This window comes from Papaver somniferum, chromosome 5 (assembly GCF_003573695.1).
Source record: "Papaver somniferum cultivar HN1 chromosome 5, ASM357369v1, whole genome shotgun sequence".
In the NCBI taxonomy this organism is placed as follows: Eukaryota; Viridiplantae; Streptophyta; class Magnoliopsida; order Ranunculales; family Papaveraceae; genus Papaver; species Papaver somniferum.
In genome coordinates, this window is record NC_039362.1 from 141,655,509 (window position 1) to 141,727,597 (window position 72,089).

The following is a 72,089-nucleotide window of genomic DNA, read 5'->3' on the forward strand; positions in this document are numbered from 1 at the left end:
TGGCCAGTGGTTGGATTAATTTAGAAAAAACTAGCTACATGGAAAGGGAAGATGTTATCTTTTGCAGATATACTTGTGCTTATTAAATCAGTATTATGCAGTGTTCCTTTATATAATATGGCCATCTATAAATGGCCTGCTTCTGTTATCAAGATATGTGAACGGCTAATAAGAAATTTCTTATGGTCCGGGGACAGTGAATCTACAAAGTATAAGACCTTCTCATGGAAAAGAGTATGTACTCCTTACACTGAAGGTGGTCTTGGAATAAGAAGATTAGAAACTGTTAACAAGGCACTCTTGATGAAGATGATGTGGAAGATATTAAACTCCAAGGAGGAATGGGCATTATTCTTTGCAACTAAGTTTAAAAACAAAAATGGACAATGGGTTGAAAATCGGAGACAATCTTCTGTTGGGTCAGGTAAAATGGGATTGGAATTCTTTAAAAGAAGACATAAGGTGGTGCTTGGGTGATGGCACAAATATCTCAGTATGGTTTGATACATGGTTTGTCACACATCCTCTTATCAATGACCTGGGTCATACAAATTTTGTGAAGGACAATCTACAGATGAAAGTTGCAGAAATTTTAAATGGAAAAAGCTGGAACATTCCTATAGAACTGCAATCAGTGCTGAATATGGAAAGAATACCATATATAAGTGAAGGTACTGATACAATGGTATTGTGTGGAAATGCAAGTGGTAAATTCAGTACAACAATGGATGTAGGAAAAATAAGATTAAAAGAATAGAGACTTGCAAGGGCATAAGTCTTACGGAAACATTTCTTACATCCTAAATATTGCTTGCAATGTTTGGAAACTTCTGCAAGGTATATATACTGATGATGAAACAATGAGGAAGTAGTGCTATGAAATGCCATCCAGATGTTCTGTATGTGTTGTAGAGCAGGATAGTATGGAGCATACATTATGGGAGTGCAACTTCAGTGTGCAAATTTGGGACTGGCTGTGTGCTATTTTTACCTTTCCCAGACCAGTATCTTTCAGTGATATCTGTAAAGCTGCTAGAAATCAGAGTCCCTTGATAAAAGAAATTTGGGTTACAACTGCATGTGCTACAATAAGAGAGTTATGGTTCCAAAGAAATGCAATATTCTTTGAGGAAGGAAGGCCTAATATAAACAGATTTAAGTGCAAAATCTATCAAGTGGTGCATGAAGGAGGAGGTAGAATGAAGGGTAATAGATGGGGACAAAATTATGATTCTCAGATTATATCATTCTTCAAACTGGGTACCAGATATATTAAATTTACTTGCATCAAAGAATATTTTTGGTATCCTCCTAAAGAAGATTACACACTCTTTAGATGCGATGGTTCTTCATTTGGCAATCCTGGAAATGTAGGATTTGGAATCATAGCTAGGGATAGCAATTGTCAGGTAATTGGTACATTATCAGGTGGAGTGGGAATAACAACTAATTTCATTGATGAGATTTATGTTGTTCTGTGTGCACTTGAATGGGATGTCTATCTGCAACTTAAGAAAGTCATTATAAGATCAGACTCTAAAGAAGTTATCATTCTGGCTGACATCAAAAAAGTACCTTGGTATGTCACAGCTAGATGGCAGGCAGTTATCAAACAATTTGAAGATGTTATTTTTCAGCACTGTTACAGGGAAATCAACTTGTCTGCTGATTCATTAGCAAATAAGGGTGTCACTTTGTCTGCGCGAGAAAGAATTTGCCACTTAGGAACGCCTCAAACCTTGAAGAGAATTAAAATGCCAGACACACCATATTATAGATTTTGCTAGGTTGCTCCTTTTAGTCTGATTCTTTTCTTTTTGTTAAAATATCAGTGTTGGTATAACTTTTATTGTTGTAATTTTTGTATAAATTTAGTTATTCAATTAATAAAATAATATGATTAAACAAAATAAATAAATAATAATAATAATAACACCAAGTAATTAATTACATGTAGAATTTGACTTTTGCCCGATCTTTCCACAAGTCTGACGTTTATTGAAATAAACTGCTTTTAGTAATAACAATATGATTTAGTTTCTCACCAGTGGTACTACTTAAAATATACCAGTAAGAAGATTGTGTATTTGGTCGACCCTACACACCCGCATTTTGGAAGGTGGCCACCCAACCCGGTAATGGATGGGTTTAACATGAGTGCATTCTAAAAACAATATTACATCAGTTGTGGGTGCAAATATAGAAATCCATTACGCACTCGCACCTGCTAGGTTTATAGAATATAGAAAAATTTATCAAATAAAAAAGGCTATTATTTTATTTTATAGGTGTTAAAGAAGTTTTACTTTTTTTTGTTGTTGTGTCTATATATTTCCAGAAACAAGCAACAACGAAACAGTGACTATTATATTATTCAGGTTATTGTGCTTAAAAAAAATCAGGTTATTTTGGATTGATTTGAGGTCCTTCATGTGGTTGAATACTTTACTTTTAGTTGATGGAAATACATTGCACTAATCTTGTCGTATATAGTTTTAACACTGTTATATTGTAATAGCCTAATATTTTTTAATTACAATGTTCTAAGTTGTAAAACGAAGTTAGCTTCTTGTTTACATATTTTTCTTTATTATAATTGGGGAAAAAAATCATGGATCCTCCGACATGCAGTCGGCCCACCTGCAGATCTCAAATCCACGAGCAATGACTCGACATGTCTAGAATTTATCATCCACCATTTAGATGTATTGGATGTGTGTGTCACAGAATCCGCAAATTTCTCTTGCTGCTCTGTCGATATTGGTTTTCTTTTTAGTATTCTAAGTATAGACTTTTTTTTTCTTTTATCCTATAAACAAATTAAATTAGTGATATGGCTTAACCCCAATTAAATTACTGCAGCAATTTTTCCCTAAATTAACACCAAGTATATGCCTAAGAAAAAAAAAGGTCACCACAGAGGCAACCATTGGAATGGCCAAGGTGAAATTACCCATCCAGAGTTGTAGTTCAAATTATGGGCTAAAACTTACAAGAAAGAAATTGTTGACATTCTACTCGGATATTGAATTTTCTTTCTAAAGTTGGGCTTATATAAGTTCCGCCTATATATAGCCGTCCACAACCGAGAACGAGAGAAACTTTTTTTTTCAACTATCAATTAGAGATGAATTCTCATCCTATAAGAAAATATAAGATAAACAGGGATTTTTTCGGACTGTATTGTGAAAGATCTTCCTTCGAACCTCATTTATGAAATTCTCTTAAGAAGTCCCGCAGAGTCCTTATTAAGATTCAAGACTATATGCATAGATTAATATTCGTTAATCAGAGATCTTAGTTTCCTCGAACAACATTACGATCATCACGAGGAAAATAATCAATGTAAAAATTATTTTAATTATTTTAGTTTTAGTATTTTAATTAAATTAAAAAGTATTTTAATTTGAAAAACAATAAAATCTAACAATTATTTTAATTATTACGTTTTCGTGAAAGCTCATCACGAAAATAAAATTATTTTATTTTAATTAAATAAAATCTAACAATCTAAAAAACAAAAGTATTTTAATTCTCTTTTCTTTTGTTTCAGTTCATGATCTGAACGAGTCGCACATACACCCTAGTACATGTTCCTCGACGTTGTGGACATCCTCGAAGAGCGGGGAAATTTGTGACATTGGTGATTGTCTGTCTTGTATTTCTAACAAGTGTTTAATAGTTGGCATGTTGGATGGTATGCAGAATGGGCTTGTTTAGATCAGTCCTAACCGGATGATTTAGAATTCCTCTCGTTTCATTGAATATTTTACCACTACCACTTTTAACCTCGGTAAGAAAAGAATATAGGAAATAACATAGCTCAGTCAATTATGGTTCGAAATAGAATGGAATTACAAATTTACGTCAAATCCCTGGTATTTTCGACCGCTACAAGATCAACAATTCCATAAGCTTGGGCTTCTGTTGCTGGCATAAAAACGTCCCTTTCCATGTCTTCGGATACATTTCATAACAGATTGTTGTTATCGTAAACATAAAAAATATCTGGATAAATGCAGCATTCAGGGACATGATTTGGGTGATCTTGTAGCGAATACGTAACTAGAAATGTCTGATATGGGGGAAGAACAACAAGAGGTTGCAAAGAATAAACGAAAGAATGATACATGGACAATGGAAGAGAGCAATGAATTGGTTGTGCTCAAACGTAGAAAGATGAAACCGGTGATCAACTATCGCTTCTCAAATGTGGAAAGATGAATCCGGTGAAGAAAATAACAATGAATCATGAGGTTATTTTAGATTGTAAAAGTAATAAGGATTTTATTTTATTTATTTATTTTGGTATGTTGAAATTTTTTTAATTATTAATTGCTCAGTTTTTTAAAGATATTTCGTGGTAGAAATTTATTTCAATCTTTATAAATCTAAATTAATCCAAGTTACAATCCATTATAATCTGAAATATATATCCTTAAGAATCTGAAAGATTCATTAAGAAACCATACATATCCACCAGATTCAGATAAAACTTATATCCATATAAATCCAAATAAATCAGGATCCAATACACCCCTGTCAATCTAGATAAAAGTATATCAAAGAGAAAATATCTCAATCTCTCGATTTGATCTTTACTCAAGCAAAAGGAAATCTGCGAGTCTTTATCAAATACAAGAGAGATAGACTTGGATGGCACCAAAGACCAATATCCAAGTGGCAATCAATTTAAATCAACAACCAAAGGTTGGATATTCTAATTGATTGATCTTAACGCATAACCTGTGATATTTCAATTGTATAACAAAATATAATGCGGAATGGAAATAACACAGACACCAGAAGTTTTGTTAACGTGGAAACCGCAAATGCAGAAAAACCCCGGGACCTAGTCCAGATTGAACACCACACTGTATTAAGCCGCTACATATACTAGCCTGCTACAAACTAACTTCGGTCTGGACTGTAGTTGAACCCTAATCAATCTCACACTGATTCAAGGTAAAGTTGCGCTCCTTACGTCTCTGATCCCAGCAGGATACTACGCACTTGATTCCCTTAGCTGATCTCACCCACAACTAAGAGTTGTTACGACCCAAAGTCGAAGACTTTAATAAATAAATCTGTATCACACAGAAAAGTCTATGATAACAGATAAATCTGTCTCCCACAGATAAACCTAAGATTTTGTTCCGTCTTTTGATAAAATCAAGATGAACATGAACCAATCGATAACCAGGACTTATATTCCCGAAGAACAACCAAGAATTATCAATTACCTCACAATAATCTAAATCGTATGGTAGCGAAACTAGATATTGCGGAATCACAAACGATAAGACGAAGATGTTTGTATTTTCTTTTCATCTTGCCTTATCAGAGATATAATCTCAAGTCAATTATTCAATTGAACTCGTACGATAGAAAATGGCAAGATCAGATCACTTAACTACAAGAGAAGTAGTTTCACTTGGCTTCACAATCCCAATGAAGTCTTTCAGTCGTTAACCTACAGGGTCTCGGGAAGAAACCTAAGGTTAAAGGAGAATCGAGTCTAGAAAAACCAACTAGTATCACACAGAATGTGTGGAATTAATTTTTCCAGTTGCTAGATGTCTCCTTTATATAGTTTTAAAATCAAGGTTTGCAATCTAAGTTACCTTGGTAACAAAGCATTCAATATTCAACGTTAGATGAAAAACCTGATTTAACCAAGCTAATATCTTTCAACCGTTAGATCGAAACTTAGGTTGTCACACACAAATGAAATGTATTTCATTTAGGTTTGAGTAACCGTACCTAAACGTGTACACTTAGTTTGTTAACAAATAGTTAACCAGTGGTTATCCATATGAGAACTTTCATATTAACCGTATTCATCTTTCTCATAACTAGTTCAAATGACTCATAAGAACTAGTTGAAGAATTGTTCAATTGCTTAGGTCTTTATTCATAGACATAATTGAAATAAAATCGGTTTGATCCATTCGAATCAATTCATGAAAAATATAGCCACGGTTTGCAAAGATTGCATTCCTTATAATTTATTGTTTTAAGTTCATGAACTACCGATTTGAGAAATAACCAGCTTGGGTACTGTTGATGGTGGTTTTTAGCTTAGGGTTAAAATCGTAAAACCTTACATCTGATGTGACGTCACTCTGTAAGGAAACGGAGCCATGAGTGTCAACCTCTCCACTAACATACTTATTGAGCCGTTCAATATATCTACATGAAATTTACCCAGACTGGTGGATGTAGCAACCATCCCAAACACTCTGTAAATTTCTGCACTTCGCCTATATAAGACTCACTGAGTACTTTTCCTGTGCTATGTTCCCCGGCAGAACCCTTAATATCGGTATGACATGATGGATTTATGTTCACTCGCAGCATAGTGGCACAGATCTCCAAGTACCAAAGTTAAATCCATTGCACGAAATGCTCAGACAGAAAGCACACTGCACTCTGTAAAAAAGGAATTTTGTGGCAGCACACAAAATCCAATCAGTAATTGTGATAACTCACAAAAACCTCATGAACCTTACTAATTTGCAGAAATTAGGGTTTTGCGCCCTGCGCAGTATATTAGACCCCATTGTTCGAAATTACTCTTAAACAACTAAGCAATTGATCCTCCGCGGATTAATAGGTGCAGAGTCCTGCCCAAAATCAGAAAACAAAGAGTAACGGAGCCGCAGAGAAGGAGCAAAAGTGTGGCCATTCCTCATGCTAGCCGGCGCCACTTGGCCACGCCCCCATTTTACCTAAACCGTCCCTTCTCCTTTGTCGACCGATCAGGTCGCCTTAAATCTGCCACACTCCCATAAGTCGTGGCTGGGCACATACTTGTCGGCCCTACTTCTCATCGACCAATCAGATCGCATTAAACTCGCCAAACGCGCATGCCAGGCGTACATGCCAATCGGCATGCTAATGACATGCCAAACTCGCCAAAACGCACATGCCAGGCGCACGTGCCAATCAGCATGCAAAACATGCTAACGATATGCCAAACTCGCCAAATGCGTATGTCAGACGCACATGCCAATCGACATGCCAAACTCGCCAGACGCGCATGCCAGGAGCACATGCCAATCGGCATGCCAAACAGGCCAGACACGCATGCCAGGCACACATGCCAATCGGCATACCAAACAGGACAGACGCGCATGCCAAGCGCACATTCCAAACGACATTCCAAATAGGCCAGACACGCATGCCAGACGCACATGCCAATCGGCATGCCAAACAGGCCAGACGCGCATGCCAGGCGCACATGCCAATCGGCATGCCAAACAGGACAGACACGCATACCAGACGCACATTCCAATCGGCATGCCAAACAGGCCAGCCACGCATACCAGGCGCACATGCCAAAAGACATGCCAAACATGCCAAACACGCCACCTACCGCATATGGCGTGCCATATATGCTAATGAGGGTTTCAGCATGCTAAACCCTAATTTAGACAAAGTTTCCAGGCACCGACAGAAGGTAGCCATAATCAACAACTACCCTTCTCATGAGATGCAATATCGGCCATCCAAGTTCGCCACCGAGCTGACAGACTTGTGGTAATTTTCAGGGCGACCAGCCGCCTAAAACTAGTGGCCATGGCTACGCCAGGCGCCACTTGCACCACCGTGCCACTGGCATGCACAAGCCATGCCAGCCATGCCGCATTTCCACTGGCGTGCACCAAAAACGCCACTGCGCCATTATCAGGCGCTAACACTAGATAGCCATAATCAACGGCTACCCTTCCTCATGAGATGCAATCTCAGCCATCCAAGTTCTCCACCGAACTGGCGGACTTGTGGCAAGTTTCAGGAAACAATCCAAGACGATCCTACTAGCATCACATGCTATTTTCTGCAGCAAGCCTCTTGATTTTAACTTGCCACACGTAGCAAAGTGTTACATGTTTTCCACGAAAACACTCGAGACATCAGACATGCCACAAACTGGGGGATACTCATCAGGGTATTGGTCTGGCGGTTTACAGCGTGCGGCGTACAATACGCCCGTTACAAGAAAGTGTCATAAAGCGGGGAGGTTAGTAATGGCAAAGAGTAATGGCGTGAGAGGATCCACCTCCCTCATAATGGAAACATAAATCCCAACGTCACACATTACTCTTCCACCACTCAATCGTTTCCACTTCCTACGAGACCAGGGTACGTTTTGTTGCGACTTGTATAAATAGGTCTCACCTATTTCCACCAAACAACAAGTTTTGGTCAGGAGAACAATACAACATCCAGAAATCATCTGATATCTTTTCATTCAGCTTGCCAATTCAACTTTCTGATACAAGTCACGAAACACCCACACTTTCGGAATCAACTATTCTGGTCTCGACACTTTGTTCGCTTCCCTCCCTAAGACCAACCCTTCTCCTTCACTTTGTGACCGAAGCAATCCTAGAACGACCATTTCTTGGTTTAGGCCAGGATTGTATAGATTAATCTCTCGAATCAAAAGTACTCCCGTGCAGTACATTGTTTAGGGTTTATATTTGTTTCTCACCCACACAACCAAAATTACCAAAATCAGGAGAAACGGTTTTCACCCGCAAACAGGTACATGTATGGGTATGCGTACCTTATCTACCGGATTTGAGTTGGTTGTGGTTTCCAAACTCAGCAGAATTTTTCGGGTAGAAAAGTTTTGCCAGTACGCGTACCTAAGGTGACTGGTTTATGAGTTCGTAAACTCCAAACTCAGCAGAAATTTTCGGGAGGAAAAGTTCCGCCATTACGCGTACCTAACCTGTCTCCTTCACAAATACCGCATGCACACAGATGCACACACTTGGTTTCCGGTACATGGATTTATACACTAATGTGCGAACACACTATATATGCTTATATCCATAGATGGTTACGTAATCTCAACTCTACATTTCAATCATTGAAATATTATTCTATAATATTATAACAATCGTTACTCACGACTATCATCATCAAAGCTATTTTCAAGATTGAAACGTCATCATGACTTTCTTCACGGGTAAAGATGAAAATGGTTAAAGAGAAAGCTTACCAACACATATTTTGAGAAAAAGATAGGCGAGTTTACTCGGCTCGAAATAGCAAATGTGTATGTATGAAAACTATCATACTTACACGACCTTTGTCTCAAGAGTAGGAGATAGAGTAGATAGACTGTTGAGTGAAAGATGAGTTCAAGTCTCCACATACCTTTTAGTCAAATGAAGTTCCACTGGTTCCTCGAGTAGTTCTTCGTCTTCGTAAGATGATCGCCATGGAGTCTGGAGCTCAACTACACTTAACTATCCTAGACCGATACTTAGTCATAAGTAAACTAGAAATCAGGACATATAGTTTTAACAATTAAATTTGACAAACAAGATTGAGATAGCAACACTTGCGAGTTCGACCGATCAATGCTCTAACAATCTCCCCCTTTGTCAATTTTAGAGACAAAACTATCAATACATATGGATTACAAAATAGATAAAACTTTGTAGCTTCTCGTCCATATTCTTGATCTCCTTGGTGCTTCAACATTACTCGAAAACTTCATCTTTTCCAAGTGATCCCATGATTCCATAGATGTTCAGTTCAACATCATATTTGTTGAAGATCCGTAGCCATAACAATGAGAAAAAAAAATCTCCCGATCATTGTTATACTGTGTCATAGTATTATTACACAGTATCAAAGTTCTTATATCACAACTTCGACAATGATACTATGGTGATATTTATCACTACCCCTTAGTCAATACTTTCATCTCAACATGAAAATCACTCCCCCTTACACAATGATCCATAAAACACGTAAACCATATGTATTTGTAGTGTGAACTACATATTAATTCTCCCCTTTTTTGTCAATAAAATTGGCAAAGGTACGAAAACGGGATCCTAATAAAATTTTCATGGAGACGCTTAAAGACCAAAGAAAAGTACATATCAACTTTGTTTAGATGTAATCATAAATACGAAGCTAAATGCATTCATCACGGAGTTTATAAATATACAAGATAACTCCTCAAATATTCCACAGCCGCACTCCCCACAAAGATATGGAAATTAAGCGCATGTTCAAAAGAACTCTCCACCATTTGATGTCATTCCTGAAAGAACAACAAGAGCGACCTTACTTTTACCAGAAAGAAGGATTTCTTTGGACACCAAAAACCATAAAATGATTTTGTATCCGAAATTCTCAATTAAACTAACCACAAGAGAACCCATGATTAATTTAATCGGAATACATAACCAAATTAACCACAAATGAATCTATGATTAGTCTAGTTGGAAATGCTCACATAAGAAGGCTTATGGAGCCGCACAGTATATACATAAAATATGGATCTGGGAAGATCAATACTGCGGAATATAGAAGGATTCATTCTATTTTCCATCACTATTTGCACAATGACATACAATAGACATAATCCTTGTAAACAAAATATTTTAACCTATCTTCCATCAATAAATGACATAATAGGCTTAACTTTTGTTTGTCAAAAGTTCATCGATCTTGTATCAATACATGCATATCGACATATAAAATAGATAACTTTTGATATTGTATGGGACAATAATAGTTCGCGGACGCAAACACACATATCCCATAACATATTGCAATATATAAAACCATAAAGATTAATACTGCAAAAATCATCTTCCAAATCAACTTTAGAATTTAAATAAATAAATCTAAAAACATTGCAAGATGAAAACGTTGGACATAGCTATGTGTACTCACAACAATGGCTATTCCAAACCCTAGTTATCCTTCTTAAACAAAAACAAATTCTTTTAAGAAGTTTCCTAGACAAATAAAATCAAAGTTCATTGAGAACCTCATACCTTTCAATGAATCCATCAAAGAAGGTATAACTGATTTCCTTTACTCTCTTGACCGTAGACACACCATGTTCGTGAGTTAGAATACTAACTTTACGATCAATAACCCTAGCAAGTTGTCTAGCCTTGACGCAGTCCATGATGAGCTTGTTTTGATTCCTTATCAAAATATTCTGCTTAGCAAGGATTCTGGCCTGACCATCAAAGAGTTGGTTTATTTACAGTTGAAGATTTGCAAACTCGACCTTTGAATCGTTCTGAAAACGAGTTAAGTCCTTGACGGAATCATCAATCCAGGAGTTGGGCTCCTTTCTTTCAAGCATCTTCTTTAGAACCAGCTCTTGAATTGATTCAAGTCCTTGAGTATCTTCCTCCATATCAAGATGCAAAATCTCTTGAGATTTTGCAGATTTCTCCATATAATTTTTTTGTTAGGGATGGAAAAACACAATATAGAGTAATATATATGTGTATATAAACATGAGAAGGAAACTCTTGTTTTGGAAACCCTATGAACTCACAAGAGGAAGACGCGAACGTTTGTGGACCGGTAGCACAAAAACACAAAAAAAAAGTGTACAACATACTTGAGCATTTCCCAACTATTATCCTTGCACATCTCAAGATAGAAACAAGGAAAAGAGTACCTGAAATTAGGTGATAGAGTGATAAATAATCTCGCTATGATTATTGAGAAAGGAGTTGTACATATCATCTGACAGCTTGATCTTTGTGTTCTTCGCCTTTCTTCAATTGACACTCATCCCAGAAGAGTAAGACACAGCTTGTTTAACATATCCGTCATAAGGCTTTCTCTGAGGACTAAATCTAGTACCTCCTGCGATTGGTTCAAGGTGATCAGGATAACGAGGGATCCATTTTCTAGACTTAGATTTACCAGGATCATTCTTATAAACACAGGGAATGTCTTCATTAGCAATACAAGAATTTATTATTAGAATGCACTTGTACCTTGTGATGATTTCTAGAAAAGAGATCATTTTTATAAGGTTTCTGATTTTCTGTGGGCATGTGATTCACTGCAGTAGTCGACCGACTATTTACTCCATTTACAGTAGAAAGAAGCAATATGAAGTTTAGAGATTTTTTTCCTCCTGGTAAAACAATGGATAACATAGTGATTCTTTTTCCAGAGAAGGAACAAGTTCGTGGGAGAGAATTGTTGAAAGGTATCTGTTTCAAACCCATGTCCCGTTTGGAAGTTTGCCGTTTATATTTTGCAGGGACTTCCTTTGGTGAGTTGTTCTTCATGTCAGGGAACTCATATTGAGAATCAGCACGTGACACGGAAGAATTTCTCATTACAGTGTTTCCCTTTGTCAAGGAGATAGACTGTTGATGTGTTTTCAAAGTTGTTGTAGTAGTATGATTCGTTCAAGACTTGTGAAAGCGGATTTTTAGATTTTTTTTAATAAATAAAAAAAGCGAACTAAATTAAAAAGATGTTGTGAAAATTATGGAGAGAATAGGACTAGGATTCCACCATTGGTTGATATTAGTGATTTAATGAAACAATAATTATGTAACTCAACATTCAGATTGATTCTAATGGTATTGCCTAGACATGTAGATTTCCAAAAGAATAGATGTTAACCCAAGCATAAAATATCAAAACCCTAAAGCAAGCATATTCTATCAAGAGAAAATACACCTAACTAATTAAAATCATATAAACAATTTTTAGTTCAATGCAAAAATCATAATAGAGTTGTTGTAATTAATTAATAAAAATATATCACTTTTACTGAAACAATGGTTTCCTCCATAGCCCCAAGGATTGGGTTTAGCTCCGCATATTGGAAACACATTCAGAATAATTTTGCATTGCTCAAAAGTGTTTACAAGTGATGAAATGGGAGAAAATAATGATTAAACCGGGTTTGCTCTAAACGATCCCCAAACTCTCCATCCCAGGAGCTATTTATAACCCAGCAGTAACCACAAATATCTCCAATTACTCCTCAAAATCTTCACAGTGAAGGAATATTATTCTCGGGAATAATTTCCTATTTTTTTCTTTTCTGCACGCATGAATGATCTATAAAATATCTCCAATTACTCCTCAAAATCTTCACAGTGAAGGAATATTATTCTCGGGAATAATTTCCTATTTTTTTCTTTTCTGCACGCATGAATGATCTTTAAAGTATCTCCAATTACTCCTCAAAATCTTCACAGTGAAGGAATATTATTCTCGGGAATAATTTCCTATTTTTTTCTTTTTTGCACGTATATTTCCCACAGTAACACCAACAGTAAGTGAAACGAAAATATATTTGTTCCCTGTTTTAGCTTATCACGCGCCTGTTTCATATTTCTCGAAATATATTGATTCTAACTCGTGACAGGATAATCTCTCAACGCAGCTCCGAATAGTAAATGTCCTACGGGTTGCCTTTAACACTTTTTCGAGCCAATTTTTCCGAAAATGTTTATTTCCTAAAAATACATAAAAACACAATATTAGTACAAAAATCGAGTACCAGCAATACATGAAATTAAGGACAACGTATACACAAAAATGTGTCTATCAAATACCCCCAAACTTATTATTTGCTAGTCCTCGAGCAAAACTAATTCAGAAAATAAAATGACTACACTTAGCACGTGCAGCAAGACGTTAAACCGCTAGGTGGCCCTAGAGGCGGAGTGTTGTCTCCGGAGGGTTTATCAGAGGTGTACCCACAAAACCATTACTCCAGACCCTAGCTATCTACGCAGAACCTTGGAAGGCGCTAAAGAATCTCCTTGGTTGGCATACAAACATTGACTATAGGAGGAAGTACCCTGATGCGAATTTCCAATTGATGTACACGAGTTTGCACTCAGCATACTATAATTCATATATAAGTGACAGAGCTCTACTCAGATAGTTTCTAGACATCATAACCGAAGTCAACCAATCACATGGAAAGATTAAGAAGATGGATAAAGAGATGGTTAAAAGTGAATGGTGTTTCCCATATCTGTCTGAAGGCCTCTGCCAAAGTGAACCTATCCTAATGGACTGAGATACCGGTCTGACTAATATCAACACAACTGGCATATAAAAGGGGACCAGTGGTCGATAAACCTAACTCTAGGTCAACACAACTAGCATATACAAGGGCACCAGTGGTCGACTTTATTGAATTTATTCTGGTTGGTCTAATGGTCTGGTCTTTTTTTTTTGATGTTGGTATCTCAATTAATCTATTCCACCCTAGCAAAGGTAACAACTTGAATCGTGCGCCCCACCAAATCACTTAAAAAAATAAAAACAGAAGGATTAGGATTCAACGAGATACGGCGAAACTACCATGTTTTTTTTTTAATTCTAACACCTGAGCTATGTGATTTTATGAATAGACTCTTTAAATGTTTCCAACTAATCAGATTGGTTCCTCAACTCTTACAACCAAGATTTTCCCATCCACTTAGATTGGTTAGTGCCAACCTTAATAAGCATAAATTTCTAGGCTCTGGAGTTTATTTGTTGCAGCTAAGATCTAACAAAAAGTTTCTTCCCCACCCCCAAACTTAAATCTAACATTATCCTCAATGTTCTAAAGATGAAATGAACAATAAGAAACTGTTACCACTTGATGGATGGAAAAAGAAATAAGGAAGGATATTACCGTAAGCATGAGTACCTCCCAGGAAATGCTAAATTTAAAGTCTTTAGCTAGAGATCAAATACCTCAAAAAGGATTTTCACCTTCCAAAGTCATATATCAACAGTCGAAACAATTGTGGGTCCATAAGACCAAATAAAGCTGACACCAGTATGAGACAACTGCACTGATTCAGAAAAATGAAAAGAAGGAGCACGTCCTCATCTAAGGTTTCTGTCAAGACAACTGGGTTTATCTGCGACGCGTAATTGAACTTCATATGTGTGTCTCGATAAATAGATTCATTCTAAAAACGGGTCTCTAATACCTGGGTTACCTCCTGGACAGTATCAGGAGGATCGGGTTACGGAGTTTGAAAAGACTCAAGTAATATCTCAGATGTACAAGGATCGAGTCCCAAGTTAGGGACTCTAATTAGGGATACGATACAATCACAAGAACCATCACTACCCCCGAACTTAGGGTTCACAGAAAAACCTCTAACTATTTCTTGAATTTCCGGATCTTCAGAATCCTTAAAATACTCAAGAGATTCTTCTATTTCTCTACCCCCAAACTTAGGGTCATCATTATTCTCAGAAAAACCTAAAACTATTGCCTGAATTTCTGGGTCCATAGAATCTTTAAAATACTCAAGAGATTCTTCTAAAGATTGATCACATATCTGATCTAAGAGAATGGTTTCCTCAAAATCATCTAAAGAATCTACCAGTAAACTGTCAAGCCAATTATCCTGAACTAAAGTGCTAATCATATTCACTTCTTCTAAATAATCATTCTCAGAAGGTTGTCTAGTAACATTAAAGACATTTAGTTCAGTGGTCATATTACCAAAGGATATGTTCATAAGCCCAGTCCTACAGTTGATGACAGCGTTAGCTGTGGCTAAAAATGGGCGACCTAAAATCACTGGGATGTGACGACTTGGGTCCTGAACAGGCTGGGTGTCTAGAACAAAGAAATCCACAGGATAAATAAACTTATCAACCTCAATCATAACATCCTCTATGACACCACGAGGGACTTTGACAGACCTATCAGCTAATTGTAGTGTCATTTTAGTCGGTTTCAACTTACCAAGACCTAGCTGGGTGTATACATGATACGGGAGTAAGTTAACGCTAGATCCTAAGTCAAGTAAAGCTTTATCGACCATGTGATTACCAATCGCACAACATATGGTGGGGCATCCAGGATCCTTATACGTAGGGGGTGTTTGGTTCAGAAAAATGGAACTTACCTGACCAACTAAAAAATCTTTCTTATGGACATTAAGCTTACGCTTTCGTGTACAAAGATCTTTAAGGAACTTGGCATAAGTAGGAATCTGCCTAATTGCTTCTAATAGCGGAATGTTGATGTTCACCTGCTTAAATGTTTCCATTATCTCGTTGAAAGTCGACTTCTTCTTTGTTGGGGCTAACAAATGTGGATATGGGGCTCTAGGCACAAAGGTAAACCTATCAGGAATTTCTTGGGAATCCTTAGAGACTGTTTCAGTTTCCTCGTCTACGGGCTCCTCTTGGGAAGTAGAAGGTGGAACTACAGTATGTCCACTGGGCATGGCTACCTTATTGTCTACCGTTTTACCACTCCTAAGGGTTGTTATCGAGTTCACATGGTTTGATGATTTCTCTCCAGCTAAAGATATTTGATGGACTCCCCTAGGGTTGGGTTGTAGTTGACTAGGAAACTTTCCTTTTTCTCTCAATGTCTCATTTATCTGACTAACCTGGGTTTTCAACTCAGAAATAGCCTGAGAGTTAGCCTGACTTATTCTCTTATTTTCTTCTAAACCTTGAGCAACAGAGAAATACACCTAACTAATCAAAATCATATAAACAATTTTTAGTTCAATGCAAAAATCATAATAGAGTTGTTGTAATTAATTAATAAAAATATATCACTTTTACCGAAACAACGGCTTCCTCCATAGCCCCAAGGATTGGGTTTAGCTCCGCATATTGGAAACACACTCAGAATAATTTTTTATTGCTCAAAAGTGTTTACAAGTGATGAAATGGGAGAAAATAATGATTAAACCGGGTTTGCTCTAAACGATCCTCAAACTCTCCATCCCAAGAGCTATTTATAACCCATCAGTAACCACAAATATCTCCAATTACTCCTCAAAATCTTCACAGTGAAGGAATATTATTCTCGGGAATAATTTCCTATTTTTTTCTTTTCTGCACGCATGAATGAGCTGTAAAATATCTCCAATTACTCCTCAAAATCTTCACAGTGAAGGAATATTATTCTCGGGAATAATTTCCTATTTTTTTCTTTTCTGCATGCATAAATGAGCTGTAAAATATTTCCAATTACTCCTCAAAATCTTCACAGTGAAGGAATATTATTCTCGGGAATAATTTCCTATTTTTTTATTTTCTGCACGTATATTTCCCACAGTAACACCAACAGTAAGTGAAGCGAAAATATATTTGTTCCCTGTTTTAGCTTATCACGCGTCTGTTTAGTGTTGACGTGTTCCAACATGCATATTTCTCGAAATATATTGATTCTAACTCGTGACAGGATAATCTCTCAACGCAGCTCCGAATAGTAAATGTCCTTCGGGTTGCCTTTAACACTTTTTCGAGCCAATTTTTCCGAAAATGTTTATTTCCTAAAAATACATAAAAACACAATAATAGTACAAAAATCGAATACCAGCAATACATGAAATTAAGGACAACGTATACACAAAAATGTGTCTATCAACTGTTTTTGGGCTAGGTGAATAGATGCAACAATATTCTCTGTTTCAACACGAAGGTTGTTCAAATCAGAAAAGTGTGTCTCAATCAAACATTTTTCTCTAATTGTTCCCTCTTTAACAATATTCTCAAGGATGCTAATCTTTTCTTGTTGTAGCATATTTTCTTGAGTGAGTCTTTTAATATTGTAAGAGAAGGATTCAATAATTTTATAGAGTTCACGTTCTCGACTAAGAGACTTCTCAAATTCATCCAAGAATTGAGAATGATAGTGTAAATCAATCATCTCAGTTGGATTTTCTTTGGTTCTGGTGATATTCCTTTCTACTTCTGACATCCTGTCAATTGTCTCGTTTCTTTCTCTGGATTCGTAAGAATCAACTAATGAATTATACTTTGAGGAAAATCCAAGACACTTGACATAGTCAAAAGTATGGAAAGACATAGACTATGCGTAGATATGAGATATAACTTGGTCCACAGAATCAGATTGCTACAAACACAGACTTGTAAGGTCTTTTAAACGTGTTTTCCTGTTCTGATACCAATTGAAAATGCGGGTGGGTCTAACAACCTCACCCAATATTTCGATTAGCAATCTGTATGGACTAACTCCAATATACTTTCTAGAGAATCAACTAGACAGTCAGACTCAATCTAGATAAAAGTATATCAAAAAGTTAATATCTCAATCTCTCGATTTGATCTTTACTCAAGCAAAAGGAAATCTCCGAGTCTTTATCAAATACAAGAGAGATAGACTTGGATGGTACCAAAGACCAATATCCAAGTGTCAATTAAATTAAATCAACAACCAAAGGTTGGATATTCTAATTGATTGATCTTAACGCACAACTTGTGATATTTCAATTATATAACAAAATATAATGCGGAATGGAAATAACACAGACACCAGAAGTTTTGTTAACGAGGAAATGGCAAATGCAGAAAAACCCTGGGACCTAGTCCAGATTGAACACCACACTGTATTAAGACGCTACATATACTAGCCTACTACAAACTAACTTCGGTCTGGACTGTTGTTGAACCCTAATCAATCTCACACTGATTCAAGGTAAAGTTGCGCTCCTTAGGTCTCTGATCCCAGCAGGATACTACGCACTTGATTCCCTTAGCTGATCTCACCCACAACTAAGAGTTGTTACGACCCAAAGTCGAAGACTTTAATAAACAAATCTGTATCACACAGAAAAGTCTATGATAACAGATAAATCTGTCTCCCACAGATAAACCTAAGAGTTTTTTCCGTCTTTTGATAAAATCAAGGTGAACAGGAACCAATCGATAACTCAGACTTATATTCCCGAAGAACAGCCTAGAATTATCAATCACCTCACAATAATCTAAATTGTATGGTAGTGAAACTAGATATTACGGAATCACAAACGATGAGACGAAGATGTTTGTGATTTGTTTTTATCTTTCCCTATCGGAGATATAATCTCAAGTAAATTATTCAATTGAACTCGTACGATATAAAATGGCAAGATCAGATCGCTCAACTACAAGAGAAGTAGTTTCGTCTGGCTTCACAATCCCAATGAAGTCTTTCACTCGTTAACCTACAGGGTCTCGGGAAGAAACCTAAGGTTAAAGGAGACTCGACGCTAGCAAAACCAACTAGTATCACACATGAGGTGTGGGGATTAGTTTTTCCAGTTGCTAGACGTCTCTTTTATATAGTTTTCAAATCAAGGTTTGCAATCTAAGTTACCTTGGTAACAAAGCATTCAATATTCACCGTTAGATGAAAAACCTGATTTAACCAAGATAATATCTTTCAACCGTTAGATCGAAACTTAGCTTGTCACCCACAAATGAAATATATATTTCATTTAGTTTTGAGTAACCTTACCTAAACGAGTACACTTAGTTGGTTCATAAATAGTTAACCAATGGTTAGCCATATGAGCACTTTCATATTAACCGTATTCATCTTTCTCATAACTAGTTCAAATGACTCATAAGAACTAGTTGAAGAGTTGTTCAATTGCTTAGGTCTTTATTCATAGACACAATTGAAACAACATCGGTTTGATCCATTCGAATCAATTCATGAACAATATATCCACGGTTTTCAAAGATTGCATTCCTTATAATTTATTGTTTTAAGTTCATGAATTACCGATTTGAGAAATAACCAGCTTGGGTGCGCGTACGGGTATGCGTACCTTAGCTACCGGATTTGAGTTGGTTTTGGTTCCCAAACTCAGCAGAACTTTTCGGGTAGAAAAGTTTCGCCAGTAAGCGTACCTAAGGTGACTGGTTTATGAGTTCGTAAACTCCAAACTCAGCAGAAATTTTCGGAAGGAAAAGTTCCGTCAGTATGCGTACCTAACCTGTCTCCTTCACCAATACTGCATGCACACATATGCATGCACTTGGTTTCCGGTACATGGATTTATATACTAATGTGCGAATACACTATATATGCTTATATATGTAGATGGTCACGTAATCTCAACTCTATATTTCAATCATTGAAACATTCTTCTATAATGTTATAACAATCGTTATTCACGACTATCGTCATCAAAGCTATTTTCAAGATTGAAACGTCATCATGACTTTCGTCACGGGTAAAGATGAAAATGGTTAAAGTGAAAGCTTAACAACACATATTTCGAGAAAAAGATAGGCGAGTAAACTTGGCTCGAAATAACAAATGTGTATGTATGAAAACTATCATACTTAGTCTCCACATACCTTTTAGTCGGATGAAGTTCCACTGATTCCTCGAGTAGTTCTTCGTCTTCGTAAGATGATCGCCATGGAGTCTGAAGCTCAACTACACTTAACTATCCTAGACCGAGACTTAGTCATAAATAAACTAGAAATCAAGACATATAGTTTTGGCAACTAAATTTGACAGCAAGCTTGAGATAAAAACGCTTGCGAGTTCGACCTAACAATGCTCTAACAATGACCGCACGACCAGAGAGTGATTAATGGCGCACATGTCTATGATGTAGGCCCTGTCGCCGTAGATGATCTTTCTCAGCTTGGCCTTGGCCTGCTGTGGTGGTCGTGGGGTTGTCTGACAGACTCCAAAATCTTTTTTTGTTGGTCGAAGTACCAATATGATACTGAGGTTTTTTTTTTTTTTTTGATTGTGCTTGTTAGCTAGAGACTCAAAACAATCTTGGTATAGTGCATGACAAAATATCAGAAGGAAGTCTGTTTGTGAAACATATTTATGATACCATTACTAGAACTAATAATGATTACATGATACAGAAAATTTAATTAGCTGAGAAATCCAACGAAAGTACATTTCAAGGAAACAATGGTTGCAAGAACCCAAATCTTGATCTTGAAATATCAAACTCTAGGAAGCCGTTGAAATTATATTCACCAAGAACAATGGAAGTCTTAGGATATAAACCTCCATCGATGAATGACAAACATCTGATATCATCTCCCATCCATTTCAAGTCACTAACAGTGCTCATTCCACCTTTGCCAAAGAGGAAAACGATACTGTGTGGTATCCTATTTCCCTCTAATATCCATTCAGGTACATCCATAGTGGATGCTTTATAACAGGTACTAAAAGGCGCAACAGGAGGAACCCTGGTAGCATTCTTGTATCTAGCCATATGAACCTTTGCAATTGCCTTGTAGATTGATGTTTGTAGAACAGTGTAAGGAGCTTGAAAGTCGACTTTCGTTCCTCCGACTCCGGATACCTTGTTAATGGACAACAATCTTTTATCGATATTCGGTACTGTTACATTGTATATCTTGATTGATTTAACATCAATGAAATATTCTTCAGGACTTTTTGGGTTAGTCAAGAGTGGGGTGTCACTCCATAAATGAGATTCCCTCAAATCTATAAAATCACTACCAAACGTGTAAAAGTAAGGTCCGCCCCCGAAGAAAATCTTACCTGTTCCTAATTCCAGAGCAAATATACGAGAAAGTCGAAATCCAGCTGAAAACTGTGAAACTAAAGAAAGAACGGATGAACGTCCCAGACCAGCCACTCCTTGAGCACCTTTAGCAAGTCCACGTAATGAGAACTCACCAGAAGTTGCACAGCCGAACGCAAACCGGCGAGGCGTAAGAAGTGGACCAGGTGCCTGTGAGGACCCTGGATTAGATCTAGCCGTAACAAGATCAGTAATTAGCTCACCATGTCCTACGGCCTTAGTTACCGGGTTTCTTGTATGAATGCTACATGCATTATTATGGCACCAGGTTTTGTTAGGCTCGGTGCTATTTTTGCACAATACACATGTGACATGTTTGCTAGCTTGTGCACATTTGGATGACGTGCAATTGACTGGTTTGTATGATGATGATGTGTAGCCTTTGTCACAACGGAGCCAAGGTAACTTTCCCCCGAGATCGAGGACTAGTTTCACAGGAGCTAGAGGAGTTCCTTGGTTAATATTGATCATGAATTGGAGGGTTAGTGGATCGTATTCAGTATCAAAGACGATACTGGTAGGTCTAGGAGTAGGGGAAGGAATGGGGGAAGGTGATTGAGCATTGGAAAAGGAAAGTATGAAGAAAAGAAGCAGAAGAGGAAGAAGAGAAAATTGAAAAATGCAAGAACCAAAAGAAGAAGTCATGGGATTTGGAAGATGATCAGTATGTGTGATTGTGGATGTGTTTTAACTAGCTAGACATGACTTTATTTATAGTGTTGTGATGCGTCCTAATGCTTTGGCAAATGACTGTATTCTATTCATTTTTGATGCAATTTGGTAGAAGTTTATCCATATTTAATCCACTGTCATTTTTATGCCTTAACGAGCATATGCGTGTAATCAACTCTTAGCTGTAGGCTAAAACTGTTAACTTGAATTTAATAAGTATAGTCTTCTGTGAGATTTCCCCCTTCGGGTTTTCTGGAAATCATGTCGGGTGCTGACATAATATGATACTCCCTCCGTCCCACTCCTGAGTGACCTATTTGATTTTAGATTTTGTCCCAATGATAAGTGACCTATATCACTAAACAATGAGATATTCCGGAATTATCCTTTTAATTAATTATAAATAATATATGAAATATGTATAATTTGATAGGCATGTTTATATTCGTTACGTAGGTGTTTTAAAATGCTTTTCAATTGTATAAAATTTGCGAACATCCGTGGAGTATTTTGAGAGATAAACCATTTTTAAATTTCACTAGTTATTATTCATAAGGGTATAATTGTAAAAAATGATTAAAAATGCTATTTTCCTTGCTTGCCTTAAAAATTGTGCAAATTTCGAATAGGTCACTTAAGAGTGGGACGGAGGGAGTATTTCCTGGTAAATGCAGTTTGTAGTTGTACTTTGCCTGGCGGCTGAATTTGCTTCATCGCTTGAATATGCCGTTACCCCGTACGCATACTACAACGGATTCTATTTAAGGTAATTCCGTGCGAGAATCCAAAGATAGTTTTTGGATGATTCATTGGATAGGAATGAAAACCAAAGAGGGATCACACGGAAAAATAAAAAAACCGGTGCATAACTCATTTTTGATTCCTAAGCATATCTACTTGGTCGACAAATTTTCTTTTAGACTTCAGGAGTATATTTTTGTCAAGAAAAAAAATCAGTTATTTAGTCAAAATATTGACCATTTCCAATTAGCTAGTAAATGGACTAACTCAATGAATGGATCATGTTCTAAGTTGACATTGCGAACAATCCTTAGCCATACGGAAATTGCGCTTCTAACTACGATCTAACACTCAACATTATTCTTCTAGTATTTAGAGCACAGTGGATCAACGAATCTTACACACTGCGGTTTAACTTATGTTTAAAGAGCTCACTGCTCCTCTCTAAACCCCTTTAGTCATGACCATGTATTTTTCAAAAACAAAATGAGTCAAATCTTTGCTCCACCTAAAATATCCGTGATGGCAGGATGATTTGGAGTTGACGGCGACATATCAACCAGCTTTGCTTTTATTATCCACGATATCCATTGAATATCCGTAGAATATCAGTGCGTGTACGCTAGCTAGACGCGTCTAGGAAACAATGTCTGAAGTTCCAGATATCAAGAGCAAGGTTTTAGTTCTCATGGTAGATTTCAATACGCTGTGCATTTTGGTTGGTCAGGTGGAATATTGTGATGCAAGATGCATGTGCTAGATTTTTCCAAGATTGCTAATGGGATATCATTTTGTTTGGGAATGTACCAACCCAAACACAAATACTTTTTTTTATCTTATATGTATACTGGTACATCCTCGAGCAAAACGTTACCCTTTATTAGCGGTCTTGGATTTTTCCTCATTACCAAACTGTTAGGTCTTGGCCCTTGGGTGGGTCACGCCGTCAAGGTCCCCTTTACTACACTTTGCTTCGTTTTGGGGGAGTGGAGGTGGGATTCGGGAGCTCCGAATATTTATTTATTTATTTATTTTTCAGTCGGGTCACATGGAAATAGTTAAAGCGTACCCATGACTTAGTTTGTTAGCCAGTTGGGTCTAAGAAGTAGGAGGATATTATAGGACTAGAACACCGTCATCATGGTGAGAGGGCCGATCAAGAAAATAGGAAATTACTTAATTTGTTAGCCAGTTGGGTCCAATAAGTAGGATCTTGTAGGGATAAAAGGTGGGAGGGCCAGTCGAAAAGATAAGAAGCACCGGTGATTATATACCGCGTTATATTTTTTTTTTTTCTGTTGGAATGTTATTTCCTGTCAAATGCAGTTTATAATCTGTTTGGCAGTTAAATTGGCTTCATTGAAAATGCCTTTACCCATTTCATACATTAGAATTTATCCAGATTTATAATTTCTCTATTTTATTTATTTTACCCAAAACAGATTATAATTCCTTGGAAGTTTCAAACTTCGAGTATGTTTTTGTTTGTTTAAACTTAAAGCCTTTATAATGAAGTGATGCTAGGTTGACGCCCAAAAAATTCAGGTAAAATTACGTGAGGGGATCAGACGGACGTGGAAAAGGCTAACAGTATTGGGATCATAAATAGCCAGAAATACGCCCCACAAATTATGGGTCTTGGTAGATCTTCCGGGATTTTCTATGGGAACATAAAGCATTCCAGAATTATTGTTTTTTCCATTCAGAATTAGCTAGTAAATGGAATGAATACTCAAATGAACGAATGGCCATGTTCTTAGCCATACGGAAATTGCGCTGCTAAGTACGGGCTAACAGTCAACATTATTCTTTTTCAGAGCATAATGGATCAGCGGATCTCGTACTCTGCCGTATGCGGTTTAACTTCAATATAAATAATTTCATCATTAGAATTACTTGATGATATATGTGTTAATACCGGAATTCTCGTTAGGTCCTACCCGTCCTAGTTTATCAAGATGACCTCCCTTTTCTTAGAATGGTATGAGAGAGAGTCCCCGCCTTTCCATTGTACCTTGTCCTTTCTTATATAGACTTTCCAAAACCCCATTCTCTTTATGACATCTTGCCATGTGTCCTAAACCTCCTTAATTACTACTAATGCCATCCCTTTTCTAATATAACCTCCTTCTTCCTTGTTAATTCCTTCATTGTCCCTTCCAACTCAGGGATACTTCTTTAATGGACTTGGGCCTTAGTCCCCATGTTCCATGTGTGGCTTTTTTCCTCTTTGGGGCACCCTAACCTGGTTAAGGGGAATCATTTTTCATGTATCAGCATTAGTCCCCTGACTATGATGTCAGTCGTAAGATAACCTTATAGTCATTATCCGCCTCTCCACTACTTTTATGTTAGTGGGCAACGTTATAACTTCTATTTGCACGATCATTCTTAACTCTTGTTAATTATCGTGCCTACTTGTGTAACTGCCACCTTTATGCCTCCAAATTTCTTATAAATACAAGTTCTAATTTACCTTCTTTCGTTATTTTACTGCTCATCTCTTTCTTCAGGCATCACACCTATTGCTACACCATCTCTAGCAGTACTTCCGATGATAACTCCTCGAGTGAGTCCGACGAATCCGAAGAGATAATGAGTAACTTCCCGGAAGAGAGTGGGTATTCAGGAGAACAGGAAATTCACTTATCTCCCCCCGCTGACGGCAAAGCCTACACACTTGCGGAGTTTTCCGGGACCCCTCAATTAAAACGCGCACTGAAATTAAAGGAGTATCGTGGGAATAAACGCGTGATACCCTTGAATGATAACCTCATCCCTCGTCTCCTGAATCCTCCGGTATTACCTTATCCGAACACCCCGGGATGGCTCATGTACCCGGAGCCGGAAAGTACAGATACCTTTCCGTTAAGAAGGGTTCCCCTGTATGGCCATCCATCGTGGTGACTACGGGCTTCCGGACATCGACACCCGTTCTGTGTCGAAGACTCCTCCGGTTTGTCCCCATTGTGCAGCTTCTATCCGCAATAATCATGATCACGCGTCCAAACTCGCCAGGCTAAAATTAGTGAGGCCATAGATTCCTTTCTTCAACGGGAGATAGAGAGATGTAAGCGCGTCACGACGCGGCTTTTCTATTGCTGGGATCCCCCCGTTCATACTCTCCTCACAGCTTGGGGACAGGCCACTATAGTCTTGGAAGACGTCGTCGCACTTACTGGTTTACCTCTCCATGGATCCCATTCTTATGATGAGGCGACCGTCTATGAAGCGCTGACCCTAGACGACCGAGATTTATGTTGTTATTTGTCGGACTGTAAGGAAGCCTCTTGAGTCTAACTAGTTCAGAAAGGAAAGGCACTAACCCAACAGGGGTGGCTAAAGAAAGTTGTCACCGCGGGAGGTAAGGCTGTCAGTACTACTAAAGCGGGCTCGTCGGCTGTTTCTAAAGGGAAAGCTGTTGAAAGTAGGAAGAGAAAGAATCCCTCAGTTCCTTCCTCGGGGGAGCGTCTACTTAAAAGTTCGTTATGCGCCTTCGAATCAATTCGCGGCCCCAACACTCCAGTCATTGTCTCTGATTCCGAGTGGATCACCAAGGATCATAAGCGTGCGACTTTTCCTCTCTGGCTTCGACTCTGGGCCCCCCGGCTCGTGGATGGAAATGTGTTGCCCTCAGAACGTAAATAATCCAATCCTCGAGCAGAACTGGTCGCCTTCATTCTCCTTTGGATTTGCCGTGATGTGTTCGAATATAGCCCTCAAGACACCATAAAGAATGAACTGGTTCCGATGGCGGTGTTATTGTCCCGCGGGATCTCTTTCCCTCTCGCTCCCATGTTCCTGGGTGGTTTGTACCGACACTTAAACTTGTTTTGTCATGATCTCCAAATGGTTGGCTCGGCGCATAAGATCGAGATTTTCATCCCCGCAAGCTTCATTCTTGCGTGGTCTTGGGAACACATTCCTCCATATGCTCCCGATCCCCACGAGTTAGAGGTCCACCGCGAAGAAGATTTCAGGCAGGATGATGGTTCGGTGGAAAGGGTTCCGGTCGTATATATCTACCCTCGTATAGCTCTTTGGCACAAAAAGTGGAAAGTACCTAAGGGCGACATAGCGTGGTTCTTGGATGTGGCCAAATATTTTAGACCACTCCCTTACCATGACGGCTGATATGGTCCAGCCCACTATGATTTTACTTCACCTTTTGACGCGGACTTGGATTCAACCCAGTTTCTTTCTGAATCAGATTTTGATTCGGTAATGGTGGTGTTGCCTGGATATCTTCTAGGTTTCCATGCTGGTAAATTCATAGCCATATCTTACAATCCCGACCGTACGGCTCATCAAGTTGGTTTCTATCAGGGATCCCCTCAAAGGTTTCCTCCTCCGAAAAGTACTGATGCCTCAGATATCATAGCTAGTTTCAACCGCTATGTCTTCAAAGGACCAGTGCGCCTAGCTGATAGAGGAATCAACTTCTCATTCAAACATCCCCTTCAAGATCGATCCTCCGGAGTTAATGAGGGTGCTCATAATTGTCAGCTTTCGATGCGGCGCCGGGATTTGAACTTTCCACTGCGGGAACCAGTTCCCCCTAAGGAGTTGTCTTACAAGGATATTAAAGTATTGCATGCGTCAGGAAGGATTAAGCTTGATGATGTTGTAGCGATGGCACATCGTCTCGCTTCAGGTATCAAAGGACGCTCCTTGGAACCTGTCTTGACTTCTTGGGATCCTCCAGAGGGTTGTGATCCTATTCAGCCAAAGAAAGAGGCGAAATTTCAAGTCGAAAGCCTCCCCGCCTGAATGTCTCCAAACCCTCTTCGAGTCCTCTGGCGACTCAGGTATGGCTGAATCATTACTTTATTCCCTCCCTTTTTTTGACCCGACCCATGCACTGATGGGAGAACGTTTCGACCATGTTCCCAGGGTGCTCCACTTTCTACTCGCATGGGGTGGAAGGCCCTTTCATATACGATGGAAGAGCATTTGAACATGCCTCAGCATGAATGGACCGAGAAGAGTCTTTCTAAGAAGGCCAAGCGTGAGGCGACCAAATTTTTAGATCCCCCTCTGCGCCCTAGTTCCTCTGCTAACGTTTCCCTTTTACAATATGAGAATCCTCGCCATAGGAGCGTGTCACAGTCTCCTCAGGACATTGTAAGGAGTCCCACTCCTTCTTTTGCAGATCAGTTGCATAATCTAGGGATCAGCTTGTCCGATGGTGGTGGATGGGTTTCGCCACGTCTTAAAGTGATATCTGCCTTCCCTCCTCGGGCGCAGACCGTTCGTGCTCGAGGTGAAATTCATGGGTCCCCTAATGCTGTGTTGGAGTCAATGAGTCCATCTGGGTCTGGCCGGTCGGTGTTTGGCGGGTCCTCATCCCACGTGGCGTTTCCTACTGGTGGTTTCCAAGGTAGCCAGATTACTCTTGTCTTGCGTTTGTGAATATTTCTCCCTCTCCTCCTTATTTTGTTATAAATCATCGGGTTTTGTTCATCATGTTCTCACTTTCGTATTTTCAGGCACACCTAGCGGTCCAAGCTCGTCATCTGGTTCTTCGGTATCCCGCGACAAAGATATCAATACCTCTCAGCGCCAAGTCGCGTCTAAGATTTTTTTTTTATTTTTTTTGTTGTTGTTAATAACTGGCTTTATTGTCAGGCTATGGATAGTAACCGCAAGGGAGGGAGCAAACCTGAAACCCCCGGAACTGATGTCGGTCGTAGCATAACTTGTCCTCGTAAAGATGGCGGCGGATCTCAAGCGAACGTGGAGCTACCCGATGCCCCAGCAGAAGTCTCTCACACTGATACAGGCGTGGGGCTCCAATTCCCCTTAGTGGTGGAGGCCGCTATCGCTGGGGTCGACCCTTCCACTCATACTCTGGTTTATGGGTTTTGGGTTCCGACTCCTTTCACTGCTGCGTACAAGGATATTGTCGAGCGTACTTGTGTCCATATGGTCAGTGTTGGACTGGATATGAGGACGCTGTGTTATATGACCAAAAATATATTAAAGGTTTCCGATGAGCTTAATAAGGTGGGGGATGGTCCCATTTTTGCATCTAAGATTAGCAGCTGGGAAGCGTTTGTGCGGACATCCACCAACTTGAAGTTTCCAATAGGTTGGATAGAGGCATTGTTAGTGCAGGTGAAGACTCGTAAAGACCCTCGTGTTCAACTTACCACTCGCGTAACCAAACTCGAGGAAGAATTGAATAATTTCTCTGGGATGACCAAGCAGGGGGGAGAGGTTCTGTACCAGCTTCTTACCCAGGTAGGGGCGGCGAGCGATGAGGTGCTTCGTGCAGAAGATGCAGAGAAGGGTGCCCGAGATGCTCTTGAGCAGGAACAATAAGAACTGTCTTCTCTTCAATCAATATGATGCACTCTTTTATTTTTATCTTATGAAAAATTTCATCTTGTCAGACCAATCTATTTTTAAGTCGGGTTGTTGTATTGCTTCTCTTTTGTTTTAGACTCTTTAACATTTGTTTGAGTTGATGGCAGTTTAATCTTTTGATTGTGCGTGTTTCCTACTCTGCATTGTTATTTGTTGTTCGTAAACCTCAAGCCATAGCTGGTTGTCGTCTATCTATTTCTGAGTGGGTTTTCCCTTCTTATAGCGATTTCCGCACTTGTTCTCTATTTTGATATCCCTGGTGAATTGAAGCGCTTGCTCCGAGGGAGTTGGCTTCTCAAGCAGCGCACATGGACAAGATGCACATGATTTATCATGGTCGAGAGGATACGCTAGATGCTACTCGCAAATCAAAGGTTCCCAGCGAAATCAAGGGGCTCGCTGGATTGGATAATGAGGCCGATTATGTATTGGCTACTGTTGTTGATCAGTGTGAGGAAGAGATTTTAATGGTGCAGTCCGTAGGTGCAAGCGTTGGCCATTGTCGTGTGTTACTATCAAATGATGAATGACGTACGACGCGCATATCCCTCCCCGTCTTCCTTATTTTTTTTGGTTAGGAGGGCGGGATATATGTTAGACGCGCCTGGGAGGGAGGGATGTATGTGGAACGTGCCTACTTCTCTTATCTCTTTTTTTTTTAACTAGGGGAGGGGGCGGGGTATATGTCGAACGCGCCTACTCCCCCCTATGTTTATTCTTAACAGGAAACTGGGAGGGCGGGGTGTGTGTAAAACGCGCCTACTCCCCCCTTTATTTTTTTATCGACAGGGGACTGGGTGGGGGGTGGGGGGATAATATGAAAGAGCCTATTCCTTTTCCTCTCCTTTTTTCTGCTGCTCGAAACGTTGTTATTTGTCAGTTGAGTGGGTTCCATTGGCGTTCCCATTACTTTAGTGAATCGATCCAATCGTCATTGACATTCTGCAATATTTTGTCGGTCGATCGGGTGCCCTTGGCATTCCTGCAACCTTTTGTCAGTCGATCGGTCGTCATTAACGTTCCACGACCTTTTTTTAGTCGATCAGGCGCCATTGGCTTTCCACAACCTTTTGTCGGTCGATCGGACGTCATTAACGTTCTGCAACCTTTTTTCAGTCGATCGGGGGCCATTGGCTTTCCCACAACCTTTTGTCATTCGATCGGACGTCATTAACGTTCCACAACTTTTTGTCAGCCGATCGGACGTCATTAACGTTCCGCGGCTTTTTGTCAGTCGATCGGGCGCCATTGACTTTCCCGCAACCTTTTGTCAGTCGATCGGACTTCCTTAACGTTCCGCAACCTTTTGTCAGTCGATCAGACGTCATTAACGTCCCGCAACCTCTTTTTTTTGAGAAAGATATCACAAATTATATATGTATATATGTATATATATTATTATTATTATTGTATATATATACCCATTGTTTGCTATCTCGTTCTTACATTCAACTCATCGGCTTTCTTCATTCTGAATGACGCGGGAAAGGGTCTCGTTCGATCATTTGTCTTGTTGCCTCCAGCCCTCCAGACTCGTGTTTCCTTTCGAATATGCTTCTTATTGCGAGACACTCCAATGTCGGATGTCCCACTCTCTTATGATAATGGCAATACCTTGCAGCGTCTTTATTCATTTTATTGACATCCACCACTGTCGGTGGAAATTGAACCTCACCCTCGGCTACCCATTGATTGAGGAGCCGAACAGTCTGTTCTCTTCCATATGGTAGTAGAGGATGAGACGATCTCGAATCCCTTCTGATCCATCCGTTTTTCCTTTGGGGGAGGTCTCCTCCTTGTTGTCGGCTTCCGCTTCCCTCTTTGTTGTTAGGCTTGTGGGGGATTACGGATGTGGTACTTACAGTATGGCGCCAGTTAACATCTGCGGGTAACTCTTCCATGCAGTTGACGATTCTTTCAGCAGTTTCCTCTAGTTCGACGAAGGTTTGAAATTTGAAGTTGATCAAACTCCCTTTGAAGGACTGAATCATTCCTCGTACACATATTTCCATGAGTGGTTATTAACTAATGTCTTCATGACAATCTAGTGTCGTTCGTCGTAACCTTGCTATATATGTCTCTATTTCTTCACCTATCCTCTGTCCGCTTATGCTCAGGTCTATGGACGTAACTTTCTGCTTGGCTGAATAGAATTTTCCCATAAATATCGAGTACATAATGGGCCAAGAATCTATGCTTTCTTCTTTTAAGTTATCGTACCAAGTGAAGGCTGTTCCTGCCAGTGATTTGGGGAATTCCCTTAAACACAGTTTCTCGTCGGGAATTCTATCATTCATGGCTGAGAGAAAACGGCTGACATGTTCCCGCGTGTTTCCGTGTCCATCGTAAGTTTTAAATTTTGGAGAAACATAGCCCTCGGGGTACTGATATTCCCGAATACTCAAGGGATATGGGTTTTTTGTTTGCTGGTGGTTATCTTTCTTCCCGATATGATACATATGCTCCAGGTACTCCGCCATTTTCTCTTGTGTGATTACTGCAGCCTCGGTATTTTGGTGTTTTTACGCTTCGGTTGCTTTCCTAGGAGCGCTTTGGCCTGCAATCAGGGCTTGGGATATCCATTCTTCCAATGCTTGCTTCTTTTGTAATCGCTCTTCTAATTCTTTCTGAATACCTTGCATGCCCGGGATTACCGGTCTTGATTGTCGAACCATTTGTGCATCTTCTTTGCGCGTGGCAATTTGGTGGGCGTCTTCAGATCGTTGGTCTGCGTTTTGATGTGGTGTTTATTCCTTGTTATCCCCTTCTTCTATGATGACCTCGTCGAGGTCAACAGGGTGGTTAGTTGATTGATTTCTTACCGCGCCAAGGTTACTGTTATTTGGCTGCATCATGATAGACTAGACACGAGTCTCCGGGTGTGGTCGCCAAATGTTAATATCGGAATTCTCGTTAGGTTCTACCCGTCCTAGTCTATCAAGATGACTTCCCTTTTCTTAGAATGGTATGAGAGAGAGCCCCCGCCTTTCCATTGTACCCTGTCCTTTCTTATATAGACTTTTCAAAAACCCCTTCTCTTTATGACATCTTGTCATGTGTCCTAAACCTCCTTAATTACTACTAATGTCATCCCTTTTCTAATATAATCTCCTTCTTCCTTGTTAATTCTTTCATTGTCCCTTCCAACTCAGGGATACTTCTTTGGTGGACTTCGGCCTTAGTCCCCATGTTCCATGTGTGGCCTTTTTCCTTTTTGGGGCACCCTAGCCTGGTTAAGGGGAATCATTTTTCATGTATCAACAATATGCCAGCTTGAGTTTTGGCCAAATGTAAAGCCAGTTAGTCGAGTCGGAATTTTAAAAGAGACTTTCTGCGGAAGTTACATATATTTGTGATACAATCATTACTTGAATCATACACGAAACTTATTTAGCTGAGAAATCCAAGTGTATTACATTTCAAGGAAATATTGGTTGGATGTACCCAAATCTTGATCCTGAAATATCAAACTCTACGAAGAAGTTTAAATTAAACACACCAATAACAATGGAAGTTTTAGGATATAAACCTCCATCGATGAATGCCAAACAAGTGACATCTCCTCCGGTCCATGTCATTTCACCGGTTCTCAGTTCATTTTTGGGGAAAATGAAAGCAACCCCGGGTGGCACCTTGTCTCCCTCTAACACAAAATCAGGTAACGTGGATGACTTATAACATGTGCCAAAAGGCGCAACAGGAGGAACCATAGTGACATTCATGGATTTAGCCCATTTGATATGAACCTTTGTGACGGCCTTATAGATTGATGTCTGTAGGATAGTATAAGGAGCTTGAAAGTCGATTTTTGTTCCTCCAACTCCGGTTATCTTGTTCATGGAAAGTAACCTTTTGTCGACTATCGGTACTGTTTCACCGTGTATTTTGATTGAAATAACATCAATGAAATATTCTTCACTCAATTTTAGGTTAACCAAGAGTGGGGTGTAAGTTAAGTATCCCTGCTTAAAATCAAGATAAGAAGGAAACGCGTAAACATAAGGTCCACCCCCAAAATAAATCTTGTTATTGCGATCAGATGATCCAAATCCTGATCCAAAATCCAGAGCAAATATACGAGAAAATCGAAATCCATCTGAAAGCTGTGAAATGAAAGAAAGAACAGATGAACGTCCTAGACCGGCCACTCCTTGAGCACCTTTAGCAAGTCCTTGTAATAAGTATTCACCAGAAGTGGCACAACCGAACGCAAACCGGCGAGGTGTAACAATAGTAGCAGGAGGAGCAGGTACATCCAAGAACCTGAACCCGTCATTAGATTTAACAGTAACCAAATCTGTAATTAACTCACCGTATCCGACAGCTTTAGTTACTGGATTGCTTGTGCGAATGCTACACGCATCGTTATGGCACCAGGTTTTATGAGGCTCAGTGGCACTGCACGATACGCACTTGATGGGTTTGCTAGCTAGTGCACATTTGGATGAAGTGCACTTGACTGGTTTGTACGACGATGATATGTAGCCTTGGTCACAACGGAGCCAAGGTAAGTTTCACGGGGGCTAGAGGAGTACCTTGGTTGATATTGATAACATACTGGCGGGTTAATGGATCTCTCTCAGTATCAAACACTATACTGGTAGGTCTAGAAGTAGGGGAAAGAGTGGGGGGAGGTGATTGAGCATCGGAAAAGGAAAGTAAGAAAAAAAAAGATGCAGGATAGGAATAGAAAATTGAATAATACAAGAACCAGAAGAAGAATTCATGAGATTTAGAAGATGATCAGTATGTATGTGTGATTGTGGATGAGTATTAACTAGCCAGGAATGACTTTCATTTATAGTCATCGTGATGCATCTTAATGCCTTGGCAAATGGGTATATTCTATTCATTTTGGATGCAATTTGTTAGAAGTTTATGCATAATTAATCCAATGCCATATTTTTGGCTTTCATTTGATAATTGGTACTTCTCAGATGGGTTAGTTCAGAGTGTACGTACGTTCTTGTTGAAAAAATAAAAGAGAAATTAAAAGATAGTAAAAAGAGTCTGGTTTTACCACGAAGCTCTGTCTAGTGTCTTCACTTAAGAAAAGATGAGTTTGGCACAACTCAGCACAAGGGAAATCAGCAAATTTTATTTATTTATTTATTTTTCTTTTATGAAAAGGGAGATCGTAGAAAGGGAGGAATGTACGAATAATTTACCAGAGGTGTAAAAATAAGTAGGTCAACGCCACCGTTGTAAAAACCTATGTTACAATGAATAACAGACTAAATTTTGGGTTTATGCATCGTTTCTGCACGACCGTCATTTTAGACAATCGCAAAAGCGAACAGACACATGATAAGTGGGTCCGACCCTCTAGAGATAACAGGAAGGCCATTTTTAGTAACTGTTTGTGTCTGCACAGTTTTGACTTTGTCCATTTGGACAGTTTGTTTTAAAAATTCTAAGGTATTAGAAAAAATTAAAATTTAGGTTCAGATTATTTTTTCATTAATGTTTTAACTAATTTATTGTTTATTGCACAAGGATTACGGTAGCAACTACTCAGTGGTATGACATTTGTGGAAAGAAAAGAACAACAGGGCCCTAAAGATAATACAAAAAATCTTAACGAACCGTGTGAAAAACAATACAAAAATCGGCTGTCTCACAAATCTTCCCATGGTGGGGCCCAAAAAAGGCCCTTTTAATTTTAAAGAGGTATGGGACCCGCTCCCATGTGAGGATGGTTTTCGTGTGGTTTTTTCGCCGGGTTCGTTTAGAATCATGGAAGATATTAAGGAAATTTGTTTACTTGTAAAACAGAATTGGGTGACGTGGATTGTCCCATAAGGATGTATCGAAGGATTCGACTATGAAGTCATTTTTATGGGGAGACTGTCTTGCATGTTTAAGACTCGATTTTACTCCCTTGGCTCGCAATTATCTTGTACAAATTTTCTTTTTAATATAACCTTTTTAAGAAAGTTTACGAACAAATGTAAAGCCAATCGATCGATTTCAGAATTTTAAACCAGTCCGTTTGGAAAGTACATATTTCCCTGTGATATGACTATTACTTGAATCAATTAAGTGACACATGATATTGAATCATCAACACACGTAATTTTAATTAGCTGAGAAATTAATACAAGTGGAGTAGTTTTCAAGGAAACAATGGTTGCACAAACCCAAATCTTGATCTTGAAATATCAAACTCTACAAAGAAGTTCAAATTATACTCACCAATAACAATGGAAGTCCTAGGATTTAAACCTCCATCAATAAATGCCAAACAACTGGCATCCGTCCCTTCAATCCATACTGTGTCACTGATAGTTCTCAGTTCATTTTTGGGAAACATGAAAGTGATACTGGGTGGCACCGAGTCTCCCTCCAGAGGCCAACTAGGTATTGTGGATACATTATAGCATGTACGAAAGGGTGCAACAGGAGGAACCATAGTAATATTCATAGATTTAGCCCATTTGATATGAACCTTCGTAATGCCCTTGTAGATTGATGTCTGTAGAATAGTGTAAGGAATTTGAAAGTCTACTTTCGTTCCTCCAACTCCGGTTGTCTTGTTAATGGACAACAATCTTTTATCGATTATTGGTACCGTTTCACCGTGTATCTTGATTGATCTGACGTCAATGAAATAATCTTCACTAATTTTTGGGTTAATCAAGAGTTGGGTGTAAGATAAGTAATACCGCCTCAAATCATTATCATAAGGATACGAGTAGACATAAGGTCCACCACCAAAGAAGATCTTACCATCTGTGCTACGTGATCCAAAATCCAGAGAAAATATACGAGGAAATCGAAACCCAGCTGAAAACTGTGAAACTAGAGAAAGACCAGATGAACGTCCTAGACCAGCCACCCCTTGAGCACCTTTAGCAAGTCCATGTAAGGAATTACTAGTAGTTGCACACCCGGAAGCAAACCGGCGAGGCGGAACAATCAGAGCAGGTTTCTCTGACAACCATTCATTAGAATTAACAGTGACAAAATCTGTGATTAGCTCACCAGGTACGACAGCCTGAGTTACTGGGTTGCTTGTAAGAATGGTACAAGCATTTTTATGGCACCAAGTGTTATGAGGCGCAGTGCCACTGCACAATGCGCATTTGATAGATTTGCTAGCTAGTGCACATTTGGATGACGTGCACTTGACTGGTTTGTACGTTGATGACGTGTAGCCTTCGTCACAACGGAGCCAAGGTAACTTTCCCCCGAGATCGAGGACTAGTTTTATTTCAGCCAAAGGAGTTCCTTGGTTAATATTGATGATGTATTGGCGGGTTAATGGATCTCTCTCAGTATCGAAGACTATACTGGTAGGTCTAGCAGCAGCAGGGGATGGTAATTGAGCATCGGAGACAGAAATAAAGAAGAAAAGAAGCAGCAGATGAAGAAGAAAAAACTGAATAATAATACAAGAACTAAAAGGAGAAGTCATGGGATTTGGAAGATTATCAGTAGGTGTGATTGTGGATGAGTACTAACTAGCTAGGCATGAGTTTTATTTATAGCCATCTCGATCTTGATGCTTCTTAATGCTTTCGCAAATGGCTATATTCTATTCATTAGTATGATGCAATTTGCTAGAAGTTTATCCATAAGTAGTACTCGTGAGCTTGGGTAATTAAAGAGCACATGCATGTGTTCTCGTTGAAAACAGCACTTCGCGCCATAGGGGATTGCGCTACTGATCAACGTTCAACGTCGAAATTACATCTGCTCTAACAATTGGTAATAAATAACTTACTTTCCTGCCTTCAGATCGTACCCTTTAGATTTTCTGGAGATCACGTCGGTTACTGACATATTGAGATACTGTGTAATTAATTTCCCCGGCGGAAATGGAAATTCCGCTGCTATGTACGAGCATAGTGGATGAACGAACCTTATTCAGTGCTCACCAAACAAGACCTTAGCTGGAAAGTCAAATTTGAGAAGTCACGTGGATTTTATCGAAACAAAATGCAACTTTGCCGTTGGAGCATGCATATGTGTACCTCCTCCCATATCGCCGGTCGACGTATTTGAAAGAGTCACGAAGCTCTGTCTTTCCTCGAGAGTAAGGAAAAGATGAAGTTGGGACCAAACAAATCGGTGATTACAAGAGTCATCTCCAGTTATTCTTATCATCATCTTCATAATCATTCAGGGGCTTACTATAATAATGGAGTAACAAAACTTGAGCGTTTTGTAAGGGATGAATGTAATGCAGGGAGGATTAAGAAGCTTGATGATGGTTTGAGATACTTTGATCAGTTGATTTTGGAAAGCCCATTGCCATCTAACGTTACTTTCTGTCATTTGTTAGGTTCATTATCCAAAATCAAGTGTTATTCAGATGTCATTATGTTGTATAAGAAGATGAGTTTGGTTGGAGTACAACCCAATATTTTTACATTCACCATTTTGATTAAATGCTGCTGTGAATTAGGCAAAATGAATCACAGGTTTTGTTTGCTCGGAGAGATTATTAAAAGAGGCTATCATCCTAACGTTATCACTTTCGGTACACTGATTAAAGGGTTGTGTCAACAAGGAAAGATTGATTCTGCATTCCAAGTGTTTGGTAAAATGAGGTATTCAACCTAATGCGGTTACATGTAATATTCTTATACATGGGCTATGTACAACCGGTAAAGTCAGTCTTGCTCTTCAGCTAAAAAACAAAATGGGGAAATGGAACTGCAGACCTACTGTTGTGTCATACTGTGCGATTATAGATACACTTCGCAAAGGATGTTTAGTTATGAAGCTTTGGTTCTCTTCTCCGAGATGCTTAGAGATTCAGATGTTGTCCCAGTTGTTGTTTACAATTCTTTGATTAATGGTCTTTGCAGTTCGGGAAGGTTCAAGGAGGCAGAGAGATTCTTCCAAGAGATGGCTGATAGGGGAATCTCTGCGAATGTAAAGACATATAGTTGTATGATTGATGGTCACTGCCTACGCGGTCACTGGGAAGAAGCAAGAAGATATTTCGATGAAATGATGGATCGGGGGATTTCACCAGATATAGTAACCTTTAATATATTGATAGATTCACATTGTAAAGATGGGATGACGAAAGATGCTTGGGCTTGTTTAAACTGATGGACAAGATAAACATAAAATCACATCAGATCTCTTATACCTCGATGATCGCTGGTTTTTGTTTGACAGGTCGTCTGCAAGAAACGGTTGAACTGTTTGACTCGATGGTAGATAGGGGCGTTGAGCCAAATGAAATCAGCTACACTGTTAATTGATGGGTATTGCAAGAATCGTAAGTTGGGTGAAGCTATGCAGCTATTCAGCAAAATGAAACAAAACGGAGTGAAACCCACTATAGTTCCTTACACCATAGTATTAAGGGGACTATACCAAGATGGGAGAATGAAGACTGCACAGAGGTTTCTTGATGAGATGCAATCTTTTGGTCTTCGTCCAAACGAAGTTACATACTGTACAATGTTAGACGGTCTTTGCAAGAATGGAAAAATGGACGAGGCAATGAAATTGTTTGAATCCATGGAGGGTGGTATCTTAGCCAATGTTGCAATGTACAATGTTCTCATTCATAGTTTTTGTCGGGCTGGCCAGATGGAAGACGCGAGAAAAGTGTTTCATGAGATTCCCAGAAAAGGATTAGTTCATGATGTGGTAACATATACTACATTGATGTCTAGCCTCTTTCATAACAAGATGTTATTGGAGGCTAAAAATTTAATCATCGAAATGGAAAACAAAGGTTGTTTACCAGATGTTAGAGCATATGATACTATCATCAAAGGCTTTCTTGAAGGAAAGAAGACGGACAAGGCATTGCAATTTCTCTGCAAGATGCGTGGAAGAAACTTTGTACCCAGTGATTCTGTGGTTATTTTGTTATTAAACACTCTCTTAGCAGATGAGCTAAAAAACCTTTAGTTTTTCGCCAAATCCTGTAACTGTTGAGGTAGTAAACAATTTAAATCTCTATCAGTATCACCATATTTGGATGAGGTTTGTTTACTTGCAGCTTTTTATTCCTGTGATTATAAAAATTTGGAATTTGTGTAGCCTCGTATAGTTTGTTGTTGGTCTTCGATGTTTTCTTATTCTTTCTCTTTTTTTACTAGTTCACAAGATTTCTGCATTCCTATCATAGGATATACTTCTACATGAAATGCAACACAAGATAGGTTCTGTAGTCTGTTCTTTTATTTATCATTCAGTTCAACTTCATTCATGAAAACAATGCTTAAATCTTACGCTTTTGCAGAAAACTGTCAGGTGGGAAATGCAAGGTTAACCAGGCTGGTGCGACGGTTAGAGATGTTGGCATGTTGCTATAATACAATGGGGTTTTGCTTAATAGGTACAACTTTATTGTGATACTTGTCGTCATTGGCGTCAAATGAAGTCTTTCTGCTGTAGTCTCTTCACGAATTTTCAAATAGGATATTTGAGTCAACATTCGCAATCATAGTTAGTAACAGCTATTTTCCGTGAGTAACCAAAAAGCTGGAAAGAGTAAATTGGTCTTTAGAGAATTACTTCCCAATGCACATCCATTTGTGCAGAGAACACCTAAATTCTTAAAGTTCGTAACCACCAAAAATGTCTATTCCATCAACATTTTGAAAGTTTGCATTAAAATTTTGAGTTGAATGCATATTTACAAGGAAACCAATCAATTTTGTCTTCAACTGATTGCCAATGAATCTGTAGAATCTTCACCCTGGCAGCTAAAAAGCAATTCTGAATCATTTTTTATATAGATGACCTGCAATTGCTTGATTCTGGCGGAGTAATGATAGAAATTGTGTTGACAGTCTTCTCTTAATAACCCATTGGAGCTACATCACCGTCTACGTCAGACAGTGAGTATTTGCTAGGATTAGCAAGTTGCTTGGCACGATTCATTCTTAGACGATTTCAGCCCAATACAACTTGTTCAGCTAAGTGAGCTGAATGTGTGTACCTGTGTTTAGCCTTGAAATCTGACTCATGAGCATTTTATATCAGTTCCAACAACACTTTTTTATTTCATTCGCAATAAATTGTGCATGAGCCATCACACAAAAGTTGCATGTACTAATTGGGCCGACAGAGCGAAGCAAGGGAGACCTTAAGTTATATATGGTGATTTTGTGTCTAGTCGGATAAAAAAGATTGGATTTGGTGTAACCAAAAAGGACGCAGATGTAATTTTTAAAAACAAAAACGAGTTAGAGGTCCTGAGGTCGAAACCCAGGACCAGCAACACCGCCAAAAGATAAGGCTTTTTGCTTTACATTTATTTCGGTCATTCCCCAGCGACACTTCTTCTTCTTCTTTTGGTGGGAGGTTTCAGAGATCTGTTCTTGGATTTGTGAAAGTGGAAGGAAGGTTTGATCGAGATTTTGATACATCAGGTAATGGTGATAGGATTAACGACATAAATTGAGGATAGGGTTTTGATGTATTGAATTGAGAAATTACAGAAGAATAAAAGGGGATCTTGATTTTCGATTTTGGTTAAGACCATGAAGAAGATTGAACTGTTTTTGAGTTCACGAAGTGTTGTCTATGAATTCTAGGGTATGAATCTGATGAATTTTTAGAAGACGGAGGAGCTTCTCAACAACCATGTCAGCGAAACAGGGAGAAGAACTAGAAATTAGGGTTTCTGAGTGACATAGAAAGAGGATGTGTGCAGCGAAATAATGGGGGAAAAGATGAAATTGAATGTGGGTTAAGCTGAATTCGAGCTTAGATTTGATTTAGGAAGAAGAATTTGAATGAGGAGGAGAGATTTAGGAGAGAAGCTTGTTCTTGTTTCTGTAGTAAGCATTACAATGGCGATTTGTAGTAGAATCATCAAGAAATCTGCATCTTCAATAGCAAATAGGAATGGCAAGGTGATGATGATGATCTCGATAAGGTTGGTTTTTTCTTTTCTTTCTTTTTCACTCATTTTTTATTATTATATGATGTTATTGATTTTCAATTCACGGATTCTAGGTTTCACATTTTATGATCACATTGCCCAAATATTGAATTTCGATTTAGTAGAATGATTTGCTTCTTTGATTCATTTGGACCCAAGTTATTATACTTTTGCAACTTGCACAGAACATGAGTTGGGTACTTGCTAATTGAATATGAAGTAGATTTTCCTTGATACATTTTGTCTAACAGCTTGTAGACTGGGCAATTAGGCAAAAAAACTTATTTAATCAGAGTAAAGGTGTGAAAGTTGTTAAATTTGAATTCTTTTAATGGATTTGTTTTTTTGTTGGTGGATTTGGTTACTGAAATACGGGCCTTTTCATTGATTAGTGAAATAGGGAGTTAAGCTTTAGCAATTGTAGTAGTAGAGACTAGGATTGATCTTGCTTTTACAAGCTGCTTTGAGACGTAAAACCCCAACTCTGAACTCCAAGTAGGTGTCTGTTGATTTTGCCCTCTTTTATTGCTTCCCATGATTTATTTTGTTTGTTTGCATTGCCTTTGTTTCTATGAACAAACAAAGAACGGTTTCGGGAAACAAAGGCACAATCAGGATGTTGGGTCAAAAACAAAAGAAATGCGTAGAACGAAGAGCCAAGGTTGCGGTTTTATGTCAGAGTAATGTTGATAGCATGGAAAAACGGAAATGAAGTACATGTTAAAGACTGTAAACTTTTGTACTTCCCTTTTAGTTTTCTTCTGTAAATATACTTCCTTCACAATTTGATGTGTATAGTATAATGTTTCTTATTTCCCTTGTATGTTGGATTTAATAAATTGCACAAACGGGGTTTAGTTTTTCCTTTCCTGTGTATCTGGGGCGGGTCTTTTTGTACTTTAATGGCTTTACTTCTTTCTAGGCTTCACGTTTTGCCGTGACATACTTCCATTACGATTAGATTGAAGATTACTTTTGTCTTCAAATAAACTGTCATCAAGAATGTTAGTATAACTGAGAAGAAGTGCGAAAATCTTGTAAGTGCTACATGCCTTTATGTTTTTTGGTAGGCCAGGGAACCAATTGCTTCTCTGGAGCAGACTGCTCACGAAAGACCTAACTTCAAGTTAAATTTTGATTCCTAAAATGCTATCATCATGTTGCATTTTCTATGTCGTGTAATATTGATTTTTATCGCTTCTGTGTTGAAGGGACTTGGATGAGCAGAGTGCAACAAGCTTATAACGAGTAAAATTGATGGAGTTAATGTTGCTGCCATGGTTTGAGCAGCTACAGATGATGGTGCAGGTGAATGGAGATAGGTGAACCTGAACTATAGCCGTGGAATTGAATCAAGGAAGAAAGATTAGGTCACAGGGTTGAAATTATGAAAACTGTTTGGTGTATTGGGTTGGAAACTTAACAAAAAAACAGCCATAACTCGGCCGGGTTCCGATTCAGGCGAGTTGATCCGACGATCCAGTTATAGAACTCAGATGGACTTGGACCTATTTACTGGGCTTGACTCATAGGTCGTTTGAGGATTGGATTTTGGCCGTGAGCTAAATTTAGAACTTGGCAACAGTATAAGAGCAGATACCTCTCTACGGAGATTTTTTATTTCATTTTTTTGTAAACTCGGTCATTTCGCTTTACAAATTTATAAGTCCAGCACAGTGCCATTATAAAAGAACTAAATCGTGAGTACAAAATTTAGTTGTGCACCAATTTTTTCGATGGGCCGTCCACCGTGGCAGCGGTCAACTAGTTTATTTACGGTTGATCATATTTTTGTTAATGTACAAATGTGATATTTTGGTTAACAGTTATTATGGTGAAAGAGTTGTAACGAAGAAAGAAAGAAGTTGAAGTTCATATAGTTCTATTATGATTAAAGAATGAGATGGTGGAGAAAACTGAGAAACATATTTTATGGATAAAGGAAAGCGTGCGGTATCTGAGAAACATATTTATGGATAAAGGAAAGCGTGCGGTATCATAGGGCTAATCAGTTATACGTAAAATAGATGGCTTTCATTTCCTCTTAATTTGATTATTATTATTTAGTTTTATTTTACTTTTGGCTTTTCTTAACCTTTTCACTTTTACAGAGTTTCTTTTTTAAAAATTGATTTTTATGGATCTTCTTTCGTATCTTTACATTGTTTCTTGAGATAAGAATTCTACTATTTGAATCATACGATCAATATCGCAACTTTTTCTATTCTAAACTTCTATATTGTCCTTTGCATGTATTGATCTTTCAATCAACTACCTTCTGATTCATTTTTTATATGATTTCTAACGGTTATCTTTTTTTAATCTCTTTTAGGTTCTGAGTTGAAGCACTTTTTGGATTTGCCTACAGACATATAAAGTGGTTTTGCTTATCTGTATCACCATCAATATCATACCTTTATTTGATTCTCATTTTAGAATCTCTAAATCACACTTTCGTTAGTTGTTTCTCCGAGAAGATCCAAAATTCACTTTCTGTAAATCTTCACCTCGACTTCCCATATTTATTCTATTTTATTTGCACGCTCATGTCTAACACACTTCTAGTCATCTTAACTCTAGACCTACCCCTATAACCTCAATCCCATTCTCTCAAGCTTTGTACAAGTGTAACACATTCACCATGCAGTTTTTCGGTAGGATTAAATTGTTAACCATGTTTCTCTTTCTCCTTCATCTTCTTTTACTAAGTAGCATCATCTCCAACTCTTTCTCCTTCATCTTCTTTTACTAAGTAGTGTCATTTCCAAAACACTCAGTTCTTACATGGAGAACCAAGTTACAGAGGTTCAGCAAGTCATTGGAAAGAAGCTCTCTTTCAAAAAGGCTTAAAGATTTAAAACAACCTATACTGTCAACTGAAGATTTAATTCAAGGAGCCAATCTATGGAAATTTTGCTTCTTAGACAAAGTGTGTCCTTGCAAGGATTATACAGTAGCTTAGTTAGATAAGGAGCTCAAAAAACTATGGATCAAGAGTAAAGACATCTATATCAAGAAGGAAGAAGAGGAAGATTGTTACATGATCAAATTCTACTCTCAGGAGAAATATGATATTGTCCTCAAACTCAGGCCATGGTTTGTAGAGGGAGACTTACTAGTAATGGAACCGTGGAACCCTAGTATTCCAAAAAGTAGTGTAGACCTTACGAAACAACTTCTCTGGATGAGATTATACAACATGTAACCGGTGTTTGCTAACCCTCCAATCGTAACAAGCATAGCATCAGCAATGAGTGAAGTTATAAAGTTAGATACTCCTGATTGTATTTTTCCTGAAGGTAAGGTGCAAAAATTAAAAGTTCTTTTAAATGTAAGATATCCTTTAAGCAGGGATTTTGGAAGACAAACGTTGTTGGTGAACAAGTGTGGATCAGGCTCTTTTATGAAAAATAACCATTTAAACTTTGAGGGTACTGCTACACGATTGACCACAAAGATTAGGAGTGTGAAACTATAGCAAACTTCTTATTGAATCGACAAAAAGGTTATCTATCTTCAAGTTCAATTCTTGAACCTCCCTCTAGGAATAACCTGACACTAGAGTTGTCAAAATAAGCAATAGTAGGGCCTCGCGAACGATAATGGAACAAGAGAATGAACATGCATCTAATGCAACTAATGATCGGATGCATGCAATAAATGAGACTCAGGAAATAGCGGCGCAACATCAAGTACAAGAAAATCTCATTAACTCATGTTATCCTGCACAAGTTTATTCACAAATGATGACCTGTACTAATGAACAAAACAGATGTTGAATCATGGAGTCAACTCGCTAACTCGTACTGAGGCGGCTGCAACTCTGAGATGTAATCAGCAAGGTATGATTCAAATAAATTTTAATAGAGGAAGAGATAAGGATGTTATTGACCATAGACATGGAAAGAGAATTAGAATTGAGGAAGGCGGTCCTAGTAATTCTCAGGGTGTAGATCCATTACGTACCCTCTCCAGAAATCAATATGGAACCTTCAAACATTTTGGATTACACTTCCAATATCATCTTTAATCGGGATAATTTCATGGGTAATAACAATACAAATGCGGAGGAGGGAATGGATCCAAATTTTCTCATAAATTACTTGGTTATGGGGGATTTCGATGTCACTTTCGGTAATTACAATATGAATAATTTAGATCTAGATTCCATCCATCCAACTCGTTGTTTCAAAGAGCCAATTCAAAGCTTAATTGAACATTTTGAAAAACCCTCTCAATCTATTCAGAATTCCTCAATTCAGATTGATCATTCCAATGAAAACACTCTGATTGTTAGTGACAGTCAGACCGAATCGCCTAACTCCATTCCTTCTTATCATGGGACAGTGTCTGAGCAAAACTACTCAAAGAGGTTCAAAGGAAAATCTTAAAGTGTGGATAATCAGGTAATATTTTTCCCTATTGCTCAATATATATACTGCTTCATTCAATTTTCTTGCATATCTTCATTTTCTACTTCTTAAAATTTTAATCCTAGTTTCCTTTTCACAATTAAAATTCTTAGCTGCAATGTTCAGGGCTTTGCATCAAAAGAAAATAGAGATCACCTAGCAGACATCATTACACAACATAACCCAGATATAATCTTTCTTGTTGAAACTAAAATTAAAGAATATACAGCAAAACTATTAACAAGGCCATATTGTTATCCAAATTCTTTATTTTTCATCCCAATAGGATTGTCTGGTGGCATCATTCTTCTTTGGAAAAATGGTTCTCCATGTGATGTAGTGTGCTCTCAGGAAAACATGATTCACTTATTAATCAAATTAAATCGTTCAAAAGAAGAATGGATTCTTTATCGCATCTATGGATCAACTCATAATCATTTGAAAAAAGTGCAATGGGATTTTATAAAAAACCTCAGTCAAAATGTTTCCTGATCTTGAGTGATTTTAGGTGACCTCAATGTTCACATAAACTTAAATGTCCAATCCTCGGATCAAACATCAATAAACAATTGGGTCTCCTCTACTATTGATGCATCTTATGGATTTGGGATTTGTAGGTAACAAATTTACTTGGTCTAATAGATCAAATGGTAAGGGTTATAAAAGGTCAAGACTAGATATGGCTCTTCACATTGCTCATCGGCAGATAGAGTGTCCATACTCTACACTGCTTCATTTACCTTTCTTAGGCTCAGATCACTATCCTATCCTCTTAGTGACAGAAGCAGATTGTAGAAGACCCAAAGACTGCTGAAAATTCTACAAATGTTGGATAAGAGATCCTTCTTGTGCTCAAATTATTTCTAGCTCATGGTCATCTCAATCCATTTCTTGCTCAGAAAAAAGTATTCAGAAGAAACCCTCTTTTACAAGAGAAAACTTATCTAGATGGAAGAGAAAGAAATTTGGTCAATATAGAACATCATTTACATCAATTGAAGAAGCACTTGTCTCATCTGCAATCATTGTCATTCAATGAACAGATAATTCACCAAATAGATTACACCATCAATAATATAAATTATTGGACAAGTATTGAAGTTGAATTCTGGCAGCAAAAATCTTGTGATCAATGGGTCAAAGAAGCTGATAATAACACTTCTGACTTCTACGCTTTTGCGAATAGAATGAAAGCTAGATATAAGATAGTTTCATTAAAAGACTCAAATGGAAGATGGTTTCATCCAAGAGATGATTTAGCAAACCTTATTACCAATCACTTTTCGCAAATATCAACTGAAAAAATGGGGGTACAACAACCACACCCAATATTTCGTTTCGGCAATCTGTATGGACTAACTCCAATATAATTCCAAGAGAATCAACTAGACAATCAGACCCAATCACGGAAATTTTATCCAAGAGTTATATCTATCTTTCTCAATGTAATCACCAAATCAAATAGATTGAATCTGCGAGCCTTATTATTGTGAGAAACAACTTGCACGGTACCAAAGACCAATTTTCAAGTGTCAATCAATTTCATTCAACAACCAAAGGTTGGATTTACCAATTGATTGAACTACGCACAACCTGTGATATTTCAATTATATAAATATATATAATGTGGAAAACAAATAACACAGACACCAGAAGTTTTGGTAACAAGGAAACTGCAAATGCAGAAAAACCCCGGGACCTAGTCTAGATTTGAACACCGCATTGTATTAAGCCTCTACAGAAACTATCAAACTACAAGTTAACTTCGGACTGGAATGTAGTTGAGACCTAACCAATCTCACACTGATCAAAGTACAGTCACTTACGCATCTTCAATCTCAGAAAGACTCTGCGCACGTGATTCCCTTAGTTGATCTCACCCACAACTAAGAGTTGTTACGACCCAAAGTCGAAGACTTTATAAACAACTATGTCTCCCACATAAAAGTCTATTATGATAGATAAATCTCTGTCCCACAGAAATACCTACGAAGTTTTTGTTCCGTGTTTTGATAAATCAAGGTGAACATGAACCAATTGATAATCCGGTCTTATATTCCCGAAGAACAGCCTAAAAATATCAATCACCTCACAATAACTTAACTATATGGTAGTAGAACAAGTTATTGCGGAATCACAGAATGAGAAGAAGAGCTTTGTGATTAATTTTTATATCTTACCTATAGGAGATAAATCTCGAGCAAATCCTAGAGAAGATAGTACTCAATACGATAGAACAAGTAAGATCAGAACACGCAACTACAGAGAAAATAGTTGGGTATGGCTTCAGAATCCCCATAAAGTCTTTAAGTCGTTAACATGTAATGGTTTTAGGAAAAACCTAGGTTAAAGGAGAATCGACTCTAGTGCAACTAGTATCACACAGAAGGTGTGGGGATTAGTTTTCCCAGTTGCTAGAGTTCTCCCCTATATAGTCTTCAAATCAGGGTTTGATAACTTTGTGACAAAGCAATCAATATTCACCGTTGGATGAAACCTGATTTAAGATTCAAGCTAATATCTTTCTACCATTAGATGGTCTTAGATTGTTACATACAAATGAAATATACCTTCATTTAGATATGGGTAACCGTACCTAAAAGTGTATATTGAGTTGGCTCAATAACAGTTAACCGAAGTTAGCCATATAAACACTTTTGTGTTAACCATGTTCATCTTAACACTTCTAGATCAAATGATACTCAAACGAATCTAATTGTGTTACTCATAGATTTGTTCAATTGTTTATATTCTCATCGAAGTATCCAAGACACAATTAAAAAAAAAATCGGATTGATTCAAAAGAATCAGTTCATGAACATTTAACCACGATTTGTAAAGATTGCATTCCTTAATATATCTAAATGAATTCGTTCATGAGTATGAAAACATAGTTAACCGATTTTAGAACTTGATCACATAATTTTACAAACGGGTACGCAAACTTAAGTTCCGGACTTTGGTCACGTCCGACAGTTTGCAAATGGGTACACATATTGTCGTTCCAGACCGAACTCAGGTGAATAAGTTTGCAAACGGGTAAGCAAACTTAGTTCCCGGACTTTAACAGTTAAAACCATTTGCATACGGGTATGCACACTTGGTTCCCGGACCTGAATCATTCTTGCAACAGTTTGCATACGGGTACGCATACTGTGCTATATCCATACAATGATTAATTGTTCTAAACTACCATTTCAATCGTTGAAACATTATTAGAAGACTACAATAGCTGTCTCACACAAACTATTAGCTTATAAGCAATTTTCAAGTGACCGAATGATCAATACGAAACATTCCGAGTCTACATCAACTGATTGTCTCACACAAATCATTTAAGATATTACCAGGTGATTTTCACATGATCATCTTTTGACTTTCGTCAAGAATAATGATAAACGTAGTTAAAGAAAAAGCTATCCAACACATATTTCGAGAAAGATATAAGCGAGTTCAACTCAGCTCGAAATATCAAATGTGTATAATGTTCTTTGAGAGTGAAAACGGTTTCTGCTGATTTCGGTAATTTCGTGTGTGTGGATGAGAAACGAGTTTAAACCATAAATAATGTACTGTAAGGGAGTACTTTGATTCGAGAGATCAATCTGTACAAATCCGGCCTAAACCAAGAAATGGTCGTTCCAGACTTGTTTCGGTCATAAAGTGAAGGAGAAGGGTTGGTCTTAGGGAGGGAAGCGAAGAGAGTGTTGAGACCAGAATAGTTGATTCTGGAAGAGTAGTTGTTTGACGACTTGTATCAGAAAGTGAAATGCTAGCAAATTGGAAAGCTAACAAGTGATTTATGAGTGTTGTGTTATCCTGACCAAAACATGTTCTTTGGTGGAAGTAGGTGAGACCTATTTATACAAGTCACAACGAAACGTACCCTGGTCTCATAAGAAGTGGAAACAGTTGAGTAAATGGAAGAAAGCGGTAACGGGTAACGCCTGGAATTGATGTTTCCATAATGAAGGAAACGTTTCACTATTACTTCTTGTATTTACTAACCAACTCACTCTTATGACACTTTCTTGTAACAGGCGTAGTGTACGCTGCACGCTGTAAACTGCCAGACCAATACCCTGATGAGCATCCTCCAGTTTGTGACATGCTTTGATGTCTCAAGTGTTTTCGTGGAAAACGTATAGCATGTTGCTATTGTTTGGCAAGTTAAGATTGAGAGGCTTTCCGGTTCGATGGAGACCTTCGACGGCCGAGATTTTGCATCTTGAGAGGAAAGTTAGCCGTTGATTGTCGTAACCTTTCGTTTGGCATCCAGCGGCATGGAGGCGTGGTCGGCATGGCTTTGGCAGGTTTTAGGCGCGGGTAAAATTATGGTTTTGGCATAAACCGTGATGTTTGGCCTTGGGACGGAAGTTTCCACGCGTTAGGTGGATAACTTGTACGGCTGAGATTTGCATCTCAGAAGGAAGGGTAGCCGTTGATTGTTTCAACCCTCCGTTTGGCAGCCACCGGCATGTGGTAGGGCCAGCATGGCTTTGTCATGTTATAGGCGCGACCAAAATTAGGGTTTTGTCATAAAACGTGATGTTTGGCATGGGGCCGGAAGTTGCCACGGGTTAGGTGGCGAACTTGTACGGCCGAGATTCGCATATCAGAAGGAAGGATAGTCGTTGATTGTTGTAACCCTCCGTTTGGCAGCCAGCGGCATGGTGGTAGGGTCAGCATGGCTTTGGCATGTTTTAGGCGCGGCCAAAATTAGGGTTTTGACATAAACCGTAATGTTTTGCCTTGAGGCCGGAAGTTTCCATGAGTTAGGTGGCTAACTTGTACGGCTAAGATTTGCATCTCAGAAGGAAGGGTAGTCGTTAATTGTTGCAACCCTCCGTTTGGCAGCCAACGGCATGGTGGTAGGGCCGGCCTGGCTTTGGCATGTTTTAGGCGCGGTTAAAATTAGGGTTTTTGCATAAACCGTGATGTTTGGCCTTGGGCCGGAAGTTTCCACGCGTTAGGTGGCGAACTTGTATGGCTGAGATTTGCATCTCAAAAGGAAGGATAGTTGTTGATTGTTTCAACCCTGCATTTGACATCCAGCGACATACTGGTAGGGCCGGCATGGCTTTGGCATGTTTTAGGCGCGGCCAAAATTAGGGTTTTGGCATAAACCTTGATGTTTGGCCTTGGGCCGGAAGTTTCCACGCGTTAGGTGGCGAACTTGTACGGCTGAGATTTGCATCTCAGAAGGAAGGGTAGTCGTTGATTGTTTCAACCCTCCGTTTGTCAGCCAGCGGCATGGTGGTAGGGCCGGCCTGGCTTTGGCATGTTTTAGGCGGGGCCAAAATTAGGGTTTTGGCATAAACTTTGATGTTTGGCCTTGGGCCGGAAGTTTCCACGCGGTAGGTGGAAAACTTGTACGGCTGAGATTTTCATCTCAAAAGGAAGGATAGTCGTTGATTGTTGCAACCCTCCGTTTGGCAGCCAGCGGCATGGTGGTAGGGCCGTCATGGCTTTGGCATGTTTTAGGCGCGGCCAAAATTAGGATTTTTGCATAAACCGTGATGGTTTCCCTTGGGCCGGAAGTTTCCACGCATTAGGTGCGAACTGGTACGACTGAGATTTGCATCTCAGAAGGAAGGATAGTAGTTGATTGTTGCAACCCTCCTTTTGGCATCCAGGGGGACGGTGGTAGGGCCGACATGGATTTGGCATGTTTTAGGCGCTGCCAAAATTAGGGTTTTGGCATAAACCGTGATGTTTGGCCTTGGGCCGGAAATTTCCACGCGTTAGGTAGCGAACTTGTACGGTTGAGATTTGCATCTCAGAAGGAAGGGTAGCCGTTGATTGTTGCAACCCTCCGTTTGTCAGCCAGCGGCATGGTGGTAGGGCCGGCCTGGCTTTGGCATGTTTTAGGCGCGGCCAAAATTAGGGTTTTGGCATAAACCTTGATATTTGGCCTTGGGCCGGAAGTTGCCACACGTTAGGTGGCAAAATTGTACGGCTGAGATTTGCATCTCAGAAGGAAGGATAGCCGTTGATTGTTGCAACCCTCCGTTTGGCAGCCAGCGGCATGGTTATAGGGCTGGCATCGCTTTGGCATATTTTTAGGCGCGACCAAAATTAGGGTTTTGGCATAAACCGCGACGTTTGGCCTTGGGCCGGAAGTTTCCACGCGTTAGGTGGTGAACTTGTACGGCTGAGATTTGCATCTCATAAGGAAGGGTAGTCGTTGATTGTTGCAACCCTCCGTTTGGCAGCCAGCGGCATGGTGGTAGGGCCGGCATGGCTTTGGCATGTTCTGGGCGCGGCAAAAATTGGGTTTTGGCATAAACCGCGATGTTTGGCCTTGGGACGGAAGTTTCCACGCGTTAGTTAGCGAACTTGTACGGCTGAGAATTGCATCTCAGGAGGAAGGGTAGCCGTTGAATGTTGCAACCCTTCGTTTGGCAGCCAGCGACATGGTGGTAGGGCCGGCATGGCTTTGGCATGTTTTAAGCGCGGCTAAAATTAGGGTTTTGGCATAAACCATGATGTTTGTACTTGGACCGGAAGTTTCCACGCGTTAGGTGGCGAACTTCTACGGCTGAGATTTGCATCTCAGAAGGAAGGGTAGACGTTGATTGTTGCAACCCTCCGTTTGGCAGCCAGCGGCATAGTGGTAGGGACAGCCTGGCTTTGGCATGTTTTAGGCGCGGCCAAAATTAGGGTTTTGGCATAAACCGTGATGTTTGGCCTTGGGACGGAAGTTACTACGCCTAAGGTGGCGAACTTGTACGGCTGATATTTGCATCTCAGAAGGAAGGTTAGCCGTTGATGGTTGCAACCCTCCGTTTGGCATCCAGCGGCATGGTGGTAGGGTCGGCATGGCTTTCGCATGTTTTATACGCGGCCAAAATTACGGTTTTGGCATAAACCGTGATGTTTGGCCTTGGGCCGGAAGTTTCCACTTATTAGGTGGCGAACTTGTACGGCTGAGATTTGCATCTCAGAAGGAATGGTAGTTGTTGATTGTTGCAACCCTCCGTTTGGCAGCCAGCGGCATGGTGGTAAGGCCGGCATGGCTTTGGCATGTTCTAGGCGCGACCAAAATTAGAGTTTTGGCATAAACCATGATGTTTGGCCTTGGGACGGAAGTTTCCACGCGTTAGGTGGCGAACTTGTACGGCTGAGATTTGCATCTCAGAAGGATGGGTAGTCGTTGATTGTTGCAACCCTCTGTTTGGCAGCCAGCGACATGGTGGTAGGGCCTGCATGGTTTGGCATGTTTTAGGCGCGACCAAAATTATAGTTTTGGCATAAACCGTGATGTTTGTCCTTGGGCCGGAAGTTTCCACGCGTTAGGTGGCGAACTTGTACCGCTGAGATTTGTATCTCAGAAGGAAGGGTAGTCATTGATTGTTGCAACCCTCCGTTTGGCAGCAGCGACATGGTGGTAGGGCCGACATGGCTTTGGCACAGTGGTGCGGACGGCATGGTTGGCATGCCTTGAAGCCGAGATCTATCCGGCATGGCATGCCTTTGGCACAGTGGCGCAGCTGGCATGGTCGGCATGCTTTGGCACGGAGATGTGGCTGGCATGCACAGTGGTGCGGCTGGCATGGGTAGCATGCTTTGGCACGGAGATGTGGCTGGCATGGCATGCCTTTGGCACAGTGGTGCAGCTGGCATGATTTGGCGCGGATATGTGGATGGCATGGTTGGCATGCTTTGGCGCAGAGATGTGGCTGGCACGGCATTCCTTTGGCACAGTGGTGCGGCTGGCATGGTTGGCATGGCTTGGCGCGGAGATGTGGCTGTCATTGTATGCCTTTGGCACAGTGGTGCGGCTGGTATGGTTGGCATGCCTTAGCGCGGAGATGTGGCTTGCATGGCATGCCTTTGGCACAATGGTGAGGCTGGCATGGTTGGCATGCTTTGGTGTGGAGATGTGGCTGGCATGGCATGCCTTTGGCACAGTGGTGCGGCTGGCATGGTTGTCATGCTTTGGCGCGGAGATGATGCCGTCCAATACTGAGGGTTCTGCCGTGGAACATGGCACATATATAAAAAAAGGTACCCTGGTAAATTTCTCACAGACGTATTTAAAGGCTCAATAAATGCGCTAGTGGAGAAATTAGTACTCAAGTTCTGTTTCTTTTCAGAGTGATGTCAGTGTTTGACTAAGGTTTTACGATTTTAAACCTAAGCTAAAAACCACCATCAACAAATGTAAAGTCTATACAGTTACATGACTTAGTCTTAATAGGAGATATAATAGAATAGACTTCTGAGTGATAGATGAGTTCAAGTCTCCACATACCTTTTGTTGATGAAGTTCCTCCGAGCTCCCCTTAGTAGATCTTCGTCTTCAATCGATAAACTCCGTGAAGTCTAAAGCTCAACTACACATAGGTATAAGTAGACTAGAAATCAAGACTTATAGTTTTTACAACTAAACTTGACAAACAATCTTGAGATAGCAACGCTTGCGATTTCGACCGAGCAATGCTCTAACAGCAACCACTACTAATCCTTTAATTCAAGATTCTTCCTTTGATCATATACAAAAAATAATTACTTCTTCAGATAATGAAACCTCATGAGAATACCAGATAAAGAAGAAATTTATGTTGTGGTTAAAAGCTTGCCTAGTTGGTACTCTCCAGGGCCAGATGGCTTCCTAGCTGGTTTCTTTCAAACTCAATGGGATACAATAAGAGATGATATTACCAATATGGTGAGGGATTTCTTTAGATCTAGGAAATTACCTTCTCATTTAAATCAAACTTCCATTTGTCTAATTCCAAATCCCAATATCCATCAACACCCAGTGATTACATACCTATTGGTCTCTGTAATAATTCTTACAAAATCATCTCAAAGTTGTTGGTTACAAGGATGAAAAATATTATGGATAGGGTGATTTCTCCTGTCCAAGTAGCTTATGTCCTAAAAAGATTCATAAATGATAATATAATAACAGCTCATGATATGATTCACTCAACGAAGAGATCCAAATCGAAAAAGGAAATATAGCTTTAAAACTAGATATGTCCAAGGCTTTTGATCGCCTAGAATAGACATTTCTAGATCAAATGCTTCAGTCTCTGGGTTTCTGCATGGAATGGGGGGAATTAATTCATCAATGCACCTCGACAACTCAAATATCTATAAGGCTTAATGGAAGCTCTTGTGATCAGTACTCTCCTACTAGAGAATTGAGACAGGGGGATCCTTTATCCCCCTATTTGTTTATCATTGCTATGGAATTCCTTTCAAGAAGTTTCTAGATGAACATAATAACCTAATTAAAGGCATAAAGGTGACAAAAGAAGCTCCATCAGTTAATCATTTGTTGTTTGCAGATGATTGTTTTCTCTTTTTTCAAGCTGATCAAATAAGTATTTCTTCTATCCTTGATATCCTGAGTGATTTTGGAGCTTTATCAGGATAGATGATAAAATTTTCAAAGTCAGCAGCCTTTATTATAGGTGACTTATCACATTGGAAGGAATTGGAAATAGTTGAAAAATTAGGTGTAAAACATTTATGTACTTCTGATAAGTATTTAGGATTACCAATCTTGCTAGGAAAAGCTAAAACACCTTCATTCAAGACAATTAATGATGCTTTTCAAAATAGGCTCAGTGGCTGGAACTCAAAACTCTTGAACCAACCAGCTAGAACCACTATGCTCATATCAGTGTTGAATTCAATTCCAACACATTACACGAGTAATTAAGTTACCAAAGCACACATTGAAACAACTTGATACAATCCAAAGAAAATTCTGGTGGGGTCATAAAACTAATAGAGGTTTCAACTTCATAGCTTGGAATTCTCTATGCAATTCAAAAGATGAAGGCAGTCAAGTTTTTAGAAACCCAGAGCAATTCAACATAGCTTTAATAACTAAGTTAGCTTGGAGACTTTTTACAGAGTCAGAACAGTTATCGGTCAAAACTATGAACCCAAAGTACTCTCCTTATTGTGATTTTCTACATCTTCAAGAAAAACATTCTAATTCCTCTTGGATATGGAAAGAAATTGAACATGGCCTGGAAATTATTAAGAAGTTTCAAGGATGGGATGTTAGATGTGGTACAAAGATTTTAGTTTGGTATGGCAAATGGATAAAGGGCCCAAATCATCCTTTTATTACTAGAATTGTTTATGTTTGTGACCTCATGCTCCAAAATCCAAATCCTAGAAGGTGGAACGTTTCTCTGGTTAAGGCAGTGTTTCATGAAGAGATAGATAATCTCATCTTGCAAATGCTCTTAGTTCAACATGATTAGGACACAATAATTTAGGAACCAGATAGAAGAGGTGTTTTCACCGTCAAATCCACGTACAATGCTATAACTCCTCAGCGTCGACAATCTCAACTTGTATTAAAAACAGCTTGGAAACGTTCATGGAAGACCAATACGCCGCAGAGAGTTAAAAATTTTGCTCTGAATCAATGCAGATTATTACAAAATGGATACAAAAAGATACAAATACACCAACATCTTGTGCTAGTAGCCCCCGGCTTGCATCTCAGCTGGTATTAGTGGGTGGAGGTGGACCTGGTTTGGTAGATCAAACGGAGATGTTATGCAGAAGCAGTAGGGATGGGGTCTAAACTGGTTGGTTTTTCCAAACTGACCGAAGAAATGAACCATAGGCCTGAACTAGTCGGCTACCTGAAACTGACAGAAAAACTGCACAGTGGGCCTGAGTGGACGTGCGCAGGAGGGATGAGGTCTGGACCTGTCGGTTCTGTGGAGTTGACAAGAGGAGGACAGGTTGTAGAGGAGCTATTTGGATAAGAACAATGACTGGGTTCAGACGCAAGAAAAAGAAAAGGGAGATTGAACAGACTGAACCTGTAGAATCTTCAACCTTGGTAGCTTAAAATTTAGTTCTGAACAATTTTCCGCATCGATGATTTAGTCGTAGAATCACCCGCAATGCTACTACAATACAATTACAACGCAGTGGAACTCAGCACAAGAAACTGTCATGAGGAGATGATGTGACCTTGGTTAAAATTGAATAAGACATATATACTATCTCCAAGAAATGAACAACTTTATAAATTACAAACAATTCAAAGAATGGGATTCGTTATTGTTTTACTCGTGACAATATGATCACAATAACGGAAGAACACGGGTAAAAGACAGTTACATACAGGAGAAAGGAATAGCAAAAACAGGGAACTTTTTTTCACAAAACTTCACATTTATCATCTCCAAGACCAGGTAAAGATGCATTTCTGGACACTAACTTGGTTTCTAGACAATCTTCCTTATAGATGAGCCTTTTAGAGAAAGCAACAAGCCATCTGAAGTAAAAAAATAAGACAAAAGAAAACGATAATTTAATTTAATTTAGATCATAGAGGTACCAAACCGCAAATCCAAAGACTGACAACCAGCAAGCAACTGAAAAGAAGTTTTTTGTGAACAAATTATACCTTAGCGTCATGTCTAGGCTTTCCACGGATGGGAGCCTCCTCCTGTTGCGGGGTGTTTACGTTTGCAGCAATTTGTTTTTTCTCTTCCCGCACGACATTGAAGATTTGTGTATACCCGGCACCTGCATTGGGGTTCTTCTCATCCCAATCACCAAATTTTGGTAGCACAGTTGCGGGTCTCTGTTGCTGTCATATAGAAAATGCACAATGTTATTACCAAATCAAGCTTGCACAAACTAGTATAAACTTTGAGTTAAGAATAGCTCCCGGAGACAGATTTAGAACACAAATCACAAATCATAGGCAGGCAGGCTTTCTAAGGTGGCATTTGGTCAATAATTTGAAAGCCAATCTACTCCCTCAAGCAGATTTTGACATGTATAAAACTGAAATGCACCTCATAAGAGTAAATAATGCAGAAGGATCGGGAAGAAAATTACTGGTCGTCTGTTTGGAGTTGAGCCAGCGTTGTTTCCAGACGGTTTATTTTCCCATGAAGGAGAAGGAGATACACCTGCTCTGCCTCCATTGTTAGCCTGATATCCCCCATTGTTTGCCTGATATGGGTGATGCGGAGATTGTTCGGTTCTGGCATTGTTCTGTGGAACGGTAGGTCTTCTGGAGTTATCCCTGGAATTTGCACCACGATCATTACTATTCTGTTTATTATATGAATCAGCAGCTGGGGGTCCTCGAGCTGCAGGATTCGGGCGTGGTTGATAATCATTTTGTCTGCCTCCATTATCGTTTGTTCTAGTTGACCGGTTGTCGGTTTGGGGCCTTGCTTGTACCACTTGTTCAGGTCTAGTACGAGAAGAATTGGATTTCACTTGCGGTTGTTGTGGTTGAGCAGGAAAAGCGGATGGGTTTTCATTAGGATCATTCGGATTCATTATCTTCCCATTTTTGCCTTTCCTTGCATTATCAAAATAAGCTGTGTAAAGAACATTTTCTCCACCATTTCCCCAGTTGCCAAACTGAGGTACGTGTGCACGATTCTGCGAGAAAAAAATCAACAGTATGAGCTTTTCTTTTGTTACAGTTTAAGTCACTCAGAAATTGATACCACGTTGCATTTCCACTTTGCATAGAACCATTTATACAAATGTTAACTAGAACCATTTTAACCATTTTCTATAACTCTATATGCAAGCCTGAGTCTGGTTATTTTATGAAAGCAAGGAGTGTTTAATGTAGAACTCGGCAACCTAGCATCAACGATCGGAATCACGGAGTACAGATTACTTGCCCAAGAAAATTCTTGAACAGATGAAACCCCTACAGACCTGAAAAAGTTTTCTTCTATCAACAATCAAAGATTAAAACAACAGCATGAGCTAAATTGTCCGTAAACCAATTTAAATGCTTCCTGAATTCTAATTGCATCAATTGACAAAACCACAGAAAACACCCCTTTCTTCAGTTTTCACATCATCGTCAGAAGATTTTTTACAAGCACCTCAAATATGAACCAGAGAATGTTATGCATGTTGTACCAAAAGCCAGAAAACAACGAGGTTCAGACATGAAGGGGGGGTGGGGGGGAAAGAAACTTCCATCAAAACGAACCCAAATCAGCAAATGAAACGATCAACAACCTAAACCACCATAATCCTATCATAATTCTCAACCCCCACAACAAAAAAATCATAAAAATTGAGAGAGAGAAAGAGAGAGAGACTCACAGCCATTTTAGGTTCAGAAGATATTGAATTTTTCTTATACAATCACCACCAAAAAATGCTAACTGCTTCTGCTTCTCAATATAGAAAAGGATCAAAGACACGGTGGTGGAATCAGAAGAAGAAGAAGATGAATGAAAAGACGAATTAAGAGATTCACCAACTTCTTCTTCTTCTTCTTCAAAAACCTGTTAGAAGAAAACAAAGCATAATACAATGAAAAGATATCGTGTAAATATATTGATTCATCAAAAAGTTTGAATTTTTCTTGAAAATGATTAAAGAAATAGAGAGAAAAAACGAAGAACATTTCGTACCCGTTGTCATTGACCTGAGCCACCTTTTGACCTTTCCAACCGTTCTTTGTCTCTTTTAAGCACAAATCCATCTCATCCCTTAAGCCGTATACGTTATCAGCCAACTAACCTGTAACTAACAAACAACTCATTTGTCTAGCTTAAGGCTGCACAAGACCCGGTCCGATTTACCTGTACCGACCCGGACCCGAAAGACCCGGACTCGAACCAATCCGAACCCGGAGTTACCGGTACATGTACCGGTTCTGAATGTTGATACCCGGTATAGACCGGTACAGGTACCGGTTCTGGGCTATTCCCGGTCTGTACCGAACCGAAAAACCCGGTAAATTAGAGCCATTGATATCTTTTAAGATATTACATCCTAGCCGTCCCTTTTAGGTTTAGTCTCATCTTCAACTCCAGGTACAGGTATAGGTACTGGTCCTGGTCTTGGTACAGATACAGGTACAGGTACCTTCGTTATTTTGAACTTAAGTTGTAATGTTGAACTTTATATGTTAAGTTAGTTTGTTGTTAGCCTTTGTGTTTCAAAATTTGGGTAAAAAACCCGGTACCGGTCTGGAACCGGACCGGTCTTACCAGTACAGGTACAAGTCCAGGTACAGGTACAGATACAGGTACACAAATTGAGGAACCGGTCAACTCCATGTACGGGTACCGGTTCCACAAAAAACCCGGTCCGAACCGGTCCATGTGCAGCTCTAGTCTAGCTAGTTATTTCCCTGTCACATATATTCTTACCTGTTGTTCGTGATAGGATATACGAATACACCCCGCTACGAGTATTTTAGCTGGTATATGCATGACTCTACGTAGATACCTAGTGTAAAAAATTATTGGATAAATGCGAAATGTTCGGAGATTACAGAACGATAACACGCTACGTCGTCAAGTCAAAAATTCATGCTGGTAGTTGTGTTTTCTGTATCATTTTTTCTCCTCTATTGATTTTTTCAGGATAACTACTAAGGTTACAACTTGTTATTTAAATATTTTAGTGTAATATTTTAGGCAGAAAGGAGAAGTTGTCTCTCACGTTGTCCATTCAATGTAGAATCTTTTTACTTCTTCTTCATTGGAAGCCAAAGAAAGACAACTGAAAAAGCTAGAAGTGTATATTTGGTGAATATCTTCCACAAGACTTGTGGAGATATTAGAGTCTTATTTATACTGAATAATGGAAACAAGATAAGTTACAGACTCTAACTGAATCCAAAGACTGAAAACAAATTCAAAATATCAATGACTCAGCTGACCGTAAATATTGCCATATGACTCTCAATGTGAACTCAATCAGCTGACTAAGTTACACAGCTGTATTCTTATCTCTAACACCCTCCCTCGGAGTTGACGGACGTTCAACTTGTCTCGGAGAAGTTGGAACCTTGGAGATGATAGACCTTTGGTAAAGATATCCGCCAGCTGATCTTTGCTGCTGATAAACTTCACATTCAGTTGTTTGCGTGAAACTCTTTCCCGCACAAATAGTCTATTTCTATGTGCTTTGTGCGAGCATGGAATATTGGATTAGCTGTGAGATACGTTGCCCCTAGATTGTCACACCATAGAGTTGGTGATGCACATCGAATTCCTAGCTCCTGCAGTAATGACTGAATCCATATAAGCTCATAGGTTGCAATGGCCACACCCTGATATTCAACTTTTGTGCTTGATTTGGAGACCGTTTTTTGTTTTCTTGCACTCCACGAGATGAGATTACCCCCAAAGAATATACAGTAACCACTCGTGGATCGTCGATCATCTAGACTACCTGCCCAGTCTGAATCAGAATAAGCAGACATAGTATAATCTTGACTAGGTTTAATGAAGACACCATAGTCTAATGTATGCTTCAAATATCGCTGAATTTGTTTAACAAGCTCCCAGTGTTCAACATAAGGTTCATGCATAAACTGACAGGCTTTGTTTACTGCCACAGATATATCTGGCCGAGTGATATGCAAGTACTGAAGAGCTCCAACAACACTCCTATACAGAGTGGAATCCTCAAACTTAGTAGAACCCACCTTGTGTAGCTTTGCATTAGCCGCCATTGGTGTGCAAACTGGCTTGATGCTATCCAATTTAGTACGTCTTAATAAATCTGAGATATATTTTCTTTGAGAGAGCACTAGAGGCCGTCCTTGTTGCAAAACCTCAACCCCCAAGAAGTAAGACAATATCCCCATATCTTTGATTGCAAACTCATTTCCCAAATCTTGAATTAAGTTAGCAACCATGCTTGAGTCAGAACCTGTGACAATGATATCGTCTACATAAACCAGTACATATACTACTGAGTTACCTCTATGTTGTACAAATAATGAAGAATCTGAAATGGAGGCGGTGAATCCTAGTCTTAATAGATGATTGCTGAGGCGGGAGAACCAAGCTCGAGGAGCTTGTTTAAGGCCATATAGCGATTTGTGTAACTTGCAAACATGATTTGGATAGTTAGGGTCTATATATCCAGCAGGTTGCTTCATGTAGACCTCCTCCTCTAAGACCCCATGGAGAAATGCATTCTCTACATCTAGATGACGAAGAGACAATCCTCTCATAACTTCAAGTGTCAGAACCAGCCTCATTGTACACGGCTTAATAACAGGCGAAAAGGTTTCTTCATAATCTATACCTTGTTGCTGAGTAAAACCTTTTGCTACCAAACGAGCCTTGTAACGTTGTATTGTGCCATCTGGATTTCTTTTAATTCGAAAAACCCATTTAGATCCAACAATGTTCATCCCTTCTTTGCACTCAACCAAGGTGTATGTTCCATTCTGAATCAAAGCATTTATTTGCACGTCCATTGCATCACGCCATTCTGGTATTTGACAAGCCTTAGAGTAACAGGTAGGCTCCATGAAGTCTTGATCAAGAAGTGGGTGTTTGGTCGCAGTCAGACATAGTTTCTGTATTGGCTTTGAAATCCCGGCTTTGGCTCTCGTGATCATTGTATGTACTGGAGCATCTACAACTTCAGCTGACTCATTGTCATTCTGGTTTTGGGAGACCGGAGGTGATGGTAACACAGGTGATGTTGCACGAGTCTGCTGAGGGGTGACATCCCTTAGTACTGCTGGTGTGATCGGCTGGACAACAGTCGGTTGTACATTATGCTGAGGTTGCACTGTCACTGATTGATTGTGAGGGAATATAGAAGACCCAAAAATATCAGTACTGGTTGCATGAGTGTCAGAACTTACCTCGGGAGTACGCTCCAGGGAAGAAGAGAATGGGAATATGTTTTCTTCAAAGCGAACATGTCGTGATATATATTGTCTGTTGGATGGTAGATGAAGACATATGTAACCCTTATGAGCTGAACTATATCCTAGGAATATGCAGGGGAGAAACCTAGGCTCTAGTTTGTTGGCATTATATGGTCTTAAGCATGGATATGCTAAGAAACCAAAAACACGAAGAAATTGGTAGTCTGGTTGTTTTCCAAAGAGCAACTCAAGTGGTGTTTTGCTATTAGACGACTTGTTTGGTGTCCTGTTAATGAGATAGCAGGCTGTGGTAAAAGCCTCTGGCCAAAAAACTTCTGGAAGATGTTCATGATATAATAGAGCTAGACCACTCTCTGTGATATATTTGATTCTTCGTTCTGCTAATCCATTTTGAGCTGATGTATGAGGGCAGGAGAAACGATGTTGTATGCCTGAGTTGCTTAGATATGTAGTTAGTTTCTTGTATTCCAAAGCATTATCTGATTGAAAGATTTTTATTTTGTGGCCTGTGAGGTTTTCTATTTGTTTTTGAAACTGAGAGAAGATATTGAAAACAGCAGATCTTTGAACCAAAGGATAAATCCATGTATAATGAGAATAAGCATCCATGAATATTAGAAAATAACGAAATCCATTACGAGATGTTTTTTGTCAAACCCAAATGTCAGACACAATAAGACTTAAAGGAGTATCATAAGTGGTAGTACTATGAGTAAAAGGAAGGCGCCTACTCTTGCTAATATGACAAGAGTGACAGAAGCCAAAGCTTTTATTTTGAACTGGAAGGGAAAACTTTTTGACAATACTAGAAACTGTGCTCAGCATTGGATGCCCGAGCCGCTGGTGCCATATTGGAATGCTTGCAGAAAGAAAGGTTGAAGGTGATTGCACGCCACCATCACTATCCAGCACATATATCCCATTCTCATTCCTTCTTGTTAGCAGCGTTGCCCCTGTGATTTTGTCCTTCACAACAAACAAATTAGTGTGAAACACAAAATATACATTGTTATCCTTGCAAAATTGATGAACAGATAGCAGATTCTTTTTGATCTGAGGCACATGATATACATTATTTAAAGCAAAATTTCAATGTTTAGAATTGAACTCAGTGTTACCAATGTGTGCTATCTGTAGAGCATTGCCATTACCAACTCTCACTTGATCAGGTCCATCATATTCATGTGGTATACACAAATTCTGAGCATCAACAGTCATATGATTTGTCGCACCCGTATCTGTGACCCACTGAGTATTAGTTGCGTCAGGAAAGACAACATAAGCCTCAGCAGGCCTTTGGCGATTGTCATTGCTCCTATCATAACGAAACCAACAACGATCTGCAGTGTGATTTCTTTTCTTGCATATCTGACAGTATACATACCATTGAGGAGAACCACGTTGCTGGTTAGGTGGACGACGATTGTTATTGTTTGGAGGTGAATTTCGTCTGGGCTGATTGTTGTTCATCCTTGGTTGATTTTTGCTGGAAGATGTTGTACTCGCAGTTACAAGATTTGCTATGGGTTGGGATTCCTGAGACAGTTGATTCTCCTGACGCATCTCGTAGGTAAGGAGATGAGACTTAAAAGTCTGGATATCCATATTATCAGCAGTACCCAACACAGTAACTATTGGATCATAAGACTGATTCAATCCATTACAGATAGATTGCTTCATTGCATTAGCAGGAACTGTGTAACCAGTTGCTGCAAGTTCATCAAACAAATGTTTAGCTTCATTTAAATAAGATTTCAAAGTCTTGTTACCTTTGGACAAGTTATGCAGTTTCTTCTTGAGATTCATCTGGTGAGCAAACGTCTTAGGCGCAAACTCAGCTTCCAGTGTATCCCATATTGCTTTTGAAGTATCTAGCTTTGCAACAACGCTGAGAAATTCTGGTGTAAGGGTTGAGTTTAACCAACCAATGATTAACGCATCGTGTGCTTCATATGCAGTGAAGGCAGGGTTGATTTCATCACTGTCTGGGAGAGTGCTTTCTGGGATTTGTTTTGATCCATCAATGAATCCAGTTAGTCCATGACCCTTTAAGATGGGTTTGAACTGAGCTTTCCATAGTATGTGGTTTGTTTCAGTGTGCTTCAAAGTGACAAGATGATGTATTTGAACTTGTCTAAGAGCGTTTGTTGTATCTGCCATAGCTGTTTCTGTGACAGTTGTGTTTGTTCTTCACTTTTTTTTTTTTTTAGGATATTTGCGGAAGGTGAACTTGGATCTTAGAGCCTGATACCAAGCTAAAAGTGTATATTTGGTGAATATCTTCTACAAGACTTGTGGAGATATTAGAGTCTTATTTATACTGAATAATGGAAACAAGATAAGTTACAGACTCTAACTGAATCCAAAGACTGAAAACAAATTCAAAATATCAATGACTCAGCTGACCGTAAATATTGCCATATGATTCTCAATGTGAACTCAATCAGCTGACTAAGTTACACAGCTGCATTCTTATCTCTAACATCTCTCACGTTGTCCATTTGAAATTTTGAATATTTGTTTCTGGCAATGTAGAATCTTTTTACTTCTTCTTCATTGAAAGCCAAAGAAAGACAACTGAAAAAGCCTCCACAAAGACCAAGTCTTATTTGTAAGGCGGGGGTCACCTCACCATATCGCGTTCTTTTGCTTTTGCTTTGTGTCAATAATTGTACATATTTTAGTTTCAAATGGGACATGAAATAAAAAGAAATGTTATGCAAGTTGTGCAGCAAGAACCTTTCTCTTGCCATCCATTATAAGTTCTACTTTCGTTCAATGTGTAGAGAAGGGGGAACGAAAAAATAAAAGTTGTTTGATAAGTGAAGTGATGTGACCATCATAAAGTGGTCTTCAAGTCTTGATATCGAAAAAAGAGCTCGTACACGCGGCAGATAATGTCATTGCAAGCATGCCATAGAGATGGCTGGATTGGGTGGTAAGGTTCAGAAATGCACATCAGAAATTTATCCGGCCTCTTTAGACAAGTCCATCACATCTGAATCTTGATGGAAATGGTATGCACGATCACTTTAAGCACGCACTATTGATATGTACAGCACGGCTTAACCGTAACTATCACATATAAGTAATGGGCAGTTTAAGCGGTTCTGTCTGTTTCTGGGTGCTTCAATTCTTAGGCTCCAGGGGCTTTGGGGCCTGGGAGAAGATGGGAATAAAAGGAGAAATCTTTGAAGGCCAGTAAGGGCAAACCGTAAGGTTAAGGCACCACAACTCATCAAGCATGCGACAAGTGCAAAACATACATCCAAGTTACTTCATTGTTTTCTGAAAAGATACAGTGCAAATTAGTTGCCAGCATCACAAATCAAAAGCTGATGGTTCTACTTCTGCTGTCACTGGCCAATTGGTATGCATTGTCGAAAGCACAAGCAATTTAAACCTAAGCAACTGTCAGGAATCAAGTTAAAAGGGATTTGGGTCAGATTAGCTTGTTTCTTTACAAAATGATAGAAAACACGCCTTTCAGCCCAACAAGATATCCATTCAAAAGTGATTAAGGTGTCCACACAAAGGCGTACACCTAAAACGGCATACACCATAGCACGTTTCAAAATGCAACATGAAACAAAGAATCGTACGCAAGCAAGAAACAAAATGGGGAAAAGAGAAACGTTACATCAATCACAATAATTAATACAGTTCCTAATACAAGATAGCTACGAACAAATACTAGTAAAATACCCAGTAGATCCAAAAGAGTGGAAACAACTACGATACCTAAAACTTAATTATCTAAAGAATATATTTCTATATCATACTTAAAAGACATATACATAGGAGGATACAAATACAAACAACAGAAGAAGAGACGACAAAAGAAAAACAAAAATGTTTCCTCACAAAGAAAAAAATCTCAAATTATTATGTCACAAAATCACATACCAGACATACAAGTAGTGATAGAAAGAATGATTACTAAACAATGGGTGATCTTTAGAAGAAGCAGCATCGAATCTGAAAGTTAAACAGAAGAATATTAAAAGATGCAGAAACCAAAGCAGTAACCAACCGTTAGGTGAGGAACCTGACCAATAGAAGTTCCATACACAAATAATGTTACCTTAGCATTGACGCGTTCCTGTGACTGGTGATTAGGACTTGGCATGCTAATCACATTTGCCCTTTCAGCAATTCTATCCTCCTTCACTCTCTCAAAGATACCAGTATATGCCTCACCACCAGAAGCATCAGTCTCGTCCCAATCACCTAATCTTGGTATAGTTGAAGGATTTGCAGGCTGCAGAATCAGAAAGTACATTATGTTCTCAACTCTGATCAAGATTTCATAAGTAAAATGTTATCTAACGGACTATTAACTTTTGAGTCTATGAAAAAATCTTTATTCTTAGCCTGCGTAACATGTTTTCTGAAAAGTGGGTACGCAAAACATACATCAATTAGCTGTGGGATATTTAATGGTCAATCCCAGCATCATTCCAACATGTAACACTCGACTGTTGGGGCCAGAAGTTCAAGAACAGGTTAATATCTTGATATATCATGATTTACATTGCAAGGAGCACAGCTTCTCTTGAAATCAGCCTTTAGATCATTTTTAAATGAAACTCACAGATATATGTAGTGTAACTCAAATGCAATCCATGAGAATGTTCAAGTGCCCTTCTACACTGCTAATTATGTAAACTACAAATAATCACTTTTAAGTGAAAAACATCCATCTTATTTAACAGAGAAATTTTATTTAATAACTATTTAGAAAGATGAAAAACTACAGTGACTAGTGCTGGAATTTGGTATTACCAAATATATTGGGAAGAAATGATCCAAATGTACAGTGTTATGAAGGAAAACCATATAGATAGATATGCACGCTCAAACAGAATTATCTATAAATACAGCATGGAACATGTAAGGAATTAAGAAGAAAGCTTACCGATTTCATTCTGGAAGGCGTAGTATTTGGAGTTGCCCCATTGTTACTTTCAGTTTGTCTTCTTTCCGGCAACGGAGATGACCCACTACTCCCTCTGCGTTCAGGAAGACCACCAGTTTGCCGTGCAGCCCTTCTCGAGTTATCTGTTTCTCCAACCTTAGCCTGATAACTTTGGTGACGAGGAGATTTTTCAATCCCTTCACGGTCAAGTCCAGAAACTCGCTGAGCAGCCTGTCTTGAATTATCTCTAGACCTTCCTCTACCATCACTACGGTCTGAAAGAGAATCTGCAGAGGCTCTACGTGTTGTAGGATCCTGGCGTGAAGGAAAATCATTGTGCCTCCTAATATCCTCACTTTCCCCAGTTGAACGATTCTTACCTCCATGTGTGTTTGTTTCAAACCTACCTTGAGAAGAAGTAGCTTTTACTGCAGGCGGTGGTGTTTCTTTTGAAAAGGATTCTGGGTTTTGTTGGGGATCATTTGGATTAATCATCTTCCCTCCAGTTTTACCCTTCCTTGCATTATCGAAATATGCTGTGTATTGGCCATTCTCTCCATTTTGCCACTTCCCAAACTCAGGTACATGCGGTTTTTGCTGTCGATGAATACAAAAATTAGCATCATTCTAATATCCAACCGTTCTTAATAACATAAATTAGCATCAGTCAAGACACCCCAACAGTTGTGTATCGTTCAATTGATGCATGAGATGATTGATAATTCAATTGAGCTCCACTACTATTACCGAAGGTCATGACACCCGATAAACAAACAACTTTCTAAGACATAACAATTCCATATATGAGCTAACCAGCAACACTAACTCAGCAATTTCACACTTTTTCTTTTAAAAACGAAACGATTAAGCTTCTAGTAATGCGATGAAACAAAGACAAGTATACCATTGCAATCTCAGTATTAACTAATCTATCAAGATAGATTTGTATCTGAGGGTTCCGAATTTCTGGCCAGTTTCAAGTTTTACACAACACAACATGGCCTTTTATAAACCCCCAACAATCACAACAACTACCCTAAAATAGCTAAGACTGCAATTTCAACATGACTACAGATTACAAATAGACTCAATCAAGAATCTACCAGAATTCATTATCATGAACTTAAATTAGCACCAACAACAAGATTATTCAACAAATGAGATGAAATGAAAATGGTTAATTCTACAAAACTAGAATCAACAACACCAACACAGCTTCACACATGGAAAACCAAAACAAATGAAATCAATCATAACCAAACCCATTCAACAAAAACAGAAGAAAAAAAAATCACAGCAATTCCATCCGTAAATAATCAAGGAACAAATATAGGAAACTAATTTCACAACAAATAAATCAATACCCACATCCAAAATTATCCCTACAATACCAAAAAAAAAGCTGAAAATTATTAAAGACTCACCGCCATTTTGGGTCACTTTAAGCTCAAGAATTAAAACCCAGAGAGAAAGAAAGAGAGAGAAGGGGGAGATGAAAAGAAAAGGAAATTATATACAACAAATTTGGAGTCAATCGTCTTGAATTTGGAAGGAAGGCAGTAGAAGAAAACCTCTCTCACTACCCATTGACCTTAAGTAGCCACCGGTTTAACTTGACTTTTCTTTATTCCAACTCTCCTCTCTTATTACAGTCCTTCTCACCATAGCTGTATATGTTAGTATTTAACAACAACAACCCCATAAGGCCACAAACACAAACCAACCCCTATCTCTATCTCCCCCTTTGGATTGATTAAGGATCACTGTTAGAAGAAGCATCTTTAAGTCTTACTACTAGGTGGCAACATGTAATAAGTTGCTGCAGCTGCAACACTACCAACTTGCAAATTTTCTTTACAGTCAGTGTAGTATTTTTGTTTTTTTTAAATTTACTACTTTTTGATTTTTCTTTATTAAGTAGCTGCCAGGTAATATGTAGTCGTTTTCTTTTTAGGAGTCGAAATATTCAAGCACGCCTTTGACTTATGTTGACATGGTCTCTTTCCTTTCGCCTGTGACCCTCCTTCTACGCTCCCGTGAGCATCGGACTATTTCTTCTGCTTTTTCATTTATTTTATGAGGATGATTGTTGGAAGTTAAATCAAGATATGGTGATTTGGTTCGTGGATCAAAATATGATGTTGATCCAGTCCAAGTGGATCAATTGTTGCAGTTGACGTAGTCAAGTTGGATCAATATACGATGTTGACACACTGTGCGATATTTGGAAGTTGGAGCTAATTTGAGAAGCAAGTTGTGTCGGTTGCTGTATTTAGAGTTTTACTATGTTTAGAGTTTCTTTGTGTTTATAAAAGTGTGCTTTATTTAGAGTTTGATTTTATTAGGAAAGTACTTTGAGTGATTGTCAATTTTTTGAGACTATAAGTAGATTGTTAAGCCATGAGAGAATGTACACCGAATTTGATTATCAATGTAGTCTTTTATTACTTCCGCGTGTGCTCTCGTCTCTCTTACTCGATTCTACATTTGGTATCAGAGCAAGGTGAGAGGAAATCAGAGCAAGATGAGAGGAGAAGGAGAAAAAATTGAAGACAATTCATGATACGTATTATTCTTGTTCATGGTGTTTTTAGGGCTTCCAGTTTTAGTTAAAAAAAAAGAAGTTTAAAAAAGAAGAAAAAAGTAGAAGGCTTGTCAAAGCCTTGGTGCTGTGTCGGTGTTTTTAGTGTTCGTGAACGATTTGCTTGTGTGGGTGCATTTAAAAAAAAAAAAAAAAAATTGCTGCTGGAATATTTGTTTGCAAGCAAGGTAGAAATGGAAATAGAGGAACGTGAGCTAAGAAGGTGTAACTCTTGGTTTTACGCTGCTGCTAAAGGGTCATTACGTAGAGATATGGATGCTGATGTTACAGCCCTAGGTTTCGTGGGTGTGCTGTACTTTTGGAGGTCAGGGTACGCAAGTTTTGCTACAAGGTCTAATGAGAAAAACCTACAGCCCAGATGGTTTGGGTTTGAGGTCGAGTGTGTGGAATATTTGGTCCAAGGTGGAACCCTAAAAAAAACACAAGACGAATTCCAGATGGTGAATTAGGGTTTGGGTTGATTGACTGTTGTTGGAATCAATGGAGCTGTGATGACCATGAGTGATTGGAAGTGATACCACAACCGGTGATTGATGGAGTGCTGATAGACTTGAATCGAGAGAGTTGTTGCTGCTCGGGAGAAAAAGTTGCTGGCTGCCATTAATGGTGGTTATCGGTGGACGGATGAACTTTAAGACAAAGGTTCTTGTCCAAGAAAAGAGACATGAATCTGTAGCTCGGTTCTGAGTTTGCATTGAACAAGAAGCCGACTGCCATCCAAATAGAGATGAATGGAGGACACGGGTGATGTTTCCTGATGCCGTGAGTGCTTAGACATGGGTTCTGGTAGGTGTTGCTGCTGCTATAGGAGGCATATGGAGCTTGGTTGTTGGGCAATGGAGATTCATAGTTCATGGCTGCAGTGACGAGTTTATGACGACGGAAGATGGAAATAAAGATGTATTAGCTGTGGAGTTGGTACTTGGGTGAGTCTGAGTTCGTAAAAAAAAAAGGTAAATGTTATTAAAAGTTTGTAACAGTGTGAGTGTTACAAACGTTAGCTAACGGTTATAGGAGAACTGTGACAGATGAAGAGTAGTGTGACTAAAGGATGTCACAGTTAAGAAGAATTGTTACAGGCGCATAACAGAAGAAAAGTGTCACAGTTGTGAGAGTGAGCGTGACAAAGGGTTAAACAGTGCAGAAGTGTGGCAGTTTCTGTACGAGGTGTTGCAGAAATCAGAATTGATGATGGTTGAGAACAAGGGTTGCTGTGGCAGAGCATTGAAGGATTTTGGAAGACGAAGAAGTTTAAGGTGAGTGGTTGATTTAAAGGGTTAAGTCATGAATTCGAAATCAATGAGGATGGAGGATCAAAGATTGTGTTGCAGTCAAGAAGGATTGGTACCGTTTGATGGCGGATCAAAGGTATTTCAGTAAAAAAGGACTGGTACGGTTTGATTAAGGTGACTAGAATTCATAAACTTAGAATGACAAGGTATGTTGGGTGGTTATGTTTGATCTTAAGGGAGGATGGTATCATGTTATGCTCAAACATGGTGATTGAAGAGTTTGTTACAGAAACTTGGAAGTCCTACAAAGTGTGGCAGACTTTGTGATAGTTATTGCTTGTGGAAGAAGCATAACAAGAGAAAGATTGTGAGAGAATCTTGAAGAAACAAAGAAGAGTGAAGGTTTTGCAACACTACTGGAACAAGAGAAGAAGAAACAACAACAATGTTATGAAGAAAGAGAAGTAATCACCAGGTGGTGATGAGAGATTGAAGAGAAGAGACGTCACAAGGTTGTGATCGTGAGAAGTGAAGCAATCCCAGTGTGGGGATTTGGCTAGAGTTGTGTGAAGCAATCCCAATGGGGATTTGGCTATAGTTGCGTGAAGCAATCCCAATGGGGATTTGGCTAAGAGTTGTGTGAAGCAATCCCAGTATGGAATTTTTGTTTGGTTGAGTTGCAGTTGGTGCTGTAATTTGAGAAGAGAGTGATCAACAAAAGGAGGTTATAATGCCTATGAGTTGAGGAGAACATCACAACAATTAATAAGGTTGTGATCGTGAAGATATGGCAACATGTGTACTTTAGAAGAGAATAAAGGTTTGTGAACTGTGAAAAGATCAGTTCTAGACATCACTAACTAACGGTTGTGACTCTTGTTAAAGTAACATGTGAAGAGAAGATCAAGAGATGAAGATGAGCTACAATACTCGGTGATGAGTTACGGAAATTTGTTTTTGTGTTCCGCTGCGATGAAGAAGACGTGAAAGAAGTTATTAAAGAAGTTTTTGATTATTGCTATGGTATGATAGCAATACGAAGTGAGTGTTTGATGATTGTTGTTAAGTAATGAAGAAGATTGGTTTATTAGCTAAGTTAGATGTGGTTTGTGAATTGAGTTTGTTAATAATGACGGAATTCTGGAATGAGAAAAGACAAGAACGTGTTAACGTTTATCAATGGAATAAGAGGAATGGAAAATGAGAAAAGACAAGGACGTGCAAAAGTTTGTCAATGGAAGAAGAGGTTTACGGAATTCTCGTTGAATGATATCTTGGTTTAAGGGAGGATGTTGGAAGTTAAACCAAGATATGGTGATTTGGTTCGTGGATCAAAATATGATGTTGATCCAGTCCAAGTGGATGAATTGCTCTACTTGACGCAGTAAAGTTGGATCAACATACGATGTTGACACACTGTGCGATATTTGGAAGTTGGAGCTAACTTGAGAAGCAAGTTGTGTCGGTTGATGTATTTAGAGTTTTACTAGAGTTTCTTTGTGTTTGTAGAAGTGTGCTT

The 72,089-nt window shown here is 39.1% G+C and overlaps 5 protein-coding genes and 1 long non-coding RNA gene across 7 annotated transcripts; 3 read left to right on the forward strand and 3 right to left on the reverse strand.

Moving 5' to 3' along the window:
• Positions 1–20,462: 20,462 nt before the first annotated feature.
• Positions 20,463–21,767, reverse strand: LOC113279741 (basic 7S globulin 2-like). Its single transcript, XM_026528411.1, has one exon. The coding sequence runs from the start codon at positions 21,765–21,767 to the stop codon at positions 20,463–20,465; it is 1,305 nt and encodes a 434-aa protein (XP_026384196.1).
• A 15,186-nt stretch (positions 21,768–36,953) lies between these two features.
• Positions 36,954–37,970, forward strand: LOC113279742 (pentatricopeptide repeat-containing protein At1g64100-like). Its single transcript, XM_026528413.1, has 3 exons — positions 36,954–37,234; positions 37,331–37,459; positions 37,604–37,970. Exons 1-3 carry the CDS (start codon positions 36,954–36,956, stop codon positions 37,968–37,970), a joined length of 777 nt encoding a protein of 258 aa, XP_026384198.1.
• A 129-nt stretch (positions 37,971–38,099) lies between these two features.
• On the forward strand, positions 38,100–38,786 carry LOC113279743 (pentatricopeptide repeat-containing protein At1g09900-like). Its single transcript, XM_026528414.1, has one exon. The coding sequence runs from the start codon at positions 38,100–38,102 to the stop codon at positions 38,784–38,786; it is 687 nt and encodes a 228-aa protein (XP_026384199.1).
• Positions 38,787–40,103: 1,317 nt separating this feature from the next.
• Positions 40,104–42,595, forward strand: LOC113282978. 2 transcript variants are annotated; one of them, XR_003327274.1, is made up of 3 exons: positions 40,104–40,764; positions 41,356–41,807; positions 41,982–42,595. It is a non-coding gene; the product is annotated as an uncharacterized LOC113282978 (long non-coding RNA). The 2 variants fall into 2 exon arrangements; XR_003327275.1 differs by lacking the exon at positions 41,356–41,807 and having other exon boundaries at positions 40,106–40,764.
• A 13,532-nt stretch (positions 42,596–56,127) lies between these two features.
• On the reverse strand, positions 56,128–58,631 carry LOC113282979 (RPM1-interacting protein 4-like). The gene is made up of 5 exons (XM_026532084.1): positions 58,583–58,631; positions 58,269–58,453; positions 57,024–57,581; positions 56,584–56,769; positions 56,128–56,451 (listed from the first exon to the last, which is right to left on the reverse strand). The coding sequence occupies exons 2-5, from the start codon at positions 58,272–58,274 to the stop codon at positions 56,431–56,433; spliced, it is 771 nt and encodes a 256-aa protein (XP_026387869.1). The 5' UTR covers positions 58,275–58,453; positions 58,583–58,631; the 3' UTR covers positions 56,128–56,430.
• Positions 58,632–65,430: 6,799 nt separating this feature from the next.
• Positions 65,431–68,389, reverse strand: LOC113282980 (RPM1-interacting protein 4-like). Its single transcript, XM_026532085.1, has 4 exons — positions 68,161–68,389; positions 66,737–67,333; positions 65,903–66,079; positions 65,431–65,796 (listed from the first exon to the last, which is right to left on the reverse strand). The coding sequence occupies exons 1-4, from the start codon at positions 68,164–68,166 to the stop codon at positions 65,776–65,778; spliced, it is 801 nt and encodes a 266-aa protein (XP_026387870.1). The 5' UTR covers positions 68,167–68,389; the 3' UTR covers positions 65,431–65,775.
• Positions 68,390–72,089: the final 3,700 nt, after the last annotated feature.

What these genes read in the sequence shown, in the direction of transcription:
- LOC113279741 (XM_026528411.1), bottom strand. Translation starts at nt 21,767, where the DNA reads ATGACTTCTTCTTTTGGTTCTTGCATTTTTCAATTTTCTCTTCTTCCT.
- LOC113279742 (XM_026528413.1), top strand. Translation starts at nt 36,954, where the DNA reads ATGAAGTTGGGACCAAACAAATCGGTGATTACAAGAGTCATCTCCAGT. An exon ending in TATTCAGATGTCATTATGTT is followed by an intron (nt 37,235 to 37,330) that starts GTATAAGAAGAT and finishes AATGAATCACAG; the next exon opens with GTTTTGTTTGCTCGGAGAGA. An exon ending in CAAGTGTTTGGTAAAATGAG is followed by an intron (nt 37,460 to 37,603) that starts GTATTCAACCTA and finishes GTGCGATTATAG; the next exon opens with ATACACTTCGCAAAGGATGT.
- LOC113279743 (XM_026528414.1), top strand. Translation starts at nt 38,100, where the DNA reads ATGAAATCAGCTACACTGTTAATTGATGGGTATTGCAAGAATCGTAAG.
- LOC113282979 (XM_026532084.1), bottom strand. An exon ending in CAACTCCAAACAGACGACCA is followed by an intron (nt 56,770 to 57,023) that starts GTAATTTTCTTC and finishes TCTATATGACAG; the next exon opens with CAACAGAGACCCGCAACTGT. An exon ending in AGCCTAGACATGACGCTAAG is followed by an intron (nt 56,452 to 56,583) that starts GTATAATTTGTT and finishes TTTTTACTTCAG; the next exon opens with ATGGCTTGTTGCTTTCTCTA.
- LOC113282980 (XM_026532085.1), bottom strand. An exon ending in CGCCTTCCAGAATGAAATCG is followed by an intron (nt 66,080 to 66,736) that starts GTAAGCTTTCTT and finishes CTGATTCTGCAG; the next exon opens with CCTGCAAATCCTTCAACTAT. An exon ending in AGGAACGCGTCAATGCTAAG is followed by an intron (nt 65,797 to 65,902) that starts GTAACATTATTT and finishes TTTAACTTTCAG; the next exon opens with ATTCGATGCTGCTTCTTCTA.